This window comes from Lepidochelys olivacea (assembly GCF_965140295.1).
Source record: "Lepidochelys olivacea isolate rLepOli2 genome assembly, chromosome: 1".
NCBI classification, from domain to species: domain Eukaryota; kingdom Metazoa; phylum Chordata; order Testudines; family Cheloniidae; genus Lepidochelys; species Lepidochelys olivacea.
The window spans coordinates 179,446,545-179,518,633 of record NC_140411.1 but is presented as its reverse complement, the minus strand read 5'-3'; the positions used below and the strand labels follow the sequence as shown (position 1 = coordinate 179,518,633).

The 72,089-nt window shown below is 41.2% G+C and overlaps 1 long non-coding RNA gene across 1 annotated transcript; it reads right to left on the bottom strand.

Annotated features, from left to right (window-relative positions):
* Positions 1-25,100: 25,100 nt before the first annotated feature.
* LOC311515592 lies at positions 25,101-50,992 on the bottom strand. The gene is made up of 3 exons (XR_014710189.1): positions 50,819-50,992; positions 25,858-25,932; positions 25,101-25,411 (listed from the first exon to the last, which is right to left on the bottom strand). It is a non-coding gene; the product is annotated as an uncharacterized lncRNA (long non-coding RNA).
* Positions 50,993-72,089: the final 21,097 nt, after the last annotated feature.

Genomic DNA, 72,089 nt, shown 5'->3' with positions numbered 1-72,089 from the left:
GGACACCCCATCTTCTCAGGCATCGACACTCTTACAGCAGGATTATCTGGCTATTTGGACTCTCTCCTTAGACCCTATGCTACCACCACTCCTAGCTATCTTCAAGACACCACTGACTTCCTGAGGAAACTATAATGCATCAGTGATCTTCCTGAAAACACCATCCTGGCCACCATGGATGTAGAAGCTCTTTACACCAATATTCCACATGAGGATGGACTACAAGCTGTCAGGAACAGTATCCCTGATGAGGCCACAGCACACCTGGTGGCTGAGCTTTGTGACTTTGTCCTCACACAACCATTTCAGATTTGGGGACAATGTATACCTTCAAGTCAGCGGCACTGCTATGGGTACCTGCATGGCCCCATAGTATGGCAACATTTTTATGACTGACTTAGAACAATGCTTCCTCAGCTCTCGTCCCCTAATGCCCCTCTGCTACTTATGCTACATTGATGCCATTTTCATCATATGGACACACGGGAAGGAGTCCCTTGAAGAATTCCACCTGGATTTCAAATCTCCACCCCACCATCAACCTCAGCCTGGACCAGTCCACACAAGTGGTCCATTTCCTGGACATTACAGTGCAAATAAGTGATGGTGATATAATCACCACCCTATACTGGAAACCTACTGACCGCTATACTTACCTACATGCCTCCAGCTTCCATCCAGGACACATCACATGATCCATTGTCTACAGCCAAGCCCTAAGATAAAATTACATTTGCTCCAATCCCTCAGACAGAGACAAACACCTACAAGATCTCTATCAAGCATTCTTACAACTACAATACCCACCTGGGGAAGTGAGGAAACAGATTGACAGAGCAAGACGGGTACCCAAAAATCTCCTACTACAAGACAGGCCCAGCAAGGAAAATAACAGAACACAACTAGCCATCACGTACAGCCCCCAGCTAAAACCTCTCCAGTGCATCATCAGTGTTCTACTACCTATCCTGGAAAATGATCCCCCACTCTTGCAGGTCTTGGGAGGCAGGCCAATCCTCACTTACAGACAGCCCCCCAACCTGACGCAACTACCCACCAGCAACTACACACCACAGCACAGAAACACAAACCCAGGAACCAATCCCTGTAACAAACAAAGCCTTCTCTGTCCCTATATCTACTCTCGCAACACCATCACAGGACCCAACCACGCCAGCCACACCATCAGAGCCTCATTCACCTGCACATCTACTAATATGATATATGCCATCTTGTGCCAGAATGACCCTCTGCCATGTACATTGGCCAAACCGGACAGTCTCTACGTAAAGGGATAAATAGACACAAATCAGACATCAGGAATGGTAACATTCAAAAACCAGTAGGAGAACACTTCAATCTCCCTCGACACTCAATAACAGATTTAAAAGTAGCCATCCTTCAACAAAAAAACCCTTCAAAAACAGACTTCAAAGAGAAACTGCTGAATTACAATTCATTTGCAAACTTAACACCATCAATTTGGGTTTGAATACTGGGAGGGACTGGGAGTGGCTGGCTGACTACAAAAGCAATTTTTCTCTCTTGGTATTGACACCTCCTCATCAATTATTGGGAGTGGACCGCATCCACCCTGACTGAATTGGCCTTCAACATTGGTTCTCCAGTTACAGGATAACTCCCTTCTCTTCATGTACCAATATATATTTATGCCTGTTTCTGTAATTTTCACTCCATGCATCTGAAGAAGTGTTTCACGAAAGCTTATGTCCTAATAAATCTGTTAGTCTTTAAGGTGTCACCAGACTTCTCGTTGTTTTTGTGGATATAGACTAACTTGGCTACCCCTCTGATACTTGTTAAGTTAGATAGTAGCTTGTTTTATCTTTTATTTCTTTCATAATCAATCCTGACTTTAATGCACCATTACTTGTAATCATTTACAATCTATGTCTGTAGTTAATAAACTTATCCTATTGTTTTACTTTAACCAGTGTGTTTGTGTTAAAATGTGTGGGGAAACTCCATTTGGGATAACAAGGCTGGTGTATTTTCCTTTGATGAAATGACAGTCTTTCTATGAACTTGTATTGTTCAGGAGGGTACTGAGTAGCACAGGGTGCATATTCTGAGGGACAAGGCTGGGACTAGGAATTTGTGGCTTTTGCCCTGTATATAATTCATGAATGACTGGTCAGCGCATTCATGTGACAGAGCTGGGATTGATTTTGCTTGCTGAAGGCTGTGTGAACAGGCCAGGAGTAGATGTTCTGACAGCAAAGCACTGTAAAAGCCACCCCAGGCTACAGAATTAAGGGATGACAGCTGTTCAACTATCCAGATTGCACCCTCGGTAACTTGCCCTGCACTGCAACACAAATAAGTAATACAGCATGCACTGACATTTCTTCTCAGGCTTTTGCGTCTAAATGTCTCAGAGAGGGGTCATAAAAGGCAGTTGTGCTGTCTGAGAAGTCCCAATGACCACTTCTAATCTCACAGGGTTCGGCTCAGCTAATGACAGAACTAGATCCAATGCAATATGATCAATCATAAATGATCCACCCCATCAAAACTGTCACGTGAAAATTTTTAGTGATACCAATATAAAACAAACCCTATTATTCAAAATTCTTAAACATCAATCTGATTCTGTGGACATTTTACAAACCTGAAATCTAGCAAATTTCAAAAAAGAAAAGCATTGCTATGAACATTTCACCAACAACAGCTTAGTGCAGAGTATCTACATCAGCAGTCCTTCCTTGTCAGCACCCGGAACGCTGCGTAATACACATGCATCAGACAGAGCAGGGCACTTTAGTGGCAAGGCATAGAGCAGACTGAGCACTGTGAAAGAACAAACATGCCAGACTGGTGCTGCTGGAGCTTGCTCCAAGGCCCACGGAAGTCAGGGAAGCCCACGGAAGCCCACAGAAGTCAGCTTTCCATTGAGTACAGTGAGTTAGTGAACAGGCACATGGCCACACAGGCACCATTACACTTGTAAATTGTACAACAATACACAGTGATACTTTATGAAAAAAAAGTATGTATGTTTATAGTAGGCCTGTCGATTAATTGCAGTTAACTCAGGTGATTAACTAAAAAAAATTAATTGTGATTAATCACACTGTTAAACAATAGAATACCAATTGAAATTTATGAAATATTTTTGGATGTTTTTCTACAGTTTGAAATATATTGATTTCAGCATGTTCTCTGCAATGGTGGTTGAACTATGAAGGGACACATGAATCTTTAGTGCATCTGGCACGTAAATATCTTGCAACCACAGCTACAACAGGAAAGGAGTACTTGTGGCACCTTAGAGACTAACAAATTTATTTGAGCATAAGCTTTCATGAGCTACAGCTCACTCCCTCGGATGCATCAAATAAATTTGTTAGTCTCTAAGGTGCCACAAGTATTCCTTTCCTTTTTGCGAATACAGACTAACATGGCTGCTACTCTGAAGCTAGGACAGTGCCATGCAAATGTCTGTTCTTACTTTCAGGTGACATTGTAAACAAGAAGTGGGCAGCATTATCTCCTGTAAACAAACTTGTTTGTCTGAGTGATTGGCTGAAGTAGGAGTGAGTGGACATGTAGGCTCTAAAGTTTTACTTTGTTTTATTTTTGAATGCAGTTATTTTTTATACATAATTCTACATTAGTAAGTTCAATTTTAAGGATAAAGAGATTGCACTACAGTACTTGTATTAGGTGAATTGAAAAATACTAGTCTGTTTTTATAGTGCAAATATTTGCAATCAATAATAAATATAAAGTGAGCACTGTACACTTTGTATTCTGTGTTGTAATTGAAATCAATATTTGAAAATGTAGAAAACATCCAAAATATTTAAATAAATGGTATTCTATTATTGTTTAACATGATTAATCATGATTAATTGTTTTAATTGTATGATTAATTGTGATTAATTATTTTAATCGCTTGACAGCCCTAGTTTATAGAAAATATTTTCAAAATAATAGGAAATTTTACAAAGCCTATAGCAGTCTATCCCACGATGTGCAGATCCCCTCTTATAATGCAGTCTTAGGAGTGTTTTGAAGCCTTATTCTTGCTTTACCTACAGTCATTTCTTCCTAAGTGATAGTAGGAAACTTGATATCAAAATAGACTGACATATTAAATACCTTATTTCTGGATACATACATTGAGGCTTTATGCACTAATAACCTTAATGTGGTGAAACGCTGGCTGGCCAGATGTATTCAGGTCAATTCACTTGTGTGTTCGTACAGATCAAAGTGTTTAATGTATAAGTGTGTATTCAGATGTTTAAACTTCATGAAAACTAGAGGAATGTTATTTGTATTGTTTTCACTTATCTGTTCCTGTTATCATGTAATAGCAAACATGTGCATTGTGTATATCCCTATAACTAAATAACCCATCAAAGAAATCTTGTGAAATGCTAATGAAGAACTTAAGGACTTTAACAAAAAATGCTAATTTCAAAGCAAGTGGCCATTATGCAGGATGACTGGAGGTCAGAAGGCTAAGTGCATTCCTCACTCATAGTCATCAAAGGAAGAGTCCTTGTGGGTAGAGAGACTGTCTTCTGTGAGAATATATAAATATGTATTCAAAGAAAGAGCCTTTTTCTCTGGACTGTTTGGATTCTAACAGGGCAGAATAACTGAATGAGAAGTTGGAGATCCCCTGAGTTATTCTGGGTAGCCCCGAGAGACTCTTGGGAAACTGGCAAATTACTACATCTCTGCTACCTTTTGGAATTATAGACTGTGACTCATCTGTACATATATTTTACCTGCTTTAATCTCTCAATAACTCTTTTTCTTCACCAATAAACCTGTAGTTAGTTTACTATAGAATTGGCTGCCAGCATTGTCTTTGGTGTCAGATCTGGAGTACCAATTGATCTGGGGTAAGTGACCGGTCTCTTGGGTCTGAGAGAAACCTGATGTAGTGTGATTTTAGCTTTAAGTAACCTTTTATCACAAAGTCCAGTTTGTCTGGGTGGCAAGATAGACTCGAGAGTCCAAGGAGACTGTCTCTGACTCCATGGTGAGACTGGTACAGTGATCCAGGAGTTCACAGTTGTTACTGACTTGGTGAAATCTAATTATAGAACATACCACCAATTTGGGGTGACTGCCCTGTTTTTTGATAGTCTGCCCTGAGGTAGCCACTCACAGTTGTGAGGTATTCTAGACAGCATGACACCTGGCTAAGGGAAATAGTACATAATGTGCAACATTAACCCCTTAATAAAAACTTTACTGCATGCATGCACTCAATAATCATTAATAGATACACTATACTACCATTAGTTTACAACCCAGCTTGAACATTTCACCTTATACATATTGCAATTCTTTGCTCCAAATGGGCCACACATTCTATTAAAGCAAAATGATTAAATGTTTGGAAAAGATAAGAGGAGATACATTGGAATATCAACTATTCTTTCCATGAAGCTTCTCAAAGTTATACAAGGTCTTGAAAAATGCATAAATAATTATATGAGCAGGGGCCAATATTTTCAAACTTTGTTGCATATATTGGACACCAGGCCCTAGATTTCTAAAAACATGAATCCAAACATGAGCTCCCTAATATATATAGCCACCTTAAAATAGTGTCATGATTTTAAAAAAATTCTAGGCACTAAATAGCTTCTACTGATTTCAGATCAAATTGACTTTTTAAATTGTGGGCACTTTTTAAAGTGTTTCCATCTGATTTTAGGATCCTAACGTCATACTCCTGTTTTTGAAAATCAGTGTGTTAAATTCATATTTGGGTACTTCAAACTAAGTGGCCTGATTTTCAGAGATGCAGAACACTGACTTACAACCCTTGAAGTCAGCAAGAGCTGTGGGTACTTAGCATTTAGAAAGATTAGGTCACTTATTTAGATGTTTAGCTGTAGATGGCAGTACCTGAATTTAGGAACCCACATTTGGAAATGCTGGCCTTGGATCGCAAAAATGAAAATGGATGCTATTAACTGGACTAATCTCTTGCATGCATAATGGGTATTAAGGCCAAAAATACACATGAATGTACCTTTGGAATTTTAATTTATGAAGGACAGTATATGGTACTTTTATGAGTCCCTGATCATTAGAAAGCCCTGATTGCAAGGCCTGTTTCCTTAGAAACAAATCAAAAGGTGAGATATTCTGTTGACTTTCCATTATACATTCATAACACTGTCTTTCAATTCTATGTCATAAAGAATTTATTTATGACATTAATCATGCAAGACCATTAAATTGTTATCTCATTTCAGTGATAATTGTTTACTGCTATAACTGGTTCATGTTTTGTTCCAACAGTTGGACTATGACTAAAATGTATCCCTGACCTTAGGTTGGCAAGAAAGATTTCTTATGTAGGGAAGGAGCAATGAAAGTGAGAGAGCTGCACATTACTGCAAATTCAAAAATGTGACGGATGAAGTCTCTGTATAATACAATCACTGACAGGGAGAAAAAGAAGCCGTGGCCATGAGAAAAGACACTTCACAAGAGTGGAAGCAAAATCATTTTGTGATATCAGTGTATTAATAACACATCTGGACTCTTTCCCAAAGTATAATGAAGAAGAGGTTATAAAATGACTTTCATTTTATAATGGCCTAAAAACAACATAGCAAGTAAGATGAAATATAATAAAACTAAACTATGAAATACTCAGCAATTAAACCAAAATACTCGACAACAGGATATAGTGTAGAGCATCTACAGAAACAACTAATGGTTAAAAAAAAAACGTAACTCAGCTAATCAGAATTATGCTGTGCAATGCAAGTGATTTCTCACCTGCTTTTAGACTGCCCGATTGGCTTCTGAATGGAGTAAGAATGGGACCAACTTAAAGCAATCCTTTAATCCCAAGGGTGCCATAACTAATGCTGCTGTCTTTACTGCTTTCTAAACGGAACCCAACTATATATTTTTCTGTAGCAAAGTATCTACTTTATGAGCATAATAAATATCCATGGCCCTTTAATGACAACTTTAGCTATGGCCATTATGGTATATTTTAAGAGCTTAAAAACACTAATGGGAGCTATCCAGTGTTAATTATATTTAAGATATGAGTGCTGTATACAAGAACTACTGTAAAATTAAGTAAAACACTTCAGCTAATCCTAATTATAGTCTGTGTAGAAGAGATAACATAGCCAAGTGCCCCTTCTAGAGAATGTTATTAAAATAGCAGAGAAAGGATGGGCAAGGTGGTTGAAAAACCACTGGAAGCATCTTTTAACATAGGATTTGACCCCATAAATCCTTACTCCCATGAGTAATCCCATTTGCTACAATGGGACTACTTGCACATATAAGTGTATGCAGAATTTGGAACTTAGGTCCTGATCCTGCAATGAGCTCTGTGCAGATGGGCCCTTGTGATGCCCCATTGAAGACAATGGGGTTCTGTATGGACAAAAGATTTTGACTCACTTGAAGGATTGGGCCTTAGTAGGGTTATGCAATTAACGTATTGCTCTGCATTTTGGGGTGTAGGAGAGGGCAGGCCGGAGTTGTCAATAATAAGCAGTATTCAAACCTTTTCTACTATAAAGTAATGTTAGAGTCATCTTTCTGGGGTGGTGTGTGTGCACTGGGAGGAGTGCGAGAGCCAGCTGGGCATGGCAGAACTGGTCACAGATGTTATGAAGGTGAAAGATTTCCAATGATTTTCAGAAGAATTTAGAGAAGATACAAGGAGCAAAATGTTGATTCCTTCAGATCTTGAGGCTTGGAAAAAAATACGTAAAAATAATTAGCACCCCTTTACCTGAATATCTCTAACTGGTGCTCCCAGCTTAAATGTTACTCAAGCTAAAATCCTGGGTGGTGCTGCTTGCCCTTGGTTCTCTCTCTCTCTTCTGATTTTCAGGCATCATTAAAGGAAACCTTCTCTGCTTCAAGGCATATCACCATGCTCATTTCCTTGCTCACTCTTTCTCCTTCACCTCTGTCTCTGCATCTGTTTCTTTTGCATACCCTCACAGAACTGCTAGCCTTTCCCTTTCCCCACCTCCCAGTGGTCTGCACAATGTCCTCTGACTGGTCTCCTAATGTTATTGTTTCTCTCTCTTTGCTCCAGATGCCAGCTTCTAACCCTCTCCCTCCATCTCTCTTTCTCCCACTCAGTCCCAGACTCTCACCTATACTGATGAAAACATAATGGCTCCATCCGTCTGCAGTCTAGGGGCTTATGTCATATTGCAGCCATCAACTTTGTTACATATCAATATAAGTGGCCTAAACATCTGTATCCAAATGGAATGGTAAAGTAACCTCTAGCTAAACTGGAGTAGATAGCAAGAAGGAGGATTCTCAAATGCATAGTCTTTATTACTGAAATTATAAAGAAACAGGAGTGTAACTGTATGAAGGCTGTTTGGTAGCATTACACTTAGATACTTGAAACATTTAGGTGTCGATATTTTTTAAAGTGTGCCACATCACCTAGTTTGTATAAGGGGTTGCGCCCTGGCCCAGGATTTATTTCAACAGATCACAAACTAGCTAATCTCACATGATAAGTAACGACAGCAAATATAAAGCAATTAATAAAGCCAACCCAATTATGATTAAATCCTGAGCTAACAATTCTAGACAGATATAAAGCAATTTAAATCCATGGCAAAAAAAAAGTATATGCCATTATTGGCAGAAATATACAAAAAGCATTTCCAACAAGGGATGGCTGAGTCTGTAATAACCTATACAGAGATTTAAGAACAAATGATTTCGCCTTCATGCATAAATTACAAAGTGACCCTTTTTAGAAAACCTTGAATATATGAAACAACTATTGAAACACACAATGAAATAAAGGTGTCTGGTAAAATCACCATTTAAAAACACACTTTCCTTCATTATTTATTTTTCCCTAAGTCCAAAGTTTCAAGATGTCAGTCTATCTGGGATGCAAAAACTTAAATAATTACCATTTAAGTGGCAAGAATACAAAGCTTCTATGAAAACATGCCAGTCTCCTTTGGGAAAAGCACTCTGAACAACACCTCAAGCTCTTTCGCTAGTCCCATCAGTTAGCAAATGAACTAATTGTCCAACTGAATTGCATATTGCTTAATTACCATGACTGGCACATTAACAGGAAGCAACCAGTTCTGTTACATTATCATTCAAAAATCTCTTTTATAAAATCTCTTTCTGCATCAGATCCTTGCTTGGCCTGTCTCTTGTTTGCTATTTCCATAACCAGGTCTTAAATTCTACCTTTGGGAACAGCCATTTAATCTCATTACTTTTGCAACAGGCTCTCCATGGCGAGCAGCAGCTTAGTCTACAAGATGAACTAGGACTGCGGGTGGGAAATGACAAACAAAATCCCTCCAGTGTGGAAGTAACTCAATTTTGTTTGTTTGGTACAAGTTGTTGATGAGATGAGAATGTCACAATCTGAGTACAGTGCTTTATCTAGGACTTTATCAATTTTAGCTTTTTTCTGAAAATTTCCAACATTTGCTAGCACTGGTGGAAGGAACCGCGGGAGTGCCAGTGTAAAAACGTGCCAGCAGCTGCTGGCATTTACACACCACCTAAATGCATCAGGAAGTCACTAGCTACAGCACTTGTTCACATCAATGCAATGCTCCTCCCATTCCTACAACAGGTGGGGCTACACTAGTAATTGGAACAGTGGGTAATTTTAAGGGAAAAGTCTAGTACGGACAAAGTGATGCTGAGTAGGCAGGGCATAAGTGAATTAGCATCATATACTGTGGTAGCACTTGGAGGCCCCAGTTAGGAATCAGGGCCCCTGTTTGTGCAAAACCCAAAGACAGTCCCTCCCAAGAATGCTCACAGTTTAGGTACAACAGATGGATAAACAGGCTAGTGGGTTGAGGGGCAGAGAAACAGTAAAGATAGGAGTGTTTGCATAAATTAATAGTCTTGATAGTCATGATACTGACTTACTGGTAAGGACTTTGAGAGCTATAGATGAAAAGAGCTAGGTATTCTACTTATTATTATTACTATTAATTGCAGGTGGCCATCAGCCTAGTTTATGTTGTTTTAAGGAAGAATTCAAAAGACGATGAAGTGATGGCCTTACAGGTTTGGATGGGAATTTTTTTCATGTGTGTTGGCAGAAATAAGGGAGAATGTGTGAAAGTACTTGTGGGAAAAACAGACTACCTGCTCTGATTTCATTCCCTCCCAACTCCATCCCATATTCCCTCCACTTGGCCAAGTGACTTCACTTCCGTATTTCAGTATAGTGAAGGCAGAAATTCAGGTACCCTGAGTATTAATTAGTTAAGGCTTGTAAAGCATTTTGAAGATAAAAGTGCTACAAAATGTTATTATTTTAAATAAAAGGGAAAACATTTGAATACCCTGCATAGGCTGTATTGCATTAACCTTGATGTAAGCCTGAAAAACAATACATCTGTTTTAGAGCTTGCAACTTTTGAAATTCACATTGAGAATTGATGGGGGGGAAAAAGTTCTTTGGAGCATCCTTAGGGTCAAAAATGTCTTTTATAAACTGCAGAATTGTAACAGCTTTTCTCCCTGTGGCATCTTTACAGAACTATTTTTCAATAGCATTTTTTTCATTTAGACATTACTGTAAAACTAGTTATTTTCCCCATAAATGTTTTTTTTTTATTTGCTTGGATTATACTAGAGGAAAAGGAAATGGTGCAGATGCTTTGACCATAAAAGTTTTTGATTCAACAATATTTTGAAAGGATATCAAAAGCATCCATATGTTTTGGATGGCATGTAGAACTACTTCTGCAAATTTTTCTTGGCATGGAATTTATCAATGGTTTAGCATGTTCTTATTTACCATTTCAAAGTTTTGTATAATATAACCAGGGTTTAGATAGTGATCTGCCAAGGGCTATCTGACTGTATTCTTACAAACATATAGGACATAGGTCCCCTCCCTGAAATGTGCATTTACACACTTCCCTATTTAAATGGAATTAATATCAATCAGGCTTCAATAAAAAGTAAACTCTGTAGTCCCATCACAGAATGCTCAATATAGAGAATAATTAGCACATAAAGCTATTCCTGCCACCTTGCTCTTTTGTGTATATTAGAAATCATTCAGCAATTACAGCACCATCACATTTTGCAAGCAGTAATACAGAATCTGGATTTGACAAAGTTTCAGAAATGAGACAGCCGGCAAATTACCTGCAGGGAGCCACAGAGCCTCCTATAATATCTGCCTACCTGGGAAACACTCCAGATATCAGCATGTTCATGTCACTCATGAGTGCTGTATAAAAATCACAGTGCCAGCTGATCTGTATTTTAAATGTTGCACATCATTTCATTCAAAGGAGACAGCATCCTTCCTGGCAACATAAAAGATAGTGGAAACCACAAGTGGCATAGGAACCAAAAGCCTTCCAGATTGTGTCTCAATGACCACTTTTTACACATTATTCAGTGTAAAGCCCCCAATATTTAAATATTAGTTCTTTACATCCCTTAAAAATACCAAGGGAATTCCTGCTCCCTCCCTATTTCCATCACTGGAGCACATTAAGTATAAAAACTACATAATGCTATTGAAGAAGCGAAAGTGGGTTAGAAACTAATGGAAAGGAAGTATACAATGAAGAGGAAAATGAGAGAGAGAGAGAGAGATGGTTGTGAAAACACTGGTGAGCTAGTTAAATATAAGGAGAAAAAAAAAGTTTGCCAAGTCCTTCAGTTTCCTCTGTAAGACCCCAATTCAGAAAAACATTTAAAACCCATAGTTAGGTCCATCCCTTTTCAGCAAAGCACTTAAGCACATGTTTAAATTTAAGCATGATATCAATAGGGCATAAACACTTGCCTGAAGTTAAACAGGTGCTGAATTATTTCAAATACAGGCCTAAAAGACAACATGGCAAACACAGCTATTGAATCTGCTCTCATTTCTTAACTGTACTCATCTCAGCCATGACAAAGTCATCACTCTCTTGTGTTACATAAATCAACAGTAACCACTACGTTAAGGCCTTGTCTACACTACAGATTTGTTGACACTCAAAAATTGCTATTTAATAAAAATCAGTATTGCATGTTTATACTCACTTCCTCTATCAACAGAGGCACTCACATTGACAGTGTGAGCAGTGCACTGTGGGTACCTATCCCACAGACCAGCTCAACACCTTCTGATGCTAGGTCTTGTGGGAAGGCAGAGTGGATCACGGCACATCTTGGGACCGGGCACAATATCCCATGATGCATTGCTTTCTGTCCCAGCATTCCATCGGCCTCTGGCTTTCTTTCACTGCATTTTGCTGTGCACCCCGACATCTTTGTGAGAAGGGATGGATCCCTTACTGCTCTCATATGCTCTGATAACTGTCATGAAGACATCGCAGATGGCAGTGAAGTTAATCGCGAAGTTGGTAACTGAAGAAGACTCCCGGTTGCCTAATATGTTGTGTGATATGGATTGGAGCAACTTTAGGTTGCTTTTGGCACTGGAGGGCAACCTGTGGCCCATCAGGGTAATCCATTTGGGAGCTACGACACTGTGTTTACATTGACTGTCCACAGGCACGGCCTCCTGCAGCTCCCAGTAGCCACGGTTCACCATTCTCGGCCAATGAGATGCTGCGGGAAGCGGCTGCCAGCACGTCCCTGTGGCCTGCACCACTTCCCACAGCTCCCATTGGCTGGGAATGGTGAACCCTGGCCACGGGGAGCTGCAGACAGCCATGGCTGCGGATGGTCAATTTAAACACTTTCTCGCAGCCACTGGCTTTTGGCATTCACAGAACAGCTGCAGAAGGTGGACCGTTGCTTTTGGGCTCCGGAAACAAACATTGAATGGTGGGATCGTATTGTCATGCAGGTGTGGGATGATCAGCAGTGGCAGATGCAGAAAGCCACCTTCCTGGAACTGTGTGCGGAGCTCACCCCAGCACTGTGGTACAAGGACACCAGAATGAGAGCTGCCCTCTCGGTAGAGAAGAGTGTGTCAATCACTGTGTGGAAGCTGGCAACTCCAGACTGCTACCGGTTGGTCGCAAATAAATTTGGAGTCGGGAAGTCGACCATTCGGGCTGTGTTAATGCATGTGTGCAGGGCAGTTAATCGCATCTTTCTACGAAGGACCGTGATACTGGGAAATGTACGTGAAATAGTGGACTGCTTTGCAGAAATGGGTTTCCCTAACTGTGGGGGGCGATAGATGACACACATATTCCAGTTTTGGCAGCAGACCACTGTGCGACAGAGGTCATCAGTAGGAAGGGGTACTTCTCCACGGTGTCACAGGTGCTTGTGGATCACTGTGGACATTTCACTGACATCAATACGGGGTGGTCCGGGAGAGTGCCTGATGCATGCACCTTCAGGAACACTAGCCTGTATAGAAAGCTACAAGCGGGGACTCTCTTTCCAGTCCAGACAATTACAGTGGGGGATGTTGAAATGCACACAGTGATCCTGGGAGACCCGGAGTACTCCTTACAGCCTTGGCTCATGAAACCTTGCCCAGGAAATCTGGACAACAGTAAGGAACAGTTCAACAACAAACTGAGTAGCTGCCGGATGACAGTGGAATGTGTCTTTGGCCCATTTGGACCATTCCCATGGTCATAGTCACGTGTTGTACGTTGCATCATCTTTTTGAAGCTAAGGGAAAGGTTTGCTCATGGGTGAAGTGTTGAGGCAGACAACTTGGCTGCTGATTTTGAGCAGCTAGATACTAGGGCTATCAGAGGGCCCCAAAGGGGGGACAATTCAAATCAGGAAGGCTTTGAGGCAACATTTTGAAAGTGACAACTAGTAATGTCTCTCTGTGACTGGTGCTGCAATGTTACATTACATGTAGTTTTCCTAGGAAGCAATGGTGACATTTTGGGATTTACATTACAGTAAGCAAATGATTAAATTGCCTGCATATGTATTGGTAGTGCCTGCTATCTCAGTTTGTAGGAAACACATAAAGATGGCTTCAAAAACTTTGTTTTTATTGCACAATAAAAACAAAAACAAAACCAAAAACAAGAAACACACACAAAGATGTTTGGTAGGAAAGGAGGTATCAGGGAAGGGAAGACTTTCAGAGCTGTGTGTAGGTCCAGCTATCATTTTGAAAGTTGTCTGAGGAGGTGGAGGGAAACCGAGAAGTCCCAGAAGGTGGAAAGGACTGTGCGGGTGGAGTTTGGGGGGCACGGAAAAGAGCTCTGAATGTACTGCAGGGGAGGGCGGGCACATATCTGCTCAGTCTTAAGGACTGCAACATTATTAAGGACTTCAGCATCTGCGTTTGCTCCTCCGTTACTTTAATCATCCACTCAGTAGCATCCTTAAACTCCTGGTTCTCTTTTCTGTCCTGACATTCGGCTTCCCTCCATCCTTGTGTTCCCTTTTCTCTGCATTGGATAAGTGCAGTACCTCCCAGAACATGTCTTCTTTGCTCCATCTTGGATGCTTTCTTATCTGGTGGAGATGCTCGGACAGTGTGCGTGTGGTGTTTCTGAAGGCCACATCTGGCAAAGCAGACGAAACAGTGCACAGAAGCATGACTGTTAAATTCACGCACCACATTGAAACATTTCAGTAAAATACACCTTTTGTAACATAACAATCACTTTCTCACTGACCCTTGGGCAAGCACACATCTCTGCAAACACCCAAAGGATGGTGAGTGTTGGCTTTGGGAGGGGGCACTCTACATGGGGAAAAGAGCATTCTGCAAGGGTTGCAGTGCAGCCGACCAGGGAAAAAATTCTAAAATTCTCCCACACTTTTCCGCAGGCAGGGGACATTGTAGCAAATATCTCACTGCTGAGGGTAAGCAGGGAAATGAGGGTACATCTACTACACGCTTGTGGCTTCTGCCCTGGAACCTATGCTGCTCGCCTGTGTGCCACTTTTGTTCCTGAACAAGTGATTGGTGAATGGCAAGGGAAAATTTCCTACAATGGGGCAAGGAACAAAGCAGCTCTGCCAAGGAATCTTTGGCAGAGGATTACTGAGTACCTCCCGGAAACTTTCCTAGAGATATTTCTGGAGGATTCCTGTGAGATCTCGGTGTGCATCAACACCCTGTTCCACCATACTGATTAGCTAAACAGAGAAATGTCCAGCTCACAGAAACACAGCCAGCCTTACATTTCTATACCCTGAACCCACCTCCACGCTACACAGACCACAGCCACTTACCAGGCTTCTTCTCTCCTGCTTCTTGCTCGCTGGAGAGCAACTGCTGAGACTGACTAGACACCTCCAGAGTGGTGAACGGTTCCTGGCTGCCCGCCCCACCGGGAGCTCCACGTTGTCATCTGACTCCACCTCTTCCTCAATGACTTTGTCTTTCTGCCACCTCTAGGCCTGCTGAAGTATCCATGGGGCTCTTGGTGGTGGAGGTGGGGTTGCCACTGAGAATAGAATCCAGTTCCTTATAGAACCAGCAGGTCTTAGCTGCAGCACTGGAGTGACAGTTTGCTTCCCTCACCTTACAGTACACATGCCTCTGCTGCTTTATCTTCACTCTGCACTACAGTGTGTCCCCATCATAGCCCTTTTTGCACAAACCTCAAGAAATGTGCCCATAGGTATCAAAATTCCTATGGCTCAAGCGCAACTGGGACTGCACGGCCTCCTCTCCCCATATACTGAGCAGATCCAGCAGCTCCACAATGGTCCAAGCAGGAGAGCATTTGCTGTGATAAGCTGCCATAGTCACCTGGAAAGATGCGATGAAACCTCTCCTCACTGAGCAAACAGAAAATGGAATTTCAAAAATTCCTTCTAGGGAGGAGGGGCGGATGGTTGTTTATCTGTCTGCAGGGCAGTGGAGTTCAAACTGCTGACCAGAGTGGTCATGATGGGCATTGTGGAACACCACCTGGAGGCCAGTTAAAGTGATAAAATCAGGCGTAGTGTCCACACTGGCACTTTGTCAACAAAAATTTTGCACAAAAAGCTTTATGTCTCTTGTCGGGGTGGTTTTATTTTGTCACCAAAACAAAGCATTTTTGCTGCCAAAAATCACATCACAGTGTGTACGCATCCAGTGGTTTGTCGACAAAGGCTGCCTTTTATAGTCAAAACTTTGTAGTGTAGAAAGGCAGAAAGATATTTTAAAACTATGCTGTAAAAACAAAGATGTTGTGGCAGTGACTAAGAAATGGAAATAAGTTGTATGGACCACAGGAATGTCCAGGAGAGCTCATGCAAATGCTTAATGCACTCTGGATATAATAATTTTGTATCAGCCTCTGGAATTTGAAAAAGTCATTAAGATTGTAAGGCCTTGTCTACACTTGTAGCTGCACCACTGTAGGGCTCAGTAAAGGTGCTACCTAGGCTGACAGAAGAGCTTCTCTCCTCGGCATAGGTATTCTACCTTCCCAAGAGGGAGTAGCTATGTTGACAGGATAAGCCCTCCTGTTGACATAGTGCTGTCTTCACTTTGGGGTTAGGTCAGTATAACTACGTTGTTCAGGGATGTGGATTTTTTCACACCCCTGAGCAATGTAGTTATACCAACATAAGTTTGTAGTGCAGACCAGGCAGGGCTAACCCAAACTCTGCTGAAGTGAAAGGAACAGTTCCCATTGACTTTAATAGCAACTTTGGATCATGCCATAAGAGAATCCGAGGCTCCTGTTATACTGGAAGATGTTAATTATTGCTATCAGTTTGGACTTTGATCTAAAGACAATCACAGAGCTGATTAAAGCCAATGGGTATGTTAAGCACCTTCCTTTCATGCTAAATGGAGGGAGCAAGCCCATTTTACATGGTGATAGCTGGAAACAGTAGAAGGAACCTCCCCTGGCAATGGCCTGATGAGAAGGTAAGCATGTGGACTGGGTGCTTCCCTTATTACAAATGCAGAGGTCACGGTTTCTTTGGCAAGCTGCTAGAGGTAGAAAGCCAGCTCAAAGTAAGAGAAACCATCAAGAGCATAGCTGTAAGAAAGAAGAAGCAGAGACACAGAGCTCCTTGGGGCACAGAATTCACTGGAGAGACAGGCTTGGAAATTGTTGTGATCCTAAGAATCCCTCAGTGCCATCTGGCAAAGGGTTCACTTTTCTGGAACAGCAACTCCTATCAAGTCTAAAATTCACTACCCTTAATACACTGCTTTCATAGTACTTATCCAAAAACGGTTGTGTGAGATGTCTAATGGAAGCTTACGTATTACTGATTCTCATAACCTTTTAGTGATGTAAGTACTGGTGATATTTAAGAAGTTGTATGTATTGAAGATATGTTGTAGAATCTAGGTCCCAGGCAGATTGACAAATTGGTTTTGCCAGACAAAGGGATGTGGAATCACCTGCCTCAGTTCATATATAAATTAAACATTGTGAAGCCAACACCAAGGAGGCCCCATTTACATGTGAAATTCAAGAGGAAAAAAAGGTCCAAGGGGATGTGAAACAAACAGGAGTATGGGAACATGAAGACACCTTGGAGCCAGCACCCTAGGCAGGAAACTACAGGGAGTCACCTAACTTTGGTGACAAAACAATTGACTTTGGGCATAAGAGGGAAGCACAAGGATACTTCTTTTATCCTGCACTTGAGGTGGTAACTGGCCAATGTGGTTATAGCCAGAAAAACAGGATCTTAACCATCCTCCCTTGAAATACTGCAAGAAAACACTTAGGTGAGAAATTGCTTTAGATAAGGTTAGCCTGTTAAAGTAAAGGCTTAGTTTAGTAGAATGCATCCGATGAAGTGAGCTGTAGCTCACGAAAGCTTATGGTCAAATAAATTGGTTAGTCTCTAAGGTGCCACAAGTACTCCTTTTCTTTTTGCGGATACAGACTAACATGGCTGCTACTCTGAAATCTAGTAGAAGTATGTTACACATTTTCTTTTATTTGTAACCTGTTCTCATTATCCTTGCTATCTCTTACATTTTTACCTTTGTTAATAAACTTACATTTGTTTTCACTATAAATAGATTACAGAGCTGTGTTATTATTTTGGAGCTGATACTCAGTTGAATCAAACAAGCTGGGAGTAGCGAAGCTGGTAATTACTGTGAGTGTCCTGTGACAGGGACTGAACACTACAGGGGGATGCTTTTGACACATTCAGGGATTGGGGTACCTCAACTATTTACCTGAAAGGCAAAGTAGAACTGGCAGAGTCTTGAGGAAAATGCTTGACCGGCTCAAGGGCTGGCAGCACAAGGGAGCTGACACCCAGCTACCACAAGAAAGGCTCCCTCTCACTGAAGCAGGGGCGTAACATGGTGACTCCAAGAAAGTGTTTCAATCATGAGCAAGGAAATTGCCTGCTGTTGTTTCTACTTTGTTCAGGGAAACAGGATTTTGTGTACATTGTAAATATGCAAAGGTGCACTAAAGAATATATCTGACTCGTATCATCCATTTATCATCCTAACAGGAACAACCTGGAAAGGCCCAGAATATTGGCTCACCACTCGAACCAACGGGGCAAGAGTATGCTACCAAAAAAATTGGAGACAGACAACAGTTATGTGCTTACTTGTACTGCATGCAATCCCATTGGAGCTAATGAGGCTGTAGGTATGTATGTACTTCAACACAGAATTTTGTCCATTGACTGAAAGGAAAATTTTCATACTAAAAGTAGAAATGGTTTTAAAGTGTTAGGGATAGTGAATGTCACAAAAGGGAATTAAAAGCCAGTGAAAATGTGTCAAGCTATTTTAGAGGTAAAGGGGAGAGGAAAGTGTATGTCCATGAGCAGCATCATAAGCAGGGTAGGGGAAAAACATCACAGCAGTTACTGAGGGAAAGGCCTAGGACATCAATTCATCCATCTTTCAGGAGCCAGTTCAGTACTCTTCCTGAGAATATATATTCTAGTGCTTTATGCATTCCACTGTTAATCAGAGATATGTTTTTAAACCAGTATCCTAGATCCAAATCCTCCCCATTTTGAGCATTTGAAGTCTAGATCCAAATTTGGGGGTTGGACACTTCTCTAATTTTAAATTATTCAAGCAATGGGGTTTACACCCTGTTCCCTGGGCAACGGCTCCACAGTCTACTGGAACTCACTGTTAGAAAAAGTTTCCTATGTTCAGACTCTATTCTCCTTTGCTCAATTTTATCCCATCACTCTTTGTCAGAATTTTTTATAGCACTCTAAACAATTTTTCTCCCTCCTTGTTCTGTACTCCTTTCAAATATTTGTACACAGTTATCATTCTCCCACCGAGTAGTAGTTTGTAAATTGTTTCTTTCTAGGTGTCAAGGACGTTGTAATGCAATTTGTATAGTGTGTGTTTGTGTGTGTGACAGGCCACAGTAAAATAATGCATGTAAGGTCGTAAGAGATGAAAACAAGAAGGTCAGAGAAAGACACTCCAGGGAGTAATGTAGCTTTCATACTCACTGTGAAAAACAAAACATTTAGATAAATTGCCAGTAATGCTACACACTATTTGGGAGTTTTGCAAGCGCAGCAAAATACAGAAAAAAAATCCTGTCAACATTTTACACAAGGACATTTTCAAGCAAAGGCACCTCAAGTTAGACATATAAATACATAAAGAGGCACCTCAGTAAGCAGTCAGTTTTGCAGAGATCCGGAGCACTCTTAGCTCTGGTTGGCATAATGATGATTTACTGAGGAGATGGCTCTCTTTTATTGCAAGTTATTCTGCATATGGAACTAGAGGAAAAAAATAGATTAAGGGTTATTTTCCAAAACCCAGCCTACCTTTTAAGGAGCACAACACGAACCCAAAAGTTATACCCGTATTTTTTTGACCCACTATTACTAGTTAGATAAATAACTACCTGATATGGGACCAATTTGTACTCAAAAGTAATTTGCAGGCATAACAAAATTTGGGGCAGTTGTGTGGGTAAAACATGTGCCCCCTTAAAGGTGAAATGCACTGAGGCCTGATTGAAAATTTGGCTTAGTTATTTAAAAGCACCACTTCTTTCTACAAAAATGGACCTGTGAGCGAGCACATTAAACTTTGCATTAAACATTCCACCCTTGGCTTCTTTTCATCAAGAATAAAAAAGAAAAGTTTGAAGTTAGCCCCAAAATTGGCACTTGGAACTGGCACCATAATGGTCTCAAACCATCTAAAAACATTTGTATTAGTAAGAAAAAGAAAAAAAGTCCCAGAACACTGATTTTTAAACATAACAAAAGTTCTATATGTTATTCTAAAACACTGTTTATTAGGGGACTAATTCAAACCCCACTGAAGTAACAGAAGGGCTGCCATTGACTTTAGTGGACACTGCATCAGGTTCCTATTATTTTTACTGTTTTTTTCTTTCCTGGAAGACACCAAAATATATTCCCGAGAAATACTCTAATTGATACACTTTTTATTGAAGTGAAAATATTTGTCCTCCCTTCTATTGAAGGGGACTACAAAATAAACTCTTAGAGTAACTGTTAATAGATTGGTTGTGATTTTAGTAGTATGTAGTGAAATCTTCAATTTAAAATCTCTTCCTCACTTTAATATATTCATTCATAAAATATAGAAGTTCTGCTCAGCATTACAGTATACTACGTAAAGTCCACTGCTAATAGAAATTAAAGAGGTCTAAACCAGTGGTGGGTAACAAAAAACATACTTCTCCAACTATTCTGTGCAGTAGACATCATTACAATGTTCACATTTACTATATGAAATTAATTAGTATTAATGCAGCATTTTAGGCATTTCCTATACTTAATGGCATTTGCTGCCTGTGGTATGTACTATCCTATATATAGGATTATATATATATATAAATATAAATATATAATAATATATTATATATATATTTGCCAAATATATATGTAATATATATATATAGTTGCCAAACTCTGTTCTAACTTAATTGAATAGGGTGCAAGTCAACATCAAATTTGGTTCCATGAGTACAGCAAATGAAGTAAGATTCTATATGCTTTATATTAAAAGTGGACCCAAGACATAAAATTTGATCACGCTTTAAATTAAGGTTCCTTTCAGAAATGGTTTACAAAGAATTAATAACTTATTAGTACATGAATAAGCATGTTACAGACAGGAGTACCGTGTACTAGAGATGGTAATAAGCACATTGGTAGAAAGTGTTATTAATTATTATGTTAGTAATAAAGTAAACGTTTGACCTGTCATACTCTATAACAACTGATTAATAATTTATTAAAACATCTATCATTTATTAAACTTCATTTATTAAACCTTTTAAAACTATACATAAATGGAACTTTAAGATAAAGTATGACCCAATATATATATATATATGGTTGCCTATGCCATCATGTTCACAGAGATGGGATCTTGGCTTTTGGTTATATTTTAGAATTGTGGAAAAATATTTCTAGTGAATCCAAAAAGAAAAATGAAAATATCCAGCTTTCTAAATCTATAGTGATATTGCAAAAATGTAGGACTTGATTCACCAATGCAATAGACCAGCTTCACCCTGGGGTAAATAAAGTTTTTATGTTAGTCAACACATTGCTGAAGTTGATCATGGAATTTTTCCCCTCTCTGGATGCTCATGAAAAATATTATAAATGTTTTTGTGTGTATATTCAGGTTTCATTCTGGGTTACTTGGGATTGGTCAATCTTCATTCCAGCGTTCCAGGTTCCCTGACTGGCTAAGCTTATATAAAAAGTTCAATCACTGGGGTCAATTAATGCCATTGTGACTGTTTTTCTGAAGGAAAAGCTGTAATTAAGTTGTTCTCTGCAAACTTGTTAGATGAACCTTTTGCTATCTCTCTCTCAAAAAAGTAATTATACGTCCTGAGAATTGATGATTATTCATTATTCATATATCTGGGAACAAATGTATTTTTCAGAGTCACTATGGCTTCCCATTGATTTTGATTATTTCCAGTCATACCAGGGAAATATAGGCAACACAGGTTCTGACAAAGATCAAAGGCCATACACGTCTCAAGACTATTGCCTTGTATAATATCCCTGTTTTGTAGATGCCAAACTAATTACATTTCTTCTATTTGACATTAGTTTACATTTTAGATTTCTTCATCACATTACAAAATCTCTCTCTGTCTCAGGGTAACTGGTCTCCAAGAATGCCTTTTATCATGCCTGTAACCTTATTACAGAACTAATATCTATATCATTTGATTGAGACCAGAGTCATAGATAACACATTTAGGACACTATCTTGTTTACTCTTTCATAACCACATAGACAGGAAGTTTATCGCCTTGTTTATTCCTACCATGTATTCTGCTAGGGAACTGATGTCATTCTCCTTTGTTTGACATTATTTTCTATCTGTTATCATATTATACAGTAGATCATTGTGCCATGCTGGTCCCCATTCCTTCCCAGCCACAGCACTGTAACATTGATGAAAGTGCTCTAATAGCCCTCATCTTGGAGAGCAATTGGTCCAACCATGTAACTGTATCTGCCAGTGTTTGTTATACCATTTTCTGTGTTTTTAACTGTGTTCTTCTGAGGCTCATTTATGGATCATTGTAGCCAGAGCATAGCTAGGGAAAAGGAGATGTGCACTTCCTGCAGGCCAGCGCCTGGAGGCATTGAGACATTCAAAAGTACTCTTCCTCCACAGGTTTCAGAGTAACAGCCGTGTTAGTCTGTATTCGCAAAAAGAAAAGGAGTACTTGTGGCACCTTAGAGACTAACCAATTTATTTGAGCATGAGCTTTCGTGAGCTACAGCTCACTGCATCGGATGCATACCGTGGAAACTGCAGCAGACTTTATATACACTCAGAGATCATAAAACAATACCTCCTCCCACCCCACCGTCCTGCTGGTAATAGCTTATCTAAAGTGATCTTCAAGTTGGGCCATTTCCAGCACAAATCCAGGTTTTCTCACCCTCCACCCCCCCACACACAAACTCACTCTCCTGCTGGTAATAGCCCATCCAAAGTGACAACTCTCTACACAATGTGCATGATAATCAAGGTGGGCCATTTCCTGCACAAATCCAGGTTCTCTCACCCCCTCACTCCCCTCCAAAAACCACACACACAAACTCACTATCCTGCTGGATGGGGGTGAGAGAACCTGGATTTGTGCAGGAAATGGCCCACCTTGGTTATCATGCACATTGTGTAGAGAGTTGTCACCTTGGATGGGCTATTACCAGCAGGAGAGTGAGTTTGTGTGTGTGGGGGGGTGGAGGGTGAGAAAACCTGGATTTGTGCTGGAAATGGCCCAACTTGAAGATCACTTTAGATAAGCTATTACCAGCAGGACAGTGGGGTGGGAGGAGGTATTGTTTTATGATCTCTGTGTGTATATAAAGTCTGCTGCAGTTTCCACGGTATGCATCTGATGAAGTGAGCTGTAGCTCACGAAAGCTCATGCTCAAATAAATTGGTTAGTCTCTAAGGTGCCACAAGTACTCCTTTTCTTCCTCCACATATGCTGCAGAGGCATGATAGATTAGCGTTTGCAAAAGCCAGAACTTCCTCCAGTGGAGCTACCCAAATTGGATTGGGAGGAGACCTGGCTTTGCTGCCACCCAAGTACCCCATATTGCCAGTGGCTAACATTATTAAAAGTGCCTAAGCCACTAATGAGCCTCAGTCCTCCTGACTTTCAAAGTCAATGCAACTTAGGCACCAAAGTGATTTTGGACACTTTTGAAAATGGATTTTAAACTCCTAAGTGACTCAGAAGGTTTTGAAAATATTACCCAGTAGAATGAATTACCCTAAATCCATTTGGTGCATCCATTTTACTTACGATTGCCCATTGTATGTGTAGGCTAGAGAAGAAGTCATCTCCCTCCGCCCTCTCCCGCAACTCCAGCACACCCACCCAGGGCAGCCATAAGGTAATTTGGCCCTTAGTGTTTTATTAAGTTACATTTTTGCATTATAGTACAGGATACACAGTACACATAAGTCATATGCATTTTCAGACGTGTGTGTGTGTGTGCATGTCTATGTTAGTTGTATGCATACATATAGTGAAAATTCATCAGGTGTGCTCAGGGAGTAGAGCCCAGCACTTTCCAAAATATGGATATAATGCATGTGCATATGTAACCCACACACCTGCACCTGGGTGTGGTGCTCTGTCTCATGTAGTGGTACCAAGACCACTTAGAGATTAATGAATCTGCTACAGCCTTAGCTAATAGCCAGGTGGCTTTTAGCTCATGCAGCAGAGGCTCATGCACTAAGCTCCAGAGGCCCCAGGTTCGATCTCACCTGCTGACGATCGGGGTCTGTCGATGTTACACATACATACACACATCCATTCTGTATATATACAGACATTCAATATGATAATACTAATGCATTATTATAATGCTTATATTTGGATAGCTGTGTTTTTACCATGAGGTCACTGATGTATAATTGTTTATAAATCATAGCATAGTATCTATAGAGGTGACTGATTCTTGTTCATAATGGAGTTTAGAGAGCATTCAGTAAAGCTGCAGTATGCAGAACTTACACATTTCTGGACTGAGAAATAAAAAAAAAAAAAAAAAAAAAAACCCAAAACAATCAGACAGTATATTGTCACAAATCTGTTGAGGTGGAACTGGATAGGATGATATAACTGTCATGCACTAGGCATCATGTGACAGGTTATAGACAGTTGATAAAATGAATTTTTAAATAAAGGAGCAACCTGATTCTATTGTATCCTGCAATTAAAGCCATTAGGAAGAGGAAAAACCATTTTGCTTTCCACCTTTATGATTCTGGAATGTCTCTCTTCATTGTGCTGATCAAGTATAATGTGTTATATATTTCATCATGACAAAATATAATTGATGTCATGAGTAGTTTTAAATTATTGCTTGTATAATGTATCCTTTTAGCAGAGCTGTATTTATTATTGTAAAACTTCTGAAACTTGTTCCAAATTACCATGAAATGCATCAGAGAGTAGAAAAGAAAAAAAAAGATTTATCAATGACAAGACCAGTCATTAGAAAGACTTTAACTTTCAAGTCAGTTTCACAATACTGTCAGCTTCTTCCTCCTCCTCCTTTCTCTTAGGCAGTATTAAAAGTAAAATACAAAAAAAATCCTGTACGTTATTGAACTTAGAAGATAAAAGCAACAATAAAGCAACATGTTTTATGTAAAGGCATTTAAAAACTTTAGTTCAAAAATTGAGCACACTGTTACACCAACTAGAATTTTATTTGTTCCCATCTATGGGCATGCCTTAACAATAATACTTTATGATTCAAGATTAGCAACTGGATCATCTACAGCACAGAAGCATTACTTGCATTTGCATACGCAAGATGAAATGCTATAAATTCCTGTAATGATGCATATTCTACATCATTTTTATTCACTCTTTCATCCATCTGTCACTTTCAATGAACCATAAATTTAGTAGCATGTTTGCAGATAATATTTTTCTTCCATTGACTAAGATATCAGAAGCCGTTTGATGGTTGTATCACTTGCTCAACCCCTCAGGAACAGAAGGTACAGCACATAAATATGTGTGATGTCCTGTAATATATCCAAATAGAATACCCAGTCAACATATTTGCCCAGTTCCTTGATCTCCTTTAGAAAGACACTACTTCATCTACAGATTGATTACTCTGGAGAGCAGTGAAAAACAAACAAACAAAATGGGTATAGGGTTGTTTTGAAATAGAAAAGAAGTATTTTTTCAAAGTAGTTTGGACCAAAGCCTAACACTGCAAGTGCAATTGAGGGAGTGTGTTAAAAGTATTACTCCCAATGAAACTCCCAACAAGGGTTGCATTTATAAGTATACTGGCAATTTTAGACATGAATACTTGCTTATTACCTAGAGTGTATGAGGCTTTGTGGGTTAATAACTAAACCATGGTCTACAATGGTGGGAGGGGGGCAGGAATCGATCTAAGTTACGCAACTTCAGCTATGTGAATAACGTACCTGAAGTGTTCGTACTGAGATCGACTTACCGTGGTGTCTTCACGTTGGGGAGTAGACTGTTGCTGTTCCCCATCGATTCCGTCTGCGCCTCTTGTGGCGGTGGACTACAGGAGTTGACAGGAGAGCTCTCAGGGATCGATTTATCATGTCTAGACTAGACCTCCCACAGACACACTGGAATGATCGCTGCCCGCCAATCCAACGGGTAGTGTAGACATACCCTAAGATGCTTCAGGCCCATTGCTTTGAATTTGCCTGATGCAATACTAGCTAGTTTTCTGTTGGATATTGATATTATTATAATCCTAGCCTTTATCATCAGTGGATCTCAAAGGACTTTACAAAGGAGGTCAGTCTCATTATCTTCATTCTACAGATAGGGAAACCAAGGCAGAGAAAGATTAAGTGACTTGCCCAAGGTTCCCAACAACCCAGTCCAGTGTCTATCCATCAAACAACACGACCTCCCATTGCAAATAAAATATAATAAGATAGCAAATAAAAATCTGGTTAGCCATTTCATGATCTGCATAACCAAGTGGGAACCTTTCATGAACCATTTAGAAACCCTTCTGTGTGCTATACTAACCAAAGATCCCAGAAGTTGCTGACCAAGAGATCAACTGACTCTTTGATAAAGCAAGAAATCATTTAGTCCAGCGGTAGACCAAGGACACTGAACGTAATAAAAGAAAATTGGAAAACCATTCCTCTGTTAATATTATGGATTGCTAGTTCCTGTATTCAAACTGCTCATGCTGGTACTCTGCCACACACACAGGCAGAGCTGTGTGAATAATCTCAGAAAATCATCTTGAAATATTAGCTTAAGTAATTAAAAATATGGGTTTGTTTGGCTTTACATCTCTTTTTTGTTTGTTCTTCTCAGATGTTCTGGTGAGTGAAGTTAATGTCAGGAATGTTTGCCTAAACAGCAAAATTTTAAGCAAATATTAGAGAATATTAGCAGAAAAGAAATTAATTTTAAACAAGACTATCTGCCCCTGAAATATTGCTAGTGACAAGTGTAAGCACAACCATTAGTGATCCATTCTAATTTATGGAGTGAGGCAGAGTAGAAGATGCTTGTAAACTGAAGAGATACCCCAATTCAGAACCAAAGGAGAAAATGTCATGGTTCTAAATTTGCCTTAAAGTCATTTGGAGTAAATCAGAAAATTTGAAAATCTATTGTATAGCTGATGTAAATATATATCACCTTTCAAACATTAGCTACCACATTACTATTAGCCTTCCCATAGTACTGTGACAACAGATGATTGGGAGTAACAGATTATTGTGAGTAACTGTAGGCCTCCAGGGTTTTATTGCCATCCCTTGACTCTTTAAGCCCTGATTAAGCAAAGCACATAAGGACATGCTTAAATTTAAGCATTTAAGTAGTTTCAGACAGTGAAGACAACGTTTGGAGAGTATTCGGGCTTCTGGATAAAGGTTGCTTTATAAACTCAATAAGCTACCCTCTTGGTTCATCTTAATTTAATTTTCTTCTTTTCCTCTCCATGCTCCTCTATTATCTTCTAATCTAGGTGTCTCCTATCTTATTTATAATCTTTTCTGCCATATTTTAACCCATGATTCTAATGAATTACCAATTAAGGCATCAAATGTGTAATCAAATACACAAGCACACCAGCTTTACTGAGTGAGAGAACGTTGGCCCGGACATTGTGGTTATTCTCCCATCTCTTTTCAAATAACCTCTTTGGCTTTTTAACTTTCTTGTCTCTCTGACCAATAGAAGTTGGTCCAATAAAAGATATTACCTCACCCACCTTGTCTCTCTAAATTTCTCCTAGGCAATCCATGATCTTAAATATGATCTTAAAGAGAGTCTAGTTTAATGTCTAACCATCTCCATAGTGTTGCAATTGCATATGAATATAATTTCTGATTGGGGACCCAAACCACCTTGTTCAGCATAGTAACAACTAAGCCACAAACATGACTGAATGAGTCATTGAAAGACTTTTACTTTTATAAAGGTAGCACTTACAATAGACCATAAACTTAACTCCAGTAATAAAAAGTGTGTATATTCCATATACAAATACCACAATATTCCTGGTTACATTGTCAGCTGTATGGTAGATCCACTGTGAAATTTTATAATGAGAACTTTATCATCTTGTTTCTAAGGGAAACTAAGAACTATCTAACCTAAACAAGTTTCTCAGACTTTTTCATGGTGTGGGTTCACATCTTAACAGATTGCCTTATTGACCCATCTACTCTCCCCCATTCACAATCACTTGGACCTCCTCCTCTCCCATTGGTGATTGAATAGGATTTTAATGGTAACCACAGCAATTGTGTACTGGAAAAAGTTATATTAGAGAAGCATTTTATGCATTTTAGCTTTGTTTATTTTGATTTACCAGCTGAAAATAACCATCAGACACCAACAGCTCTTCATGGACCACCCAGAGCTTCATAGAACACAGTTTGAAACCACTGACATTAATTGCTGACCCTGTTTCTTTCATATCTCTGAAAACAGATGAGGGCATATTGGCCACTGGAGTTATGTCAACGCTAAATTTTAACAACTGTATGTAAGAGAGAACAAGGAGAAGATTGTGTGGGATATGGATGATTAAAAAGAAATAATATCTGATATGAAATATATGATATATAATTTATGAGATTAATTGATCCAAGGTATTTTCGCTTGGATACTTAGAGCAAATTGTTAACAGAATAGGATTTTTTTAGTGGTAAAACACTTACATTTTAATCTGTGCTCATTTATTGAATATAAAACTATTTAATAGCATTAAGTCATAGCAAAGTATATTTAAGTGGTCAATTACTATAATACTCAAAAGAAGTCTGAGTGCCTTCAGCCACCCAACTGACCAATAAAACACAACCTGGCGTGTCTTAATGCCATTATAATATGGATCTTCAATTTATTTTTTGTTAACAAATCTTTTACAATATATTTTTCAAAACATACATATTTTACCATGAAAAAAATCCCTAATTATTATTGTATAAATATTTATAAAACTTTATAAGACAAGTTCCTAGCCTCCAAGGAGCTTATAGTCTAAGTAAGTATAGTCCAGTAATGTGAATCACACCGGCTCAGCAATCCACCCACACATTATACATGGCAGCATCAGGGCCTAATATATGCATATCACATACAGAGTAAAGACAATATCAACACAGAATTAGGCACTTAAATCCATTGTTTGTCACCTGATTGTCATAGGTATTATGTACTCGCAGCTCCCACTAAATTTGAAACATCAATGATTTTTTGTGTGTGCCTGAGACAGGACTAATTAAACACTGAACAAGGACCTCAGGATTTGGCCCACACAATAACCCAAATTACCAACCAGCCTACAGTTAGCTGCCAAAACTTTTCCAGACACCCAACTTGACTTGACCATCCTCCCACTTTCTGTACTTAACCCTCCACAGTCCTCCTAAACCCCTTCTCACAGCAACAAGTTCTTCAGCATAAATCATTCTGCACACTTAGTGATGGGTGCCCAAAATTCAAATCTCCGTCATTGCCAATCCCTCTTTCACCCACTCCTTTCCCGATCAAACAAAAAACAACCCAAAATCCTACTCACTTGAGGCCTTTCATATAATTATGAAACTGCTGTTGGAATCTTATACTGGGTCAACATTGTTCAGACCTACAGCTTGTTGGAGTATGTATATCCCCCTCCCCTGCCCCTGGTAGAAAATTTAAATGAAAATGGGGAAAATATTTTTATTGGAATTTTCAGCAGAAATTTTCAGTTTGTAAAAAACAAACAAACAACAAAAAACGAATGGAAACCGAAAAAGAAAAAAATGTTTTCCAGTGTTTGGCTTTAAAATTTTTGCTTTCAGTTTTCTTTTAAAAAAATTAATAAAATAAAATAAAATCAATTGAGAAAAGCAGGGTGCTTTCCACCAAAAATCCTTGGTTAACTGAAAATCCAAATTTCGATAAAAAAAGGTAAACTGAAAAATAGACATGTTGATTTCAGTGTGCTTTGGATCAGACCTTCCAAACTTTAAAACAAAACAAAAAAATCACCAATTTTTGGCGTGTGAAAAGCACCTCAAAATGCTAAACTAAAGATTATTTACATCCTAGTGGGTAAGTATAATGATAACTAACAGGTTTCAGAGTAACAGCCGTGTTAGTCTGTATTCGCAAAAAGAAAAGGAGTACTTGTGGCACCTTAGAGACTAACCAATTTATCTGAGCATAAGCTTTCGTGAGCTACAGCTCACTTTGTCGGATGAAGTGCATCTGATGAAGTGAGCTGTAGGTCATGAAAGCTTATGCTCAAATAAATTGGTTAGTCTCTAAGGTGCCACAAGTACTCCTTTTCTTTTAATGATAACTAAGGATTTTGTGGGCATGCTAATGTCTAAAGTTTTGGGCACTAATCTGCAAAAGGACTCTATAAACATTGCAAGGTGTTCTAAAATTCTTATGATGACTTTAGTTAGTTCAACCCATACCAAATTGTGTTTTGGAATATTAGGTTCAGTGACCAAACTGAAAAATCAATTTTTCTCTCAGTTCTGCTCATATGGTCAATTTCACCTATTCAAAGTATGTAAAATACTACTGAATCAGGAAAGCTACATATGGAAATGACCACACAGGTTGTGAAGCAGTGGAGAATCACGCCCATGCTCTGTTAATGATTCGGGATCATAAACTTCTAAGAAAAAAAATTTTAACAAAAACTATTCTGTTTACATTATCTGAGCACAAATCCAAGGAGTTGTCCAGTATTATTTGCCTTTTTATATACTCCTGAGTGTACTGTACTTTAACCAAAATCCTGGGAAAGTTTTCACTGCAGTTGACAGTTTTCAGATTAAATAGTGGAAGAATTAAGACTCAAAATAAATGGTCAGTCTAGATTTAACAAGGTAAAGAGATTTAAAGATTTCTCAGTGCATTTATAATTCATTGGAATTTGCCATTTCCAGCACTTCACTTTTGAAGCTCTCACCAGCTTTAAAGAACCAGCCAAATCAAAAAGCTGTTTCTTAAAAATAATAATAAAAAAAAACAGTGGTGATTCCACATTTGTTAGCTAAAGAAATCATGTTATAGCTACACCATCTTATAGATCTGATCATTATAACAGCCTCACATAGGGGGATTTTTAAGGTAGATCTAATATGAAGGACTTCACTGAAGTATGGGAGAGATTCTCTGGCTTGTCCAGCCCCTGTATACTGCTGCAGCATTGTAAAACGACCAGAATTCTCCTGGCACAGACACTGTAGCGGCCTTACAATGGGCCCCTTACAAGCTCAGGCATAGGGGAAACATGGTGCGGGGGGGGGGGGGCAAATCCAGGGGTTGGAAGGACATATCATCAATGGGCTGTAGTGAGGTCACAGCACATAGCACTGAGAAGATTCTGGAACAGTTTGCTGTAACTTAGACAGCCCTCCAAGACTGGTTAAATTGCACCAGGGGTCACACTGATCTTGTAGCAGTGGTGGGCAACATGCAGCCCGCAGGCCAGCACGTCCTTGTGGCCTTCTCCACTTCCCGCACATCCCATTGGATGGGAATGGTGAACCGCGGCCACTGGGAGCTGCAGGCAGCCGTGCAAATGTAAACACTGTCTGGCAGCTGCCAGAGGATTACCTTGATGGGCCGCAGATTGCCCACCACTGTCTTACAGCAACCTAAGCCTCTGTCTCCTCCTGGGCTGCACAGACTCCAAGAGGCACAGCACACAATTACACCTTGTACTATACTGTACCATACAACTGAATAACCGAGATTTTCCCCACATCCTAAAAACTGTTTTCTGATAGACAAGAGCTAACTATTTACAACATGGGTCCATAACCAAATCAATGGAGCTATTTTGATTGGTATCAACAGAGGATCAACAGGTTATCTCAAGTGCTTATATACAAATGCACAAAGCCTTGGTAACAAGCAGGGAGAACTGGAGGTCCTGGTGATGTCAAGGAACTATCACGTGATCGGAATAACAGAGACTTGGTGGGATAACTCACATGACTGGAGTACTGTCATGGATGGTTATAAACTGTTCAGGAAGGACAGGCAGGGCAGAAAAGGTGGGGGAGTAGCACTGTATGTAAGGGAGCAGTATGACTGCTCAGAGCTCCGGTACGAAACTGTAGAAAAACCTGAGTGTCTCTGGATTAAGTTTAGAAGTGTGTGCAACAAGAGTGATGTAGTGGTGGGAGTCTGCTATAGACCACCGGACCAGGGGATGAGGTAGATGAGGCTTTCTTCCGGCAGCTCACGGAAGCTACTAGATCGCATGCCCTGATTCTCATGGGTGACTTTAATTTTCCTGATATCTGCTGGGAGAGCAATACAGCGGTGCATAGACAATCCAGGAAGTTTTTGGAAAGCGTAGGGGACAATTTCCTGGCGCAAGTACTAGAGGAGCCAACTAGGGGGGGGGCGCTTTTCTTGACCTGCTGCTTACAAACCGGGTAGAATTAGTGGGGGAAGCAAAAGTGGATGGGAATCTGGGAGGCAGTGACCATGAGTTGGTTGAGTTCAGGATCCTGACGCAGGGAAGAAAGGTAAGCAGCAGGATACGGACCCCGGACTTCAGGAAAGCAGACTTCGACTCCCTCAGGGAATGGATGGCCAGGATCCCCTGGGGGACTAACTTGAAGGGGAAAGGAGTCCAGGACAGCTGGCTGTATTTCAAGGAATCCCTGTTGAGGTTACAGGGACAAACCATCCCGATGAGTCGAAAGAATAGTAAATATGGCAGGCGACCAGCTTGGCTTAATGGTGAAATCCTAGCGGATCTTAAACATAAAAAAGAAGCTTACAAGAAGTGGAAGGTTGGACATATGACCAGGGAAGAGTATAAAAATATTGCTTGGGCATGTAGGAATGATATCAGGAGGACCAAATCGCACCTGGAGCTGCAGCTAGCCAGAGATGTTAAGAGTAACAAGAAGGGTTTCTTCAGGTATGTTGGCAACAAGAAGAAAGCCAAGGAAAGTGTGGGCCCCTTACTGAATGAGGGAGGCAACCTAGTGACAGAGGATGTGGAAAAAGCTAATGTACTCAATGCTTTTTTTGCCTCTGTTTTCACTAACAAGGTCAGCTCCCAGACTGCTGCGCTGGGCATCACAAAATGGGGAAGAGATGGCCAGCCCTCTGTGGAGATAGAGGTGGTTAGGGACTATTTAGAAAAGCTGGACGTGCACAAGTCCATGGGGCCGGACGAGTTGCATCCGAGAGTGCTGAAGGAATTGGCGGCTGTGATTGCAGAGCCATTGGCCATTATCTTTGAAAACTCGTGGCGAACGGGGGAAGTCCCGGATGACTGGAAAAAGGCTAATGTAGTGCCAATCTTTAAAAAAGGGAAGAAGGAGGATCCAGGGAACTACAGGCCAGTCAGCCTCACCTCAGTCCCTGGAAAAATCACCACTGACTTCCTGAGGAAACTTCAATCCATCGGTGATCTTCCTAATAACACCATCCTGGCCACTATGGATGTAGAAGCCCTCTACACCAACATTCCACACAAAGATGGGCTACAAGCCGTCAAGAACACTATCCCCGATAATGTCACGGCTAACCTGGTGGCTGAACTTTGTGACTTTGTCCTTACCCATAACTATTTCACATTTGGGGACAATGTATACCTTCAGATCAGCGGCACTGCTATGGGTACCCGCATGGCCCCACAGTATGCCAACATTTTTATGGCTGATTTAGAACAACGCTTCCTCAGCTCTCATCCCCTAAAGCCCCTACTCTACTTGCGCTATATTGATGACATCTTCATCATCTGGACCCATGGAAAAGAAGCCCTTGAAGAATTCCACCATGATTTCAACAATTTCCATCCCACCACCAACCTCAGCCTGGTCCAGTCCACACAAGAGATCCACTTCCTGGACACTACAGTGCTAATAAACAATGGTCACATAAACACCACCCTATACCGGAAACCTACTGACCGCTATTCCTACCTGCATGCCTCCAGCTTTCACCCTGACCACACCACACGATCCATCGTCTACAGCCAAGCTCTGCGATACAACCGCATTTGCTCCAACCCCTCAGACAGAGACAAACACCTACAAGATCTCTGTCAAGCTTTCTTACAACTACAATACCCACCTGCAGAAGTAAAGAAACAGATTGATAGAGCCAGAAGAGTTCCCAGAAGTTACCTACTACAGGACAGGCCTAACAAAGAAAATAACAGAACGCCACTAGCCGTCACCTTCAGCCCCCAACTAAAACCCCTCCAACGCATTATTAAGGATCTACAACCTATCCTAAAGGATGACCCAGCACTCTCACAAATCTTGGGAGACAGGCCAGTCCTTGCCTACAGACAGCCCCGCAACCTGAAGCAAATACTCACCAACAACCACATACCACACAACAGAACCACTAACCCAGGAACTTATCCTTGCAACAAAGCCCGTTGCCAACTGTGCCCACATATCTATTCAGGGGACACCATCACAGGGCCTAATAACATCAGCCACACTATCAGAGGCTCGTTCACCTGCACATCCACCAATGTGATATATGCCATCATGTGCCAGCAATGCCCCTCTGCCATGTACATTGGTCAAACTGGACAGTCTCTACGTAAAAGAATAAATGGACACAAATCAGATGTCAAGAATTATAACATTCATAAACCAGTCGGAGAACACTTCAATCTCTCTGGTCACGCAATCACAGACATGAAGGTCGCTATCTTAAAACAAAAAAACTTCAAATCCAGACTCCAGCGAGAAACTGCTGAATTGGAATTCATTTGCAAATTGGATACTATTAATTTAGGCTTAAATAGAGACTGGGAGTGGCTAAGTCATTATGCAAGGTAGCCTGTGTCCTCTTGTTTTTTCCTACCCCCCCCCCCAGATGTTCTGGTTTAACTTGGATTTAAACTTGGAGAGTGGCCAGTTTGGATGAGCTATTACCAGCAGGAGAGTGAGTTTGTGTGTGTATGGGGGTGGGGGGGATGTGAGAAAACCTGGATTTGTGCAGGAAATAGCCCAACTTGATTGTCATGCACATTGTGTAAAGAGTTGTCACTTTGGATGGGCTATCACCAGCAGGAGAGTGAATTTGTGTGGGGGGGTGGAGGAAACCTGGATTTGTGCTGGAAATGGCCCACCTGATGATCACTTTAGATAAGCTATTACCAGCAGGACAGTGGGGTGGGAGGAGGTATTGTTTCATATTCTCTGTGCGTATATAAAGTCTGCTGCAGTTTCCACGGTATGCATCCGATGAAGTGAGCTGTAGTTCACGAAAGCTTATGCTCAAATAAATTGGTTAGTCTCTAAGGTGCCAAAAGTACTCCTTTTCTTTTTGTGAATACAGACTAACACGGCTGTTACTCTGAAACCTGGAAAAATCATGGAGCAGGTCCTCAAAGAATCAATCCTGAAGCACTTGCATGAGAGGAAAGTGATCAGGAACAGCCAGCATGGATTCACCAAGGGAAGGTCATGCCTGACTAATCTAATTGCCTTTTATGATGAGATTACTGGTTCTGTGGATGAAGGGAAAGCAGTGGATGTATTGTTTCTTGACTTTAGCAAAGCTTTTGACACGGTCTCCCACAGTATTCTTGTCAGCAAGTTAAGGAAGTATGGGCTGGATGAATGCACTATAAGGTGGGTAGAAAGCTGGCTAGATTGTCGGGCTCAACGGGTAGTGATCAATGGCTCCATGTCTAGTTGGCAGCCGGTATCAAGTGGAGTGCCCCAAGGGTCGGTCCTGGGGCCGGTTTTGTTCAAGATCTTCATAAATGATCTGGAGGATGGTGTGGATTGCACTCTCAGCAAATTTGCGGATGATACTAAACTGGGAGGAGTGGTAGATACGCTGGAGGGGAGGGATAGGATACAGAAGGACTTAGACAAATTGGAGGATTGGGCCAAAAGAAATCTGATGAGGTTCAATAAGGATAAGTGCAGGGTCCTGCACTTAGGATGGAAGAATCCAATGTACCGCTACAGACTAGGGACCGAATGGCTAGGCAGCAGTTCTGCGGAAAAGGACCTAGGGGTGACAGTGGACGAGAAGCTGGATATGAGTCAGCAGTGTGCCCTTGTTGCCAAGAAGGCCAATGGCATTTTGAGATGTATAAGTAGGGGCATAGCGAGCAGATCGAGGGACGTGATCGTTCCCCTCTATTCGACATTGGTGAGGCCTCATCTGGAGTACTGTGTCCAGTTTTGGGCCCCACACTACAAGAAGGATGTGGATAAATTGGAGAGAGTCCAGCGAAGGGCAACAAAAATGATTAGGGGTCTAGAACACATGACTTCTGAGGAGAGGCTGAGGGAGCTGGGATTGTTTAGCCTGCAGAAGAGAAGAATGAGGGGGGATTTGATAGCTGCTTTCAACTACCTGAAAGGGGGTTCCAAAGAGGATGGCTCTAGACTGTTCTCAATGGTAGCAGATGACAGAACGAGGAGTAATGGTCTCAAGTTGCAGTGGGGGAGGTTTAGATTGGATATTAGGAAAAACTTTTTCACTAAGAGGGTGGTGAAACACTGGAATGCGTTACCTAGGGAGGTGGTAGAATCTCCTTCCTTAGAGGTTTTTAAGGTCAGGCTTGACAAAGCCCTGGCTGGGATGATTTAACTGGGAATTAGTCCTGCTTCGAGCAGGGGGTTGGACTAGATGACCTTCAGGGGTCCCTTCCAACCCTGATATTCTATGATTCTATGATTCTATGATCAGTTCCGTGGTGCCTTTTAGTACATTGCACTGAGGTGTTAATCCCGCACAGCGCAGGTTTGTAGTGCTGCACATATAAGCTCAAGGTAAAAAGAAAGGAGCAGGAAAGAGAGCATATTGGAACTCCATTCTGCATTTATGAGTACTATTATGGAGCCACCAAATCACTCCTGTCTAATAGCAGGGGTTAGGCTTAACAAGGGAATGTGTAGTTAAGTGTTTTGTTAGTCTTATACATACCTTGTATATACATAAGTCTGTGTCTCAGTTGCACCCAATCTCTGCTCATGCTCCAACTCTTTCTTATATACCCCAGACACCTGTGAGTTAGGGAGTGATAATGCAAAAAGTTTGCAACTTTATTCCACTCTGTGTGGAGAACCATGCCTTGCACTTAACCCTACTTGCACGGGCCCACACATACTTGCAATGGAGGGAACAACTTGTGTACCCTGCTGTACACCACGGAAGTACATGAAAGGCAGGGGTTAGGTCAAATTTACTCTTGCTGGAACCAGTTTAAAACTCGAAAAAGAACCAAGAAATTTCAGCCTTTAGGTGGCAAAACTGACATGCAGCAGCTCCTTACATGTGGAGCCAGGAGGGAGATAGATAAGATTAGATAGAAAATACATATATCCAGCTAGCTATATAGTTCTAGTGCACCATGGTATCTAGGCACATTTTAGCACACATTCCCAAGCCAAATGTTAGCATTCAAGCACACTGCATAAATTTGAAACAGTATCTGGATGATTTAGTTCCAGATATAATCCTACTCTCAATATTTCATGCTCTTAAAAGGATGTGAATAATTTACACCTATGTTAAGGCCTCTTCATTTCTTGGGAAGTACAAGGGGCTTTAGTGTAAAATGAGAATCAGGCTCAAAGTGTTTATAATAATCTATTTAGCATCATATTTTGAAACCACATAATTCTATAATGAACAAAAGTTTCCTGCTATCTGCTTTGAACCCTACATGTGAAGGATGGAAATTGTTTATCAAAAATAAAACAACCACTGCCTTTCATGACAAATAGCATGTTACAGCTGAAAAGCAGGTGTGTGAAATGCCTTTTAGTTTACTGACATGCATATCCAATACCATATGCCATAGAATGCTACAAAGCATAGTGTTCTTTCAAAACTTTACCTCCCTCTGACAGTAGACATGACTTGACAAATGGCCTGGCAGAAGAATTACATGACACTTTTGTGATGGGTGTCATTTCCAGAAAATCTTTTTTTTTGGGGGGATGCTCCATTATGGAACATCAAATATAGGTACAAATAATAAAATTTAGATACAGATTTTGAATACCTCTAAGCTTTCATCTGGGCTTTGGATCATTATAATTATTTGGTTTGGTCTATACTGTTAGTTTGCCTTTTGCAAAATTAGGATCCAAATCCCAGTTAGAGTTCTGAACTGCTCCTAAAGGTTATTGAATTCTAAGTCAGGCTCAATTCTAATCCTTTTGGATTATGTTTCATGACCTTGATGTTTCAGCATGCTGGGCCTGGTCCTCAGTTGCTCTGTCCCCGCTCTTTGGGCAGGGATGCCTGGCTTTAAGCAGCTTTCGTGCTCCCTTCATTCTCCCTTCATGACCAGTCCATAATGTAAATATGGTCTTCTTTCCAGAATCCTTTATGGGAAGTGAGGAATTGCTGTATTGCAGTGTACCATAGCCACACCCCCTATATGCTTCTGATCCTTCCCCCCACCTACACTAGAGGTTGTGGATAGAACCTTTACACAACCTCTGCACAAGCTGTACGGGGACACTTTGGCAAACCAGTAAAGTGCCTGAAACCACTATGGATTATTGCTAAAAGCAGCCAAGTCAGCAGGCTGTAAATTAGCCAAGTCAGCAGGCTTAGCTCAACCAAGGCAGGAGCTGGGGGAGGGGGGGGGGCAGGGGGTTGGGTGCCACAGAAAGGGCAGCTTGACCCCTCATCCTTCCTGATAAGAATTGTGTTGACCTTGCTGATACTTGCATCTTAGAAGAGCAGGATGTGCCCCAGGAATGTCTACTGGGGCCTCAAGGCTGCAAACTCTGGAAAAACCCACACCTGGTTAATCGATAATCAGAAGGAGCCTCTTGCTTGCCCATTGGAACTGCTTGCTTAACAAGTTTTTTTTAAGGGACATGTCATTCTATTACTAATGTATAAATAAGGGGGAAAAGTTTGAGGTGGTGGGACTCTTCAGGACTGGACTCTCCCTCTGGATGCATCTTGTGTTTCCCACTGGCAGACAGGCTGCCACTGTGCCACTCGAGAGCCACACTCAGCTTTGGTAATTATCAAGGGTTGGGGGTGTTTTACTAACCTGTTGCAGACATGTGTATAAGTGCTTGAGACTAAGTAAAATTTAGCTTTAAGTGAAAGCACTCTTGTGTTGTCCCGTTTGTGCCAGCCATCTATTGGTCGGACGCCCGTGTCTCCCCTGATTTATTTCCTGACACCACCTCACACAGAGAAAAAGTTACCAAGAGCTTTGGGTTGAAAGAACCCCAGGTAGCAAAGCCAGTGCACCACTTCCGCACCCTGATCAAGAGGCAATTTCCAACCGCTTCATGCTGCCAGTGTGTCATAAAGGGGCCTTACGGTAATAGTGAAAAAGGTCCACTATAATCGTCCTTTAGATAATGTTGGCCTAGATTAGGATCATATTATGTGTAAAGTCAAGGTTACACTGGAAGCATAATTACATGACTTTGTATGTCCCAGAAATCAGGTAATTCATGACTCAACCATTTTGTAAGAGAACTCAGTGCTGAAAGTACAAAGCACTGGCCAGAGAGATTTTTAATACAATATGGTGGGGTGCTATGCAACTTTCCCCAGTATATTTCATTTATTCTCTATTTATTTTATACATTTTTGAGCAGAGATTAAAATATAAACCAAAATGTGTCATGGTTTTAAGAAGCCAATAAATATCACCAAGAAACTAGAGAAAAATAATCCAATGTGCTCCATTCTGCCCTCACATGCTGTTTCCCAACCTGTGGAAACACAACCTCACAGAACTGGAGCAGAGGAGCTTCTGTAGAACTAGGGGAAACAGGCCATGGAACTGTAGGTTAATCCTAACTTCCATGGCCCCAGGTTTGCACATTTCTGCTGCAAAGATCATGGGGCTTAATAAAACAAATAATACCTTATGGTATAACTCTAGAACTCACAAAAACAAATCATTACCTCAGTGTATCAAATGGTACTGTTATGCAGTATTTATGCAGTTTCCTGATGCACAAAATTTCTTGAAATTATTAACTGCACAAACAGATCTATGATGCTTGTACATTTATACAAGGTTGCAAGGGAAGCAATATTTTATGGGTATGTATAATATTTACAAATTGATTCTATCTACCCATTCTTATTGGGTTTTTTCTTTAGAAAATGAAAAGAAAATAGACTGTGCCTTAAATAGCCGAAGACCATTGTGCAACAGATGGAAGACACAGCTGGATGACAGATGTGTGATGGAACAGCTTATGCATACACACCACAAAATGCCATTCCAGGAGTACACCACAAACAGTATTAGCACCTCAGCAGTGGTAATTGTGTGAATAATGCCTGTAGAAATTCCACTTGCTGCATATGGGATAGGTAAATTGCATGAAGAGGGGGTGGGGACATCCTCTCATAACAAGGCATGGGGTTATTATGCAAATACTACATTTATTTCAAGTTGGCTGTACCACACAAACACTGATGACAACAGGATTTTAGGAGCACTGTAATATTTCATGATTGTTTGTGTGGGTGACTGTGAAGTAGAAGAGGTGGGCATTTAACTTTTTGCCTTTACTACAGTTGTCTTTTTACCTGTACTCCCTATTTTTGTTTCTCTCTCACACTTCAATAAGATAGGTTTTGTTGAGCCAATTCTCTAATGATTATTTTGACTATATAAAGTCTGTTGAATCTAGCCTACTCTGAATTTAAAAGAGAAGGCAAGGCTAACTTGAGCAAGGTGTATTTGTGTCAAGTACATTAGACACACTATTAGATCAATTTATATACTCCATCCTTTGTGATCATTTCTGCTGATTGCAGTTGTATTCCCCAATCTGGCCAACATTTTCCAAAGTGGTCATTGATTTTGGGCTATCTCAGTTTTTGGGAGCCCATCTGAGACACTCAAAATCAGCTACTTTGGAAAATTATGGACTAAATGTATAAGGAATCTGTCAAAAGAGAAGAATCTTTTAAGCACATCCATTCCATTGGCTCTCAGCATCTCTTTTTGTTTTTTTGTCTATAAAGTTTATGTACACCATTGTTCTTGGAAATTGCAGAGGAAAATACTTTTTTTCTGCTTGTTCACCTTGCTCACTATGAACAGTAACAGTGAGATGATTCTTTGGCATGCATGCATATTAAACCTAACTACATTATTTTATTTTGAAGAATGTGGGTGGGTATAATCTTTAGTTACCTCTCATCCCTCTCTGTACTCCAGCTGTACAAATGAAGCCCAGCTGGGTGTGCTGAACCAGAGAGGGTAACTTCAACAAAAAGATTACGTACTTTGATCAAAGTCATGAAGGAATCGGAGCTAGAGCAGGGATGAAAATGATAGAATACTTGATTCTCAATCCCTTGCTTAATCCACTGTGACTACACCCTGCTCCAATTACCAATATTAAAACTGCTCCTCCTAGTGGTCAGGAATCACAGAGCATGAACAGCAGAGGAGAGGTCACAGCTGCAGGTAGTCAACTGGTGTGGAGCTTGCAGTGGACCTACTGCTTGCAGCAGTAGCTGGAATGGTATTTCCCCTCAGCTACAAGCTGATTTGGAGGTCTTCCAATCAAATGAGATCAAAGGTTCCTTGGCCATGGCTTTCATGGACCCAAAGGACATCCCTGGATGATATTATGAATAACCTGTGATCTGTATGAAAAATTGAACGGGCTTTGAATCCAAATGTTCAGTTTCCACTGATTTATGTTACCAAAAAAAATGGTTAGACAGTTACATTTTTTAAAATGGAGATTGAGATTCCCTCTTACATTTCTAGGTCCCTTCAAACTGCAGAAACCCATGGTCACAGCTGTCACAGGCCCCAAAGTCCCTCTCCGCTTATGTCATTAAAAAAAAAACAAAAAGTGTAGGTTTTGTTGCTATATATAGTATGTTCAAAAAACAATGCTTCCAGAAGGTAAATACAGCCATGAATGGTCCTTATTATTTACAGAATTTCTTTCATGATAACTTGTGATGGATTATCTTTGTTTTCATCATCCCATTAGTAAAAAGTGACACCTTTTTAGATCTAATTAGACCACTTTCATAAAGACCATTAATAATTCAATAACCCCATTATCTATTTTCTTCCCCGTCAGAGCTTTTCAATCAGAGCTTATGCAGCAGGTTGCATTCACTCTGAAAATCCATTAGCCTCCTCTCTCACTCATGCTCTTTTTCAAGGGACACAAGTGGATAGACACATGATTTTATTTATTCATTTGTTACTCCTTTCCTCTTAGGATAGAGCTAAAATTTTGTGGCGTGTGTGTGTGTGTGTGTGTGTGTGTCTTTGATGCATGTAATAATCTTCACTGTCATCTTCTCACAGCTTTATCTGTCATCTTATTTTTTACATACAGAACTCTGACAGCACTGGTCATCTGAATCTGTTAAACAATTTTTTCATGAGGTTGACACACTGCCCCAGTGCTTGCATCTATCAACATCTCCCTGATTTATTGGCTTAATAACAGGAAATCATTTGGTAGCTCAGCTCTATTTTGCCTCAGTGCTGACCTGTGACCTTAATTTGATGCCTTTCAAGGTTCTTTGTTCTCTCATATTATAACAGGTAGCTTGCTTACCAGCTGAAACAGTTTTACAAACTTACATAAATATTTAACTGAGAGCTAGCAATATAAATTTTTATAAGAGTTTCCTTTGGAAGTATATAAATAACTCAGATTAAACAGAACTGTATAAGTCAACAGCAACCCACTATCTGGGTTTAGGTACCCTTCAGATGCTTCATGCCACACCCCCACACCCCATTTAAAAATGTTGACAGTTACAATAGTTATGTAGTATTGAAAACTCCTTCTCTCTGTGTTACTCTTTAACCCCCCCCCCCCCAAAAAAAACACCAAAACTCAGTATGTACCTATATGAGGAAGAACCTATCATGTAAATGCTTCAGGCCACCACAGACTTTCTGTAACAATTTCGTAACTAATTAATCCCCAGTCTGGGATCACTTGAGGGTTGGTTTCAAGGAATGGGGGAGCCACTAGAAAAGCACTATTTGAAAATGGAGGGTCTCTAGCACAGGAGGCTTGGATTCATATTCTACCGTGCCCTACCTGATAAAAACTCTTTTTCTGGCCTGACTTCTGAACAGCTTCACCTTCCCCAGCTGTTTGTTCACATGCCCACATTCAGGCTTGAATGCAGCACACATCAGCAGAAAAGCCTTAGGAGGAGAGCTACCGGCATGGAGCCTAGGCTAGCCAATAGCTAGAGGTAGGCAGGAGGAGAAAGGGAGGCTCTCCTGCCATAAGAAGCTGGGGGAGAAATGTCTTCCCAGTGATCACATTATTACAGAGAGAAGGGAGGTAGGGGGATAACCAACAGCAGTAAATTTATGGAAGGGTCTTTTTTTATTGTCGGGGGGGAGAAAGAAGGTGAGGAACCGCAGAAGAGGCAAATCATCCTCACTAACCAGTGCAGAATGAGCGAAGTCCCCATTCAGATATATGCCTGTGCAGATCAGGTAGCAGACTAGAAGGCTAGAAAAACTGTGATATTCACTAAAAAATTAAACCAAGAAAATGTAAGAAAAAAATCACCTTTCACTCTAATATTAGACTAAAAACATGGAAAACCACTGAGAAAAAATATTTGGGGAGGGGTAGTTCTGTGTTAAAGCTAGTTTCTCTAATCACCACAATGCACAATTTCCTCTCTATGGATCTTAGAAAGACTCTGATTCCTAAAAAATAAAACAATCAAATCAATTCTTACAATGGATTGGGTAATTGGATTATACAGTTTTTATTTGAACAGAGATGTACCTTTTAGAAAGCCTAAATACACTTTAAATTAAACATGCTTTATCCCGATAACAATAGCAGCCACTTTTGCTATAATGAATGGGGATATTACTAGTGCTTAAATTAATATTTAATTTAACTTATGAAAGAATGTGATGGAAATGACAGTACCTAGCCTGTGCAGTTTCACCAAGGCAAGCAATGATCCTTATTGAAGTGAATTAGTATTACAGCCAGCATATCTGAATATCATTTTTTCCACCACAGGCTAACACACAGGTTAGTTAGTGCATAAGTTTAGCATACATTTGTTAGTGTATTTGAGAAAATCAGACCAAAGGAAAAATCCTTTCCAACACTGGCATCTTTTAAAATTCCCTGCAAATGATATTTCTGTAAAATATGAGTACCAGGTCATCTGTCTGTTCTCAGTCAAATTAAAACACTTTATTTAATGTATGTCTTCTAGACAACAAAACTAAGTGAAAGTGTCTTGATTTGATTCTTTCCCTGTATGTCAATTATAGGCATAACATTTGAAGGTTAATAGTGTGTCAGTGATGTACCAAACCAATGAAACAATATCTTTCTAACAATGGACAATTTGCTTGTGAAATGGATTGGAAAGACTGTGATAGTATAAAGAAGACTATATTAAAATGATGGCCCTTCAATCTGATGAACAGTCGAAATGTTACTTGCTCAAAGACACCATTAAAATTAGAAACATCCATCTATATATTTTCTTGATAACTGCTGTATACCTCTGCACATGTGCTGAAATATACATTATTCAGTATGCTTTTCATCTTAATTGCAGTTTGCTTATAGTATATGTTGGCTAAGATAAGAATCACATAGAAGAGATAACATAAAATTTTGTACAATGGTATTACAAATGTTAAAGTACAACTTGCAAATAAATGAACAACTCAAATAATGTAGTTGTCCTATTAGCTTGTTCTTCTGGAGAGAAAAAAAAATGCCACCAGAAAAGATAAACTATAATAGTTTATATGACGAAGGATTGCTACAAATTTCTTCTTCATACTGAGATCCTAACCTCTGCTCAAGTTTGATGCACTTAACAAACATTCTGTTCTGAAAAATCTTAGCGCTTATAACTAGTACACTTCGCCTCCCAAGATAAACTTTCAATTACCAAGAAGAACAAGCACTACTGAGGAGCTTTAAGACACTGTACAATTGTTTTGTGAACTGTGCTTGATTTCAAAGAGCCAAGTTCTTCTTTCATTTATTCCAGTGCAACTCCATTGAAGTCAGAGATGCTATGTTAATGTAACCAAGAGAAGAATTGGGCACCAAATCTGTTCATCTTTAAAGGCTTTTATATAGCACCCACCACCACTATATCTGAGCAACACTATAGTAGCTCAACCTTTCCTTTAAAAAGCAAGTAGCTCAGACAATGCTTTCATTCAGTCCTTGCCAGTCATTTGAGACAACCAGTATGCTGTACAAAAGTAACAACAGAGGCATAAACTTATTCCTCCTCCATGCACTTCAGTGACACAAACTTCAGTGCCTACCACAGATTATTTATATGCTCATTAGTTTCCCTGCTGTAAAATATTTTTTCATTTCAAAACATTAGAATAATCTTTACATATAAGTAATTTTAAAAATAGCATATGGGGTAAATGGGAAGACTCATAGACTTTAAGGCCAGAAGAGACCGTCATGATCATCTAAGGCTGACTTCCTGCATTCTGCAGGCCACAGAACATCAACCATCTACTCTCGTAATAGACCCATAAACCTCTGGAACACTAACCCTAGAACAGTGATGCCTATGCCCTGGAACACTATCTATGGCTTTGGAAAGGCTCCTTCCTATAACTCTAACCCTAGCACGAAATTCCCTACCTGTTACAAACCTAATCGAAAGAAACCTACATCCTACAACCCTATAACTAACCCGAGTTGGTCTACTACATACAAACCTACTACATACAATTCCTTCTTCGGGAATGTCTGTGTCCTACCACCCTAACTCCAGCCCAGGGATTCCTACCTCCTCCTGACTGTAGTCCGGCAATATCAGCCTCCTAAAACACTAAATCTAATGTGGGGTCAGCAACCTCCTACAATCCTAACACTAGCCAAGGAATTCCTACCTTCTGGAACCTTAACCATAGCCCTGGGTGGTCTGTCTGCTGGAACCCTAACCCAGAGAGTTCTACCTCCTGTAACCTTAATCACAGCCTAGGAAGGCCTACCTCCCATAACCCTAACCCTAGCCTAGGGACACGTACTTCCAAGAACCCTAAACCTAATCTGGGGACAATTATCTCCTAGAACTATAACCCTAGATCAAGGAGTCTTACCTCCTAGAAAACTAACCCTTCCCCAGGAAGGCGTATCTGCTACATTGCTAACTTTAGCTCTGGGAGTCCTATCTCGAAAAACTGTGATCTCAGCATATGGACACCTATATCCTATATCCCTTACCCTAGCTGTGGGGGGTTTCCCTCCTGCAACCCTATCCCTATCCCCAAGTAGTCTACCTCTTACAACCTAAATCTGAAGAAACTTACCTCATAAAACCCTACCATTATCCTTAGTTAGTCGACCGCCTACAAACCTAACCTAACAGGGGGATATCTACCTCCTACAACCCTAAATCCAGCCAATGGATTCCTACCTCTTCCATCCCTAATTCTAAAAAGAGGATGCTTAGCTCCTACAATCCAAACACTAGCCCAGTGAGTCCTACCTCCTCCATCCTTAACCCTATCTCAGGGAGGCATACCTCCCACAAGCATATGCCCAGACCGAAGAATCTTACCTCTTAAAAATCATAATCCAAACAAGCATCTCTTGCAACCCAATCACTATCCTGAGTTGGTCTACCACCTACAAGCCTAACCCTACTTTGAGAATGTCTGCCTCCTACAACCCTTATTCCAGTCTATAGATACTCATATATCACCCAGTCTATATATACTTATATATCCTCCATCCCTTATCCTAGCCCGGGCAGGGGAACTCCTATAACTTTAACCCTAACAGTGGGAGTACTACAGTACCTCTAAAAGCCCTAATCTTACCCCAGGGAGTCCTACTTCCAAGAACCCAGATCCTATGGGACTCCTATGTCCTAGAAACCGAAACCTCGCTCAGAGAGTCTAACCTCCTGAAAATCTAACCCTATCTAAGGAAGTCCTACCTTCAACAATCCTATTCCTAGAATGGGGAAGCCTATATCCTAGAATCCTAACAACAGCACATCAAGCCCTAGTTCTTATATTACTTCCCCAACCTGGGAAAACCTATTTCCTACTAGCCTACCCCAAGCCATGGGAGTCCTGCTTCCAAGAACCTGCTAAGGAAGTCCACCCTCGAAAAACCTGAACCCAGCCCAGAGAGTCATACCTCCAATGTCCCTAACTCTATCCCAGAAAGGATTATCTCCTGCAACACTACTCCAAGATCCAAGATCCCTATGCCCTGGAACCGTAACTGTTACTTGGGAAAAGTTACCTCCTATAACAGTAACCCCAGCATGAAACACTCAACCTCTTAAAACCCTATTCCAAAGAAAACTACCTTTCACAAATCTACCACTAACCCAAGTTGGTCTACCACCTACAAATATAATCCTATTGCAGGAGTATCTATCTCCTACAACCCTAATCCCAGCCCATTGATACCTACCTCCTCCATTCCTGACCCTAGCCTGGCAATATCAAACTCCTACAACCCTAAACAATATGAGGGCTCACCAACCTCCTGGAAACCTAACCCTAACCAGGGGATTCCTTCCTCCTGAACCTTAACCTTAGCCAGTGGAGGCCTAACTCCTGGAACCCAAACTCTGGCCTGGGGAGACCTACCTCCTGGAACCCTAACCTTGTCCTGGGGAGTCCTACCTCCTGCATGTCTTTCTGTAGCTCAGGGATGCCAATCTTCTAGAACCCTCACCCTAGCCCAGGGACTCCTATCTCCAAAAACCCTAACCCAAGGACACCTACCTCCTAAAATCTTAACCCTAGCCCAACGACACCTACATCTTAGTACACAACCCCTACATGAGAAGGCCTACATTCTACATTGCTAACCTTAGCCCTGGGAGTCCCATCTTCTAGAATCCTAACCCTAGCATGTGTACAACAACCTCCTGTATCCCTCATTCTAGTCATGGGAGTCCTTCCTCTAGAAACCCTAACCTGGGGACGCCTACTTCCTCGAAGCCTAACTGTTGCTCATGGCAGATTAACTCCTAGAAGCCTAACCCTATCTTAGAGAAGCCTACCACCTACAAGCATATCCTGAGGAAAAAATATGCTATCTCTTACAACCATAACCCAAAGAAACCTACCTCTTACAACCCCGCCACTAACCTGAGTTGCTCTACACCTACAAACTTAAACCAAGTTTGGTGATGTTTACCTCTTACAATTGAAATCCCAGTTCACAGATACTTACCTCCCCAATCACTTAACGTAGCTCGGGGAGACCAACCTCCTTTAACTCTAACTCTAGCAGTGGTAGTCCTAACTAGAAAAGCCCTTTCCCTAATCCAAGCACTTCTACCTGCAGAAACCATAACCCTAGTCCTGGGATCCCTAACTGTTGCTCGGGGAAGAATAACTCCTAATCCTAGCTCAGGAAGACCTAGCTCCAAAAACTCTAATCCCAGTTTAGGGAGAATTATGCCCTGAAACCCTAACCCTAGACTGTGGAAGCCTATGCCATGGAACCCTAACTATTGGTCAGGAAAGGCCACCTATCATAAACCTAATTCTAGCTCGTGGAGACCTACCTCCTGCAACCCTAGCCCGAAGTAGTCTATCTTTTACAACCATAACCCAGAGATACTGACCTCTTACATGCCTACTATTAGCCAGAGTTGGCGTACCACCTACAAAACTAATCTTAGTTTGGGGATCTGGACCTCTTAACAACCTTAACCCCAGCCTATTGATGCCTATTTCCTCCATCCCTAACCCTAGTTCAGCAACCACTAACTTGAGTTGGTCTATCACATTCAAACTTCACCCTACTTCACAAATATCTAACTTCTAAAACTGTAAACCCAGCCTAGGAATTTCTACCTTCTCCAATCCTAATCCTAGCCTGAGAATCTCAGCCTACCACCCTAACCTTAATGAGGGGTCACCTACCTCCTTGAAACCTAACCACAACCATGGGATGCCTACCTCCAAATAACCCAACCCTAGCCTGGGGAGTCCTACCTCCAAAAACCCCTTATTCTCACCCAGTGAAACCTACCTCCTAAAACTCTAACCTGAGCTCAGTGAGTCTTACCTCCTAGAATCCTAACTCTTTCCCAGGAAGTCCTACATCCTATATCATTAACCTTAGCCCTGGCAGTCTTACCTCCTATAACCCTACCTCCAGTATATGGAGTCCTATTTGTATATTCCTCACCTGAGCCATGGGAGTCCTATTTCTATGAATCCTACCCCTATATCAAGGAGGCCTAAATCCTGAGACACTATCCCTAAATTGTAGAAGCCTACCTCTTACAACCCTACCACTAACCCAAATTGCTCTACCACCTTCAAACCTAAACCAACCCTAATCCCAGTCCACAGATATTTACCTTCTCTGCCCCTAACCCTAGCCCAGGGAGGCCAATCTCCTATAAATTTAACCCTAGCAGTGGGAGTCCTACCTTGAGGAGCTCTAACCCTAGCCTAGGGAGCACTTTTCCAGTAATCCTAGATGGGAGATGCCAAGGCCCTGGAACCCTAAGTGCTGTTTAGGAAAGGCTATGTCCGATAACCCTAACTGTAGCATGAAATAACCTGTTATATCCCTATTCCAAAGAAACCTACCTCTTCCAGCCCTACAAATAACCCGAGTTGGTCCACTACTTAGAAACCTAACCCTACTTCACCAATGTCTACCTCCTACAACTTAACCTCAGTCCATGGATTCCTACCCGTAAATTCCTAACCCTTGTCATGCAATAACAACCTTCTAAAACTGTCAACCTAATGGAGGTTCACCAAACTCCTAAGACCCGAGTGCTAACTAAGGGACTTCTACCTTCTGGAACCCTAAGCTAGCTTGAGAAGACCACCCTTCTAGAACTCTAACTCCAGCCCTGGGAGTCCTACCTCATGAAATCTTTATCTTAACTCAGGGAGCCCTACCATCTTGGAACCCTGACCCTAGCTCATGGAAGCCTACCTTCTGGAACTCTAACCTTAGTCTGGGAAGGTCTACCTCCTACAGCCCTCACTCTAGCCTGGGTAGTCCAAACTCCAAGAACCCTTACCCTAACCCACCTACCTCCTAGAACCCTAAGTATAGGTCAGGGAGTCATCTTCTAGAACCCCAAACATAGCTCAAGGAGTCCTACCTTCCAGCACTCTAACTTTTCCCCAGGAAGGCCTACCTCCCACACTGCTAGTCTTAGCCCTGGGAGTCCTATCTCCAAGAACCCTAACTCTAACCCACCCATGGTTTCCTACCTCCAGTGCTAATCCTAGTCTGAAAATACCAACCCCCTACCAACCTCAACCTACTGTGATGTCTTCAACCTTCTAGAACTCTAAAGCTAGCCAGGGGATTCCTATCTCCTTGAACCCTAACTCTAGCCCAGGGAGGCCTACCTCAAATAACCCTAATCATAGATCGGGAAGGCCTATTTCCTATAACCCTAACCCTAGCCAAGGGAATGCTTCCTCCAAATTGCACTTGTTTTTCAGATCTGACCAGAAGTAAAATGTTCTAGAAGTCTCAAAACAAAGATTGCTTTTTTGGAATTGCCACATCAAATTTCCAGCCCAAAGACCTTTGGCTAATCATCCAATATATCAAATGCCTCTCTAAACAAAGTCACTAAGGCGTATTAAAATTTCTCATCACTACTCAATGTTACACTCCAATTTTCTGCATTGCCTTTCTCTATTTCAGCTGTATAGACAACCAAGTTTCATAGATCTGATCTTTAATAGATTAAGAGGTGCAGACAACTATACATCAAAGACATTTTTCACACTTATTTTAGAATCACACTGATTTCCAGCACATTGATTAAATTAGCAGAATAAAACCCAATTATAGCCAGACTACAGGGGACAGGGCCAATTTCAACTTTCCTAGTTTGAGCAGAAATAGATTCTGAAAACGGCATCTTTGAGGTACATTTCCCTCACAGTGTGTCTGTGTGTTTAATTTGCTTTACAATCAGTACAAAATACACGTACTTACTGAGAGGGGGTTATACCTCCTTTGGATGTGTGGCAAAATTCTTCAAGAACATGACATAATCCAGCAAAAAGCAATCTGCTCTGTGGAGATTTCTGGTCTATGAAAATGCTCTTTACAATACAGTTTGACATGCACTTAGAATGAGTTCATTAGAATGATGATTAACAATCCAACCTACAGTTGTGAAATTTGACTGCTGTCTTTAAAGGAATAGTCTCTTGGGACTACTATTCAGTACAAGTCAAATGGCACTCTGTTCTCTGTTATGCTCTCATTTCACCTTCAAGGTAATGTACACTTCACCACTTGACAACAGACTAGAGTCCAAGCATTAAATAAATGATTAACTGCAGTCAGAAGTTGTCATTAAAAACCAACTGACATCAATAGCAGCAACTGGTAAAATTAGAAAACATAATGCCCTCTCCTGCTCCTATTGACTTCATGGGAGTAGGAATGGATCCATATATGAAATAAAAATGCTTCATTCTTGACAAACAGTATTTAACGCAAGAGAATCTATCAGAAGGAGTAAGCACCCAAAACCACAGAACAGCACTTGCTAATTTAGTTGAACTTGGACCCTTTTTCTGTGAAAAAAAAATTGCTTCGAAACATGCTAATAGATAAGAGGGCTTGATTCATCACACAATGGGGGCAGTTTGCACTCCCCTATAACAGGAAAATAGAGGCAGTGTGGCCTAGCAAATAAGGCACAGATCTGGAACTTGGGTTCCATACCTGGTTCTGCCACTAAACTGCACGTCTCTATGGGTATGTCTATTCCAGAGCTGGAAGGTGTAATTTCCAGCTCGAGCAGATAATGATGCGCTAGTGGTAAACAAGCTAGCCTGCTAAAAACAAAAGTAGAACCATGCTGCTAGAGTATATATCTAGAGTTTCAGATATTTACAGTGGCTAAACTTCTTTTTTTAGTGTACTAGCTCACTAAGAGCTAGCACAGGTATGTCTATTCGAGCTGGAAATTATACCTTCCAGCTCTGGTGTAGCTCTTTTGTCCCCCCTCCTTCCTTTGTCTGTCTTATCTACTAAGGTTTTTGAGGCAGGGATTATCTTATTTTGTGTGCGTACAATGACTAGCACAATAGGTCCCTAATCTTGAGGCCTCTAGGAACTACCAAAATACAAGTATTAATCAGAGCTGTTTTTCCAAAAGAGCAAGTAAGCACCAGGAGAGGGCAAGTATCCCTCCACTGATACCTCAATGAGGGTAAGACAGCTATAATTTGCACAGGTGGGGCTGCTCATCAGATACAGTAAATAGGCTCTACCAACTCAGAAAGCCACACCCAGACATGCTGGCCAACTTCACTCTTCCTGGTAAATTCAGGACTGAGTGGCTTGCGTCATTGCCAGTACATACAATAAGACTTTCCCCTCAGTGGCGACCAAGGGAGTGCATCTCACCTAAATAAATCAAAATGAATAGTTACAACTGTTGAAATCACTATTGCCAAGTCATCTATAGAAAAGTTAAAATAGGTACTCAATTGCACCTCTACAAAAGTCTCTCTCTCTCTCTCTCTCTCTGTGTCACACACACACACACACAAGAAATTCCAGCATGGATCTGAGTAAATCTTTGTGACAACATTTTCATCAAAACCAATGTTTTTCTACTAAAAATGTCTTATTAAAAACTTTTCAACCAGCTACCAATTAGTAACTCCATTTTGTGCCTTTATTAAAATGTAATGGCTTGTACTATAAACATATACTTATACAATGTGTACTGTGATCACTCCAACAAAGGATCTGTAGAACTGTATACATCAATACAGTAAATCTAGTGACTTCATCTGTAATGTGCATAATAAATGACGTCACATCCATCAATCAGTCCCCATAACCACTGGAATAATATACATTGTACTCCATGCTGAATAAAGTTACATGCAGACATATAAATAGATCTCAGCACTGGCATGGACAAAAGGATATAGCAGACTTTGAGGATGTTTTTTTTCTTTGCCAACACACACCTTTTCAAATGCATGCATCTATTGGATAAAAAAGCTGAATTTATTTCAGGTGTAATGCTACTGAAGTCAACAAATGTTAGAGATATGCTGAGAAAACTACAGATATAATGATATTTTAGAGATGGAAACGACTATTGGGTCATTTCATCCATCTCCCTTCCAACAAAGGATTGTTCCATACGGTGAATTTTCCAGCATTTTATGCAGTTTAATTTTAGATGACACAGTGATGGGGCTGCCACCACTTCCCTTGGGAGACTATCCCAGAGCCTAATACTTCTACTTGTCAGAAAGTTCTTATTGATATTCACCCTATATTATTCAGTTCTTAATTTTATGCCATTATTCCTACTAATAACCTCTTGGTATACAATAAGTAATTCTTTTTTCTTCTTGGTGTTTATACCCAGGGCTGAATTTAAACCTTACACGCCCCTAGCACAGCATCTTCAGTGCCTCCCCTGCCGACAGCTGATCTTTGTGTTTTCTGTAAAAAATAAAACTTTTAACCCACTTTTAAGTGCCCCTAGAATGATGGCACCCCTAGGCATGTGCCTACTGTGCCCAATTGGAAATCCATCCCTGTTTATACCCTTTAAATAGTTATAGTCTCTTATCATAAGCCGACCACTTTGTCATGTCTTGGCCAGGATGCATATATTTAGCTCTTTGAATCTTTCATTATAAGATGAACCCTGCAGGTTTCCAGCCTGGCTTCCAGCTGATGAAGGACTAACACCACCTCCCAGCATATGAATCAGGCCCTTTTTCCTGGGCTTCATTTATTAGTCTGTAACCCTTCTGCCCGTCAGAGTTGGCAGCAACAAGGGCCGGTTCAATATCTAGGGGTTCCATTCCAATAACACAATGCAAACTGGCTCGAGCCCCCACCCAGTGACCTGGGACAAATATATACCACCCCCGCTGGGCGCCTCCAAGAGGCAATACTTCCCCTCTCGCAAGCACATAGTCTGAGTGTAGCAAAATTCTTTTAATAACAGAGAGAAACAATGTGGCATTATGTTGGGGAAACACCACCAACAGGATTCATAACACAACCCATGAGCAAAAACAACCCCACCCCAGGCAAATTGGGGCATGCCCTTTTCCCTTTGGTTCTTGAGTCCAGCAACCCCAAATCACCCAAAGTCCCAAAAGTCCAATGCCCCAAAAGTCTCTGTCCCTGGTCAGGGCAGCCCCAGAGTTCGAAAGTTTATCTGCGGAGCTTTACCTCCCAACCTGGGTGGAAATGGGACAGGGGTAAGAGGCACCTTATGTGATCTGAAGCTGACCACCCCATAGCTCCATAGCGGCGCTCCACTCCGCCAGCCGCCCCACAAACTCCTTCGCTCAGCTGCGCTCCGCTCCGCCAGCCGCCCCACGAACTCCTTCGCTCAGCTGCGCTCCGCTCCACCAGCCGCCCCACGAACTCCTTCGCTCCGCTCCGCTCCGCCAGCCGCCCCACGAACTCCTTCACTCAGCTCCACGGCCCACAAGCAGCTCCTGCCATCCACACACTGCTCCGCGTCAAACTGCTTCACCAGCCGTCCCGCAAACTGCTCCACAATATATCTTCAGGCTCCCCCACTACTTAACACAACACTCAGTGATTTCAGCTCTTAGGTGAATTCAGCTTATAGTAGGGGAGCCCCAGTGCTGGTGCACTGTCAGCCCAAAGTGAGCTCAGCAGCCTATAACTAGACTTCTAATGAAACCAAAATTAGCTCTGATATTCCACAGTGGAGAGAGGAGGAAGTGCAATCAGCATGTAAGGCCCTCACCAAGGGGCCCATGCCACCAAGTATTAATACTTATCCCCAGCCTCTCTCCGTTCACACAGTTTTGGAACCCATGACCCTTGCCTAGCGAGTGCTACTTAGTTGATGGTGAATCCCTCCATCATAACAAAAGGCCACGTACAGTTCCAAGCACAGTTCCCATAATCAGGGTAATAACAATTTATTCTTCCTGCCCCAATAACAGAGACACTGGGGATCCCACAGCAGCCAAAGTGACCATTTGGGCAGCTATGGTCTCATTCTAGGCGTGGTGGGTGTGCCTATGCAAATGAGATCGGCCCCTGAAGTTCTTTTCCACAACTTGCCACACCTCACCACCAGATGTCAGGGTGGAGCTCATCCTGACACTGCTTACAAGTCAAACATACAACAAAACTATTCCCCAAAACAAAGCCATCTGCCTGGGAGTCCACTGCTTCAGGGCCTGCCACAAATGGCTTGCTGAAGAACCACGTGGAAGCCAGCATGTGAAGCAGCATGGCTCCAGAAAAGCAGCAAACAGGAATCAGCATGGCTCCAGGGGCATGGAGAAGGGTGAGCTCGGGAAAACAGGGAGCTGTTCCCCCCCGGCCGCAGAGACAGGGAAGGGCAGGCAGAGGCAAATTACACAGAAAGGGGACAGTGGAAAGAAGGGGAACTAGCGTCCCCCGGCCCAGGTACTTCCACTCACAGGCAGGCTGGAAGCTGCAATCAGGAAGGGTGAATTTGCAAGGGAGGCTAGTCAGCATCTGAGGTGCTTTAGTGTGGCGGGGGAGGAAGAAGGGATGGAGGCAAGGGAATTTAACTGTTTCATGTACTAGCCGTGCCGCAAGTGGATGCATGAGGCTGCAATTCCTTTTTGTTTTTTGGCTGTGAGCAGGTTGCTGCTCAGGTGCCTGTACCTTTGCTGGAAAGGGGACATGCAGAGGCTGGGACAAGCAGAGGTAGCAGCGGCAGTGCAGGGCAGTCCCAGTGCAGACCAAGGGCTGGAAGGGGACCCAAGGCAGACAGTATTGCAGCAGGAGCAAGGGGGGCTCACAAGTACGGGGGCCGCTAATGCCAGGGTAGTGTGTTTAATAACCCAAGGCATAACCCAGGTCAGCCTCATGGACTGAGGAAGGGACATGACCGAGGGGACGCGTCCACGCGTGCAAGGGGGCAGGCTGTGGGCATTAATGGGGTAGTCAGCGGAGCTGTGCAGCAAATGCTCAGGGAAGTTGTTTCTGAGGTTTTCTCCACAGCATTACAGGGCTTCCAAAGGGCACAAGGTCACCCAGAACCAGGATGTTCTCTTCCACTGAACACAAGGGATGGTGGTAATGCTGATCCCAGGGGTGAGTGTGATCTGAACCACACAGGGGTTGGGGGCATGGATGGCTGAGGTGGTATCCAGCCTTCCAGCCTGGCAAGGGGCGACAGTGGCAGGGACTGTGCTCAACCAGTCACTAAGTGACTTCACCTGAGGGGGACAGGAGTAAGCCTATGGGGGTAGTAAATACTCTGGGTCCAGGAGTGGGAGGTCCAGAAGCCGCACCTTCATTGTGGGCACTGATGGTATTACACAGCTGTTGCATGCTAATTTGCATTTGCTACAGCAGCTTCAGGCAGCTAGGTATGCAGAGTATGCACGGGGGTCACAGGGCAGGCCCAGCATGGGCTCAAGTTTGGGCAGCAGCACTGGGGCAGGCCTCCGGCAAGGGTAGCGAAGCCTGGGTTGGAAACGAAGCCCCTGGGCACATGAGGATTCATCGGCCATCAGGGCATGTAACCTCATGGGAAAGAGTAGAGACTCCCGGGGGATCTCTGGGGGAGCAGGACTCCCTCCATGCAGTCCTGAGTATGGTTATGCCAGGATGGCTGACCCGATGGGAGTTCACCTACTCAGTACAACTAAATATAAAATCCTGAGAGGTGAATACGTGGATATATTATCCCTAGTGCGCAGGGAGGTGTGACAGACAGTAAACGTGGGCAAGGCAAGCAAAATAGTGAACTGACAAAGAGGCCAAGGGTGCCTAGGAGATGAGACTAATGGGAGGCTGCCTTCCTCATCTATCTGGGTGTTATAGAATAGGCCTACCCACAGAGGAGCCCTGCATTGGTTAAGTATATGGATATAATTAGGCGGGCACACAATATGTTTGGGGGAGCATGTCCTGGTTTAATTATAATTAACAGTTTCAATTAAGGGCAGCAACACAAACCTGGATAAGGTGGCATCACACACTGTGGTTGCAGTGGATGACGCCAAGGGTGCTAGGGGTTTGTTCATACCGCAACAAGCTTGGGAGGGGCCCCTAGCACATAATATTATTTGCTGGGCATTTAATGATGGTGGTTGTTTTCGCAACCCCTGTAGATACAGGCATGTTTGCGAGACAACTACTGCCGGCAATTATATTTTGACAAGTCTATGCCCATGGGCTGTTCAGTATCCTGTGCAGCTTTTCAGAAATTCAGTACAATGTTGCACTGGGCAGTGGTGCAGTCAGCGGGACTAAACCAAGTAGTGCAATAATGTTTTTGTTTGTAGATGGACACATTTCAGGCCCTGGCTAAATAGTTGGGGGAACCCCTAGCGGAGGAGAAAACATAAGGCCCTTCCACTACATTGACCTACCTGGGCATTCAGCTAAACACCAGGGAGGGTGTATCTTGGCTCCCTCAGAATAAACTTCAGGAGCTATCAGGGTTGCTCCAGAGAGTATTGGGGGCCAAAAAAACTCAGGCTACAAGAATTGCAATCTATTTTGGGGCACCTGAATAGCGGGCAGCAGCAACAGCCGGTATAGCCAGGTCACATCATTACATACCAATCACTAGACAAATGAAGGAACACTTGAGGGTGTGGAAAAGTTTTCTGGGTTGACTTAAGGGGGTATCATTATGGAGGGAGCAATGGTTATTACAATGGGGGGGTGTTAAAAATCCACTCATATGCAGCAGAGGGTGTAGGTCTTGGGGTGTTTTTTATCAAGGCAAATGGTGTGCACAAAATAGCCTGCCTGGGACACAAAACGGGTTTGTGCGTGACATGATTTTCTTGGAATTTTTCCCCATTTTAGTTGTGGTGGTTATTTGGGGATTGGAACTGGTTAATATAAGGGTGTGCTTCTGGTGCGACAATATGGCAGTGGTACAGGTTATCAGTCGCCAAACTTCCAGATCGCACAGGGCTATGAGGTTGGTAAGGGCGTTTGTTCTACAGTGCTTAACCTTCAATATCTGTTTTTCTTTCAAGCACGTGCCGGGCATGGATAATGGCATAGCAGATGCCTTGTTTCGTTTCCAGTTTCACTGATTTCGTGAGCTTGCAACAGTGGTTAGCGGTGAAACGCAGCACATACCGCGGGCACTCTGGAGTCTCAGAATGTGATGTGATTGGCAGAATGGAGATTTTTGGCTCCAGCTTAAAAGCTGTTTATTTCGTATTCTTTTAAGAAGTCTTGTCAATTCAAAGATCCAGAGAATGGGTTGCCTATGCGGCCCTCCATGGAGGGAGGTTTTTGCACTACCGGGTCAAGGACAATGCAGCTGCGGGTGCCCCTCAATGATAACACATGGGAAAATGGGTCTTTTATCCCCAGTAGAGCTGCAGACAAAAGACCATTTAGAGATGTCTGGGAACCCGAATGGGTGTCAGGGGGAGGCAGCCAACCTAATGGCTGGCGCCTCCTTGTGGCAGATGTTCAGTGCAGGTACTCCATAAATTAAGGCACAAAAGAATGAAAAATGGCTTGGAAAAGGAATTAAGGAGAGGTGCTTGGTAACTGAGCAAGCTGGGAACAGTTGGGAACTCCAATGATTGGTAAAGCAGGGAGCCAACCCCCCCATCATTATAGTCCACCTTAACCCCCTCCTATGGGAGGGCGTGATCAGTAAGATCCTGGCAAGGGAATTGTTGGACGGACCTGGTCCCAGCAAGAAAATTGCTGGAGGGACCTGGATGAAGGGTGGGGGGAAATCTAGTGAAAGCCCCCCCCCCCCGGAATTGGTTGGAATTGGTAAGGTCCCAGCAAGGGAATGGCTGGAGGGACCTGGATAAATAGGGGGGTAGCTGTGGAAGCCCCCCCCTCAAAAATTGGCTGGAATTGGTAAGGTCCCGGCAGTGAATCTGCTGGAGGAACATAAATTTTGCACCTGCACTGCACATTTTTTATCCACCGGGTTACTCCCAGACATCTGTCTAGTTGTGGCCTGATTAAAGCCATATCTAAGTCTCCTGTCATTCTTTCGGCATAGCCAGACAATCACCTCACCCCTCCCCAGCTGTGTCTGATAATCCCATCTACCAGGCTAAAACACCCATTTGTAAAGAGGCTTTGTGCCTCAGAACATGCTGGTCCCAGGTCCCCTGGTCTTTAAGGGGCAGAACATCCTATTACAAATCCTGTCAGCTTCCTGTTCATGATTGCTGCTGTGATCTGTTTTCTTTTCTTGTCTTCCAGGATCTTTCTGGTAATAAGATTTAGTGATAACTTGGATGCTGCTCCGAATCTTTCAGTACAGAACAGAACCTGTGTCACATAAGCACAGTAATTAGTAGAATTGCCTGGTACAGACCAAATTACTAACTAATCAACTTTCTCAAATATCTGCTTCTCTAAAAAGATAAAACTTCCCTGTATGTCCACTCCCACTTGGGACATTTATTTAAAAATATTTTAATGCATACTCAGGTTCTTTTATTTTTATAACTACTCTAAACTATGCTGTGAATTAATTCACAATTACTTATTTTGCCAGCTCAACTTCTTGTTTTGTATTGCCTGATGTACTTTGTATCCTGAGAAATTCATAGTGGTTGTAATTATTAGGAAAATGCTGCCCTCTCCTCCAACAGTATGGGTGAGTCATTTTCATACATCAGAACTGATACAATTCTGTTCTTCAGGAGTTAGAGAGCCAAGCTAAACTGCACACTAGAGAGAGGCTTTGGGTTTATGTAATTACATATTCACACACTCAAATTCCTATTGTTTGGTGGAGAACAAGCAACATGGGTGGATCCACATCTGGTTTCTACTGTGCTCAAGGCAAGGATACCTCTTGTACAGGTTCAATCTCTATGTTGGCCCAGCCCAGCTGTTTTCTGGACAGAGACTTTTTTTATATGAATTTAATTGCCTGTTAATTAGGAGACTGGATAAGAAATCTCTTAAACAACGACAAGCACTCCAGCTCAGAAAAATCCAGCATTATCTATTTACAAATACCAAGACTCTTATTAACACTCTGCCTTTCCAATCACATCCTTTTCTATACCAGCCACCTGCTCAAGCAGGTTATTTTAAAGACCTGCTCTCAAACAATTTTTTATTGTAAAGCTGCCTCTGCTCATTCTAGCAATACCCCCAGTTGCACACAATGGAAAAAACCAGAGAAAGAGACAATGACAGAATTTAGCAGAGTGACAGTATGTATCCACCTCGGGATGGACCAATCATGCCCCTTTCCCCCGCTGCGCATGCTCCAGGTGGAAGAGCCAGGTAAAAGGAGGCAGCCCAGCTCATTCAGGGCTGGCTGAGAAGGAGGAAGGACGTGTACTGCAGGCTCCTGCAGAGGTCCTGGTGATGCTCCAAGCAGCAGAGCCCATGGACCCGGATTTGCCAACTGCAGAGACTGACAGGGACGCCAAGGCACCACCAGCCGAGGAGATGCCTGGGATGCAATTTGTGGTAGGAAGAGTCCCAGGGGATATAGTAGAAGCCAATCCCTAAACCCTTAACGGGGAAGTGCCTGGCTTCATAAGGCCCTGGGTCGGAACCCAGGGGAACGGGTCGGGCTGGGTTCCCCTGCTGCACCCCACGGGCCACTCGGCATGACTGTTGTTTGCTCTCAGCCTCAGCCTGGAGGCTCAGGGGCCACAGACTGTTTGTTTGCCCTGCCCAGCTCCGGGGCTACAGACGGATTGTTGTTCTTCCCCACTCAGAGGCCCAGAACCCCAGTTGCTACTGCCTGCCCCAGCCAGGAGGCTTAGGGGCGATATACTATTTGTTTACCCAGCTCCACCTGGGGGCTATGGACTGATCATCATTCTGTCTTGCCCAGCAGGCAAGAACTCCAATTGTTGTTGTTGACCCCAGCCTGGAGGCTCAGGAGTTACAGATGGTTTGTTTGCTAAGCCCGCCAGTGGTCCAGAGTTCACCGTGCTGCAATTACCTGTTCTAACAGAGAATCCTGTTGACTGGGTGATGGAATGTACCCATCCCAAACTGGGGCAATGGGGCGGACAAACAGGGCCACCCCGTCACAAGCACCGTTAAATTTTTTTCACTTATTTACACACATGCACACACACACACACACATAATTATCCAGTTAAAAAACAAAACAAAGAAATAAACAAAAACAAAAATTTTGTAGTCTATTGCATCTTATGGCATATCACAATATTACAAAGACACACGTTTAACACATATTGGTAGATTGATAAACAGATAATTAATTAGAATTAATTGCATCAACTTAAATGTTCTGAACCTATGCTGTTTCAACTGATGGCCACAAGGGTGATATTGGATGGTGACTGGATAATGATTACAGTTGTGTAGCTAACCATGGATTATAGGAAAAATTAACAAATGGCCTATAAAACCTATAGAACCTGTTCAGATCAGCTTGAGCTGCAGCCTCTGGACCCTGGATTGATGAATATCAACTTTTTGTTGTGCTATTTTGTCTGTAGTTAGAGCAATATGATTTAATAAAACCAGTTGAGCTTGATTATTTGACATCTTATTGATTAATAATCTAAATGAACTCATCTAACATTGCAGCTCATAAATAAAAATAATTCCATCACACATTGTGTATACCAGGGATGGTCTAGATAATACTTGGTCCTGTCATGAGTGCAAAATAGACTTGGCTAGATGATCTCTTCAGTTCCCTTCCAGGCTTATGATTCTATAAAAGCTTTTTTCCGCAGCCTTTCCCTTATTTTTCATAGCCATATAACATATTCTTTCAATGAAAAAGGACAATTAGCTATGAGTTACTTTTATTGGTTTTAGCCAGCTGATGACTAGACAAACTAGCATTAGAGAGCCTAAAATGGCAATGTAAATTCTCCTAATTCCCAGAAACTACATATTTTTTTCCAACATACTATCACCAGGCTTTGTTTTGTATGTTTGTTTTTAATTGAAGACCAGTGGACACTTGGGCCTGACTCCATGAAAAGCCTAATGTGACATTTGAACTGAAAGAGTAAGCCTTTCCCCCCATGCCCCTCCATTCAGGGCTCCAGGCTTCAGCTGCAGGGCAGGGTGTCTCAGGACTTTAGCCCTGCAGGGGGTGAGGCATCAGGGCTTGGGGTTTCTGCCTTGCAGAGCACCCCGGGGCTCAGGATTTCAGCCTCATGGGACTCACCAGGGCTCCCATGGGTTTGAAAATATTTACCAGAGCTTTACTCTGGATGGCTCTGGCTGAATTTAAGCCCTGCCATGACTCTCTGAATTCTAGCTAGTAGTAACATAAGGGTATGCTGGAACCTTGCTAAAGTACTTTCTGTGAAGAAAATGGAGGTGTTGTTCACTATCACTGAACATTATCAAGCACTCTGCTTCCTTGTTTGATCATCATCATCCTGTGTTTTACCAAAAATGCATTTTAAACATTAGAACGCTCTTGGGTCAAGTCTAGTCTATTAGCTAACATATTTTTGAACTGAGTGCAAACAGGATAATATATTTTAAAATGAAAAGGAGTACTTGTGGCACCTCAGAGACTAACAAATTTATTTGAGCATAAGTTTTTTGTGAGCTACAGCTCACTTCATCGGATGCTGTAGCTCACAAAAGCTTATGCTCAAATAAATTTGTTAGTCTCTAAGGTGCCACAAGTCCTCCTTTTCTTTTTGTGGATACAGACTAACACGGCTGCTACTCTGAAACCTGCCATCTTTTAAAATGATTCAGTGAATTATACTTGACCCTACTGGGAAACCTAGCCATGACCAGCTTCACATTTTACGATATTAAACCCTGAATACACTTGTGTTTAAAAAAGTATTAGCTGAAATGTGTTAGCTAATATATTTTTAAACATGACTTGTTATTTAATCTAGATAAGGCCTTGGTAGAGGGAGCGAGAGGATCACAGCCCTCAAATACTGAGGAGATATGAAGGGGAAGATATGAAAGTCATCGCTTCTCCCAACCAATCATTGGCGAGAAAGACCTGTCACCCCTCAACAACTAGGAAAGATGAGAGAAGAGAGTAACCTATTGACCACCAAAATATCAAGTCCATTAGGAAGAATGTTCCATTGGTCCTCAGTTTTCTTAGAGTCTCCGGGACAGGCTAAAACAATGTACACCAACTCGGTGCATAAAATCACATGATCTACCACCAGCACAGATACTATATTTTTTCCCATCTGCTTTCTATTTAAAATACATTTAAAATGTATTTAGCTATATTTTTTTGGTCTCTGCAACATGAAAGAGAACAAGGATGTGAGTCAATGTTTGGGCATGTTTTCTGTCCAGGAATGCTGAAAGAGCAGCTTTTGCAGAATGTTTAACTTTTAAAGTTACAGGGATATAACATTGCTATACCAGCTCAAATTTCCTGAATTTAAAATCTAGAGTGACTTACGTTTTTAGTTACCATGGTGGATACTTACAGGATTACATATAGCAGCACCTAGATGCAATGACAGACAAAAATGGTTTCATATTTAATTTATTGTTATGGAATACTTTGAAATACAGATTTTTGAAAAATCTTTCATTAAACAGATGCACTACAACACTAGTTGATGTAAATCAATGACGCTGGATTGACTTCAGTGGAGCTATGCTGAATTACATGCAGTGAAGATCTGAACAATACTTTTTAAAAATATATACTTTTATCTGTCTGTCCTGTGCTCTAAAGGGTTGCTGTACTTACAGGGGACAATGAGGGAACTCAGCAACAGCTGGCTTCAGCATCTGTCAACCAACCCATGTCCAAGTCCAGATGATACTTTCCCATTCCAATGAACAGATTACTTTAGGATGGGGTACATTACTTTGTCCCCTATATCCAAGCCATACGTTACAATGTGGGGGTACATGTACGCTTTCTGCCCCAAGCCCCTCAATCTTCTTCAGGCTGCTGCTGCTGTCTTTGGTCAGGTGGTGCTCGTCAGACCATCTTGCTGCTCAAGTACAAAAACTACCTGAGCTGCAAAGATGAAAAAATTAGTGCCAGTCACTGAAATGTGCTAAATGAGAGATTTGTTTATAACCTGACCAAGATTCACTTTTCACTCACCACAACCCTCGCCGGTCACAAAAGGAAGTGTTGCTTTAAAAAAGATTGCAGCAATCTAAGACAGATTTTTGGCTCTGACTTTTCAAGAAAGGAAGAAAATAAATCTATTATAAAGATGTCTATATATGTTTTGGCTTTCTGCAAGTGGGACCTATGCTCTTCAGTTTCAATGCGTTCTGCGGATCAGCTGAGTTTCTGCTACACAGTCGAGTGTGCAGAAACCAAATATGACCTTTCAGAGCACAACATTTCTACTGAATAGTCTCCAGTGACCAGTGCAGAAACAATGCCTTGTTAGGTCAGTTGCTCTTCATTCCATAGAAAAATGCATCTGCTAAAGTCATCTCCCTGGGTCATTTCACCCTCCCCCCCACCACCTCCTTTTGGATCCATTTACTCCCTGAGCCTTCTCCAGCATATCATGTTTAAATTTATGTTCTTCATCTTCAAGGCACTGCACAATTCTGCTCCTCCCTGCTTAGCTGATCTTGTGTCTTATTATGTTTCCCTTCTCCACCCCCCTCTCATTTTAACACCGATGCTACTTCTGTGACCTATTCATCCACTTCTCTAGCAACCACAGTCATTGACTTCAGTGATGTTCAGCATCTTGCAGAATGGGGGCTGTAGTTGTTGCAGGACTGACTTCTATGCAGCGATGTGGAATTAAAGCAGCTGAGGATCTGGCCCATTTAAAGAATTTAAATGAATAGGACACTGTACTTTTCAATACACTGATTACATAGAAGGAAGTACTCAAGTCGTGTGTTGGAGCTTAGAGTTGAGAAAATTGTAATAGTAGATCTTCATCCATCTTATCCCAATATGGGTAAAACTGAAAAGATTGCTATTCTGAAACAGCCAGTTTTCTCTGTCACAGCATTACTGGGAAAAAGTAAAGAAAAAGGGTAAAGGAGAACGAAATTGTGTTCCTTTCTTTCTTAGGATCAAGGAAACAAACTTTTTTTTCATGGGGTTCACGCAACAACTTCATCAATTAGTCAGTCTTAAATCCAGAAGACCATAGTCATAGTCAACAGCCTGCAAACTAAAAATGAAAAGAGAAAAACAGAGTTCTTCATCGGTGAAATGTGCAGAGTGTCTCTGACGTGCCTGAAATGGATTGTTTCCACCTAAAGATCAGACAAAAGGGCCAGATCCTCAGCTAGTAGTAGTTCTACTGATACCAGCATAGGCTCTGTTGTAGTAAATTTAACTAATGTTCTACCAACTCGTCCAAATGATTAAAAAAAGAAAATACATCTTAATGCCTAAAGGGACCAAGTAAGTGGGAAAGCTCAAAGGAGAGCCTTCTACAGGAAGCTCTGGACAATAACCTCTATGCCCAGAAGGATATTTACTGAGGCTCCAAAAATCAAAAAATCTGAAAACATCTTAAAAAGACCAAATAAGTCGGGTAGGGATAAAGATAATGGTTTTAATTAGTTAACTGGCAGCATCTGAGAGAGTGTTGCTTGGAACTTTCTTTAGAGCTATTGTATCTTTGGTACACAAGAAGAAAAACATGAGGGGCCTCTAGACACAGGCCTGAATAGATAGTAGTGCAAAACTACACTGCATATTAGGGAATGAGGGGAAAGATAATACCACTGGAAAGAAGAAAACATCACAAACATCTGGGTACGCTGAAGTGGGATATAAAATTTAACTGACCTCTTTAATGTGTCATCCTTTTGAAGTTGCTTGAAGTAAAAGGAGTTTCACTAGGAATTAATTAAAAGTGATGCTGTTAATTAAAAATGATGCAGTTAGGTTGGAATAATTGCCAAGGTAAGTAGAAAGGGCAAATATTAAAACTGCATTGAATTATTTAATAGGGCATAGGAAAATCATCTGGAATGTACAGACAGACCTTAAATTTATATAGCAGCATGAAAGGCTAATATGATGTTGGGTTGCATCAAGATGGATGACAATAGTGTAAACAGATATATTCCAAAGTTCAAACTCTGCCTTTCAATGCCCACACACAGCTTCCATTCTAGTCACCTGGAGCCTTATGCCTACTACCAAAGGTAGAATTTGGCCCCTGTAACGGTAATGATGATAGATAATTCTACCTAGGGAGGTGGTAGAATCTCCTTCCTTAGAAGTTACCTAGGGAGGTGGTAGAATCTCCTTCCTTAGAAGTTTTTAAGGTCAGGCTTGACAAAGCCCTGGCTGGGATGATTTAATTGGGGATTGGTCCTGCTTTGAGCAGGGGGTTGGACTAGATGACCTCCTGAGGTCCCTTCCAACCCTGATATTCTATGATTCTATGATAATGATCTATAGTAATGTATTATGATTTTAATGTTTTCATGTGGAAAATTAAGGATTCAAACATGGCTTCAATGTCATCTGTTCACAATATCTATTTGCCTGTGTGTTTGCTGAAGATGCACGATGAGTATCCTTTAACATCCTCTATAATAATATTGCAGAGCACAGCAGGGAAACTATTGATCTGACACTAACTGAAGTATTTCCACTGCAAAGTCCTTTTCTTGCTCATTCTGCAACAGGTCTTTTAATACTGCATTACAACCACATTAACAATGAATGAGTCCATTACAACCAGCGGAACTACAATGACTATGAAATGTCGGCCCCACTATTAAGATCATCACAAGACACTAGTGGTAACTGTTCATTGCAATTTACAGGGATTTAGCTGTGTGATGCCCACTTTCTTTAACAGGATTTGTGTGGCTGAATCACAGTGAATAGTTACACCTTAGGAGTTAATGGTTTATACTTTGTGTTGCAACACACCGTTGGTTCTACAGAAAGATAATACATATTATTGTATTTCTGAGTAATTTAATATAATCTTTCTTCATACAGGGTTCTCATAAGCACCAGCTCTCCCCCCTCCCGCAAGTATATTCTCAATGGTTATGTGGTAGATATTTATTGTTCTAAACCTAACAAGTAGAACTATAAATATAACAGAATCATCTTGTTTGTCTATTTTAAAAGGCTGCATTACCGTTTAACTTTATTTATTTTTAATCCCCATTTATAATAAATAATGCATTTGATTATACCATGAACATAGTACATTAATCACTTTGCTTAACTAAGATTTTGCTTAAAGGTCACCTGGCTTTGAAACTTGGAAAAGACACCTTGTAATAAAGATTTCCGATGACTCCATCATGCACCCTTGATTAAAGGTTATGGAGAGGCCCAATTCACCCTTGAATCATCATACTCCAGTTCTTATATTCTCTGGCTTTGTTTTAAGGTGCATGGCTGTCAGGGCCCTAGGAAAAGGTTACATCATTTTTGGTAGTGTTCAGTAATGCCCCTGGTTTCTCAGTTCTGACTCCATGCTCTTCTCCAGGAAGGCTTCTCTTGGTTTACAATTTTCCAAGAAATGTTCATACTGACAAAAGAGAAATGGCTGCTCTGTCATACACTTCCAACAGAAGTCTGACTAACATTATCAAACATACAGGTCTTCTCCAAGATAAATTCTAAGTGTGGCTAGTTCTCTCTAATGTGATTTATTTCCGCCACCCCCCACCCCAAGTTTGGGACTAAGCTATAATATAGTCAAGATTATTTGGCATATAGAAGAGGACAAAGCAGTTGTAACATGTTAGTGAAACATAAGAGGAAGAAGGAAGATCGATATGATGAGATGAAAGATAGTCCAGGGGCTAGAGTGCTGGTCTGGAACTCAGAAGATCAAGGTCCATGTTCCTCCACAGATTTCCTGTGGGATCTTGGGCAAGTAATTTAATCTCTCTGTGCCTAAATTGTCCACCTCTAAAATGGATATAACAACGCTTCCCTACCTTATAACATTATGGAGAGGATAAATCCATTAGATTGTGGGGAGTTCAGAAACTGTGATAATGGAGACCATCTAGGTACCTTAAATAGATAGGATCCAAACACCCTATGGAGAACAGTTACTCACAAGGTTATTTTGATATCTCATCATATACTAAATTTTGTTTGCTATATAATATGCCTAGTCAATGTGTGAGGTGTTGAAATAGAAAAGTATTTGCTCCTTTATATATTAGATACTGAGAGAGAAAACACACATAAAATACTTCACTGCTTACAAGTTTGTCTAGAAGACAACAACACTCACCCACCAAAAATCTAACTTTGATGTTTCAGCTTTTTCTCATATTTTACTTTCACCCCCACAAAATAATACTCAGTAGAGCCCCTTTGTGTGTTGTTTTGAATGTGCTTTTGCTGGCCTCTTTGAATATCTTCATTCAACATGGATACCATCTCATAGATAACCAAAAACTAACTTTGCACTTATTTTCCATCAAAGATCTTACAGGGCTTTCTGCACGTTAATAACTGAAGCCTTAAAACACCCCTTGGAGAATGATCAACCATCTTAGTTTATCCCCATTTTACAAAAGGAAATTGAAGTGAAGAATGACATAGTCAATTTCATTTGGCCATTCAGGAAACCAGAAACAGAGCCAGTAATAGAATCCAAACCTCCTAAGTGTCATTCCTGTGCTTCAGATACAAGGCCATGGCTAATAATTTGCCATCAAACACTTCTGAGGCAAATTAATTCATTTGCTAAAGTAAAAAGGATACCATTAGTAATAATTTCTCCATCAACCCTTTGTGTTGCATAAGGGTCACATAGGATAAGTTACTGTACCAGGGGTCTTCCTGTCTTCCCCTTTTCAGAGAAAGTCACACTTTCTGTAACCAGTATCAATCCTCACTAATTCTGTATGCAAAAAACCATAAATATACCTTCTGGAATTTAAGCAGATTTTGCCAAAGTTGCCCATCTCCCAAATAACTTCACAATTCTCAGAGAACTAACAAACAAACAAAATCCATTTATACTGATATATGGTTGTGAACATGGCAGCTTCTGGATGGCAAAACAACACAGCGGTATACAGAAAATACAGTAAGTAGCTCAGGTGTAGTGAATTCTCTTGAATATCATTCCTTGATTTTTTTAGGAAAGGGGGGAAATGACAAAAACATTGAGAATCAGCTTATTTTAGTATGAGAAGCAATTATTTTACATACACAGTATTTCTGCCATGCCTTGGCCCTGAAGTTGCATCTAGTTCCACAAGTGGACCCCTGAACTCCCATGTAAATCCACTGACTTTAATGGGGCTCTGCACTAGCAAAGGAGTCTTCCCATATAGAACAATTTGCAGGATTAGCCATCATATAATACTTTACCACACCAACAGTCCCAGTGATCTCATTAGAATTACTCATGTAGCAAGGTGTTACTCAACACGAATAAAAGTGATAGACTCAGGCCTTCCCTGTGTATTATGTATGAAATTTAAAAGTCATTTAGACTGTTAGAAAAATAAGCTACCACCCGTGAAGCTGTTCAATAGTCTGTCAATAGAATAAGTGGAAGCACCCTCTCCTGAGCTCCTGAGACATTAAAAACTGCACTGAGTGCCACACTGGGGTTGCAGGAGCACTCTTGCTAGCACTCTATATTCACAACTCCCATTGAAGTCAATGGGAGTTCTGTACATAAAATGAGCGCAGGATCAGAGCCTAGAAAATATACTGGAAGGAACTACCCTGCATTAGCAGGAACATGTTTTAGATGACCTCCCAGGTCTTTCCCATGTCTGGATTTTTATGGACCAGTCCTGAAAATTACTGCACACCTGCTGACCACTTGTTGTCAATGAGAGTTATAGGTGTTCAGCTCTTAATTTCTGGACTGATGAGCTTATGAAGAATGACAATCAGTAAAGTAAAAAAACACAATGGATTTAGTTCTTTTCTCACAGTTCCTCAATGCTTTAACTTGATGGAGGGTAACTCCAGATTTACCCTGGCGTAAGTGAGATCAGAATCAAGTCCACTGATTGTTCACATTTGAAGTAGCATGACATTTTTTTAATCCAAATTGAGTTTATGTGGTTTTAAAAAAAAAAGTATATATTTTGCCACGTATGTTGAGGATCAAGGATCGTTTAGTTTCCAAAACATGACACATGGTCCAAATGATACATTGCATTAGATTCTATATGCTATTAAATAATAAAATGTTTAGATATTACTTCCTATGGTGACTAATGCTTCAGAGAATACACTAAAAGGTACAGTATCAATACTGGAAGTTAAGCACCCAAAGATTTTCAAAGGATACCGCCATATCTTTCAGTTCTACTTCAGAACCTAGAGTGATAATGGAAAACTATGAAATTTACAATTAAAGGAGCAGATTTATACCAGCATAAAACACACTTCAATTGTGAGAAAATTTAGAATATTTTCTAGTTAATTAATATATTTTCTTGGTAAGTAGTAAGGGTTTTTCACTCTTTGTGTTTGGCCTGGTTTTTTTGTTTGTTTGTTTTTTTGGTGATAAATGTTTTTAGAACAGAAAAAAAACAACAAGTTTTCAGCATGATAAAGGACTCCAAAAAAATGAAACAAAAAAACTACAAAAAATAAAAACAGCCTATTTATTATTTTGTTTGTAAAGGAAGGTTTCACGGATCAACTCCTGCATACTGTTTGTATGCGAATTTCCTACATTTTGCATTGCTAAATAATTGAGAACATTAGCTCCCAAACCATGAAAAATTCATTTTAACATGATGTATTATTAATCAATTTAATTTAAAGTGATCTGGGAAGTTCCACTTTCAGTTATGGTGCTTGAAGATACATTCAGACAGTGGTTGGTCTTTATTAATAGCACTGGGTGTAACTCTTTCCTGTCTGATTCATCTTCCCAAGTGGGTCAAATTGCAAATACATGGTGGTGGATAAAGGAGAACTGGTTGATATAATTTACCTAGACTTCCAAAAGACCCTTGACAAAGTCCCACACAAGAGGCTTAGCCACATAAGATAAATTTTAATGATGTAAGAGGAAAAGCATATGTCATGGATCAAAAATTGGCTAGGAGACAGAAAGCAAACAACAGGATTAAATGGCCAATTTTCATAATAGAAAAAGTTAAGAGGGGAATACTCAAAATTCTGTATTAAGTTCAGTGTTAATATATTTATTAATGATCTGCAAAAGGGGATGAATAATGAGGTAGCAGAATTTGCAGATGACACAAAGTTATTTAGATTAATCAGCACTGGATAGGACTATGAGGAACTTCATAGAGACTAAACCAACTAGGGGAATGGGCAAATGAAGTTCAATTCCAATAAATACAAAGTAATGCACATTGGAGGTGTGATAAATGAAGGGGGTGGGGGTAGCTCCCTTTTTTTGGATACCCAGCCAGCCAGTTACCTATAAAATCCCTGTTACTAGCTCACAGGAGGGGAAAAATTAAAACTACATGTCCACCTTACAGGGTTCTAAATTAACTGTATCAGCATAGGAAAGGGTCCTGGATATCACTGTAGAAAACTCAATGAAGACTTCAACTTTATGTGCAGCTGTGTTCAAAGAAGCAAACCAAATGCTAGGTTGTAGAAGGAATGGGAAGGTGAATAATGTGGAGAACATTATAATGTTTTTTATATAATCAACTGTGCAGTCTCATCTGGAATTCTGTGTGCAGTACTGGCTACCCCATCACAAAAAGGTCATTGATTAAGTAGCAGGGATTAAAGAGAGAGAGCATTAGAATGATATAGGGCCTGGAAAAATTTTCATATGAAAAGATTCAAAAGACTGGGATTGTCATGTAAGAAAAGAGTATGAAATATTAATGGTCTAGAGAAAGTAAATTAGTCTAGAGAACTTCTGTTCCGCCTGTTTCATAACACAAAAACAAAGAGCTATTCAACAGAATTAAAATATAGAATATTCAAAACTTAACTAAGGAAATACATTTTCACACAATATATAATTCAACTGTGGAACTCACTGCTGCAGGAAGTTGTGAGGCCAAAAATATAAGCTTACAAATGGATTGGGAATTTTATGGATGTATTTTACAAATGTGGAAACTGAGATACAGACAGGTTAAGTGACTTTCCTGAGGGAAGCATCAGTTACCTGCTAGTATGCCTGCGGCACCTACCCAAACCACTGAGCCCAGTGACATTCAGCCAGTTGTGATTTCCCATTTTTCCATGAGCTTTCCTACCCCTCTTTCCCACCTTACTCACAGTTCATCCAGCCAGATTTAGGGAAATGACAAATTTTATATATATATATTTGTCACACACACATCACATGACAGATAGGTGATGGAGTCACCCAACAACCTCACCTCCCTGGATTCTCCATAGCCCGTTTCTGCCTCCACGTGC